The sequence below is a fragment of the Canis lupus genome, chromosome 2, assembly GCF_011100685.1.
Source record: "Canis lupus familiaris isolate Mischka breed German Shepherd chromosome 2, alternate assembly UU_Cfam_GSD_1.0, whole genome shotgun sequence".
Lineage (NCBI taxonomy): Eukaryota > Metazoa > Chordata > Mammalia > Carnivora > Canidae > Canis > Canis lupus.
The window spans coordinates 78,059,191-78,123,907 of NC_049223.1; the positions used below are offsets into that span (position 1 = coordinate 78,059,191).

The 64,717-nt window shown below is 47.6% G+C and overlaps 1 long non-coding RNA gene across 9 annotated transcripts; it reads left to right on the forward strand.

Moving 5' to 3' along the window:
• Nucleotides 1-13,347: 13,347 nt before the first annotated feature.
• LOC119863942 lies at nt 13,348-60,726 on the forward strand. Of its 9 annotated transcripts, XR_005356096.1 has the most exons (7): nt 13,348-13,471; nt 19,321-19,470; nt 21,287-21,408; nt 21,865-21,983; nt 45,481-45,900; nt 57,247-57,365; nt 59,549-60,726. It is a non-coding gene; the product is annotated as an uncharacterized LOC119863942 (long non-coding RNA). The 9 variants fall into 9 exon arrangements; XR_005356095.1 differs by lacking the exon at nt 21,287-21,408 and having other exon boundaries at nt 59,549-60,724; XR_005356101.1 differs by lacking the exons at nt 19,321-19,470; nt 21,287-21,408 and adding an exon at nt 29,250-29,439 and having other exon boundaries at nt 13,365-13,471.
• Nucleotides 60,727-64,717: the final 3,991 nt, after the last annotated feature.

Below are 64,717 nucleotides of genomic sequence, written 5' to 3' on the forward strand. Positions count from 1 at the left end.
CTGTGTCACACAGCCCCACACAGGTGTGTCTCTGTGTCTTGGTGTGTCTGTCTCCAAACACCCCTCTCCTTTCTCTTATACAATCACCCGCCACTGATTAGGGCCCATTCTCATCACCTGATTACACTGCAAAGACCTTATCCCAAAGAAGGTCACACACCAGGGGCTAGGACTTGGACAGATCTTTTCAGGGGACACAATTCAACCCAGAAAAGACATTCAGAAGGTAATAGAGAAAGATGTGGGATGGACATGACTCCAAGAGGGCAGTGCTCTGGATTTCTAGAAATTAGGAGAAGAGAAGAAAGCAAGTGGCAGTATAATAAGATAGTTAAATGTGCACTCGGGTACTGGACTGCCTGGGTTCAAGCCCTGACTCTCTTATTTCCTGGCTGTGTGCCTTTGGGGAAATCACTTAACCTCTCTGAGCCTCAGTGTGTCCCCTCTGTAAAATGGGGGTACTCGAAGTGTTATTATGATAATTAAATGAGTTAACATTTGCAAAGCCCCTAAGATGGTATGGCTCTTAGTAAGCATCACATGACTGTTAAAATAAGCATTAAGTGATCTGCAGACCACTGTTGCTGTTTCATAGGTGTGAAAACTCAGACCCAGAAAGGGGAGATGATATTTTCTAGGTCACCCAGTTGGGCCAGCTAGGGTGCAGGGTTGCCCACGGGGTAGATTAAATCTCTTTCCCATATCTTGAGCAGTTGGAGAAATCAGGGGGATGGTCCAGCGGGGTGACAAGAGAGGAAGAGGTGGTGTAGAAGGGAAGAGGGGACCCCAGTGAGGACCGAAACAGTAGGTTCCTCATGTCCCCAAACACACACCTCTTTTCCCACCCAGCCCTCTGTTTGCAGAATTGGAAGCAGTCAGGCAACTGTTTCTGCCCACACGGAGGAAAACAAGCCTCCGGAGTGTGTAATCAACACAGTCTGGGTGAGAAGGGAAAGCTAGTCCTCCAATGACAATCAGGGAAGGTCTGGCTGGGGTAACAAGCAGCGGGTTGGCTCTTTCCCCAGAACACCCTGGGCCTGGTGGCCAGGCTGGGCACACAGTGCGTGTTAGAGTGCCCCTGTCTCAGGCCTAATTCCTGAGGGGGCTGGATGCAGCTGTGAATGGCTGTGGGGTGCAAAGGGGACCAGGTCCCAGCTTTGGAGGCCATGGGCTCACAGATACCACAACCTCGGCAATAGACTCATGACCTCCCTTTTCTTTACCTCCCCTCGACAACAGACCCCCCCCGCTTTTCTTTACCTTCCCCTCCCAGCCCCGCATCTGCTGCAGGAAATAGTGAAATCATCTGTGGTCGTCATATCCATGCTCTGTGCCCTGTCACTTGGCAGCTGTTTCTCTAAAAAGGTGGACAGAGCCCCCACCCCTTCACCTTGGCTTCGGGGCCCCATGACAACCAATGGGATGCTGAAGGGCATGACGTCACTAAAGGCTTGCAAAGTCGCTCGCCTGATGGCGCTTGTTCTCTTGTGCCTCTGTCCTCGTTGCCATGAGAAGAACATGCCCAGATTGATGCACTGGTGCCACGAGGAGGATGAGGAGCACACCGAGCAGGACCAAGCCCCACCCCAGTCAAGCCCGGGCAAGATCGGGTCAATTCTTAGCTGATCTAGAATAAATGCTTGTTGTGGTCAGTCACTGGAATTGATATGGGTTGGTTAGTGGCTTTTTCTGGCCATAACTAAGGGATAAGCTACCTCTTGTAGATTTAGTCTTCCTGATTGCCTTGTGAGCACAGGTCCCCTCTCCACTCCCTGCCTCAATTCCAGCCTGCTAATGGTTTCCTAGCCTCATACTGCAGCCAGATCTCTGTAATATCTGATGATGCTGATGCTTACGTATTTCCCCTTTCTCAGCCTAGCCTGAAACTTTTCAGTGTCCCTCTATGGCTTTCAGTAAAAAGTCCCCTTCTTAGCTTAGCATTCAAGGCCCTTTATAATATTGCCCCTGCCCTCTCTCTGGCCCTGCTCCTGCCCCATCCCCCACCACGTAGAACTACTTGTGGTTCCTTGCATGTTGGGTTATTTCAAACTCTAGGGTTGAACCAACCATGTTAATCCCTTCATTGCGAAGACGCCTTCCCTGTGTCTGTTTAGCTGTCTTCCACTTGTCCCACAGGGCTGAAGCAACAGGTCCTTAAGGAAGCTCACCCTCCCAGCTAGACCACCTGACCAAGGAGCTGTAGTATCCTGTGCTTAGTGCACACCCCAGAGTACAGGAGGTGCTCAACTAATACCATGCTGGATGAACAAGTGAATGAGGGCATGAACTAACGAGCCTCTCTCAAGGGCAGTCTCGTGTTGACATACCTATATTCACAGCATCGAATGCTGACCCCGATGCATATGGGGCTGCATGAATATTTGTTGAATAAGTGAATGAATGAACATGACCGCATCACCTCAGCATTCCAAAGAGTCACAGCAAGCTCTCCTCCCCGTGCCCCTCCCCAGAGAAGGTGGCAGTGGTGGTGGTAGTGGGAGGGGCTTGGCATTGAGCATAGTTGGGATGAAGGTGGGAGGGCCTTCAGGGGCAGGGGCAGTGGAGGCCATCTGCTCTGAGGCCAGGCAAGAGAAGTTGCATTGTCTGTAGAGAGTTAAACGCCTTCAGATAGACTGTAACCAGTCTGCTGTGTTTTATCACCATGCAGTGCTGGGCTCAAACAATGGCAGTGATCAAATGGTCCTTCCCCCTGGGCAGACAACTCCTGCCTCTCTGCCTTGACGTCTTGTTACAGAGAGGACATCTTCCTTCTGTCGCTGATGCTCACCACCCCCACGAGAACCTACCCTCCACCCCCCGAGAACATCCTTGGAGTGATAGGCAGCTTAGTCTCTGGGGAGAGGGACACTGGCAACCTCAGAGAGCCCAGCCTGGGTTATGAAGGCTTCTGCCATTCAGGTTACCTGCCAGGAAGCTCCTGGCAGGGCCATGGGGCACATGGCTAGATGGTGGCAAAGGCAGGGTTTGCACCCAAGTCTGTGTGCATCCAGAGCTTATCATCTTTACCCCTTCCAAGTCCAATCTCCAGCTAGTCCTCAAACTTGGTCCCCTCCTGCCCGCTGCTGACACCCTCGGGCTCTGGCTGAAGACAGGACCAGTCAGCCCAGAAGCTGCCCTCATCACCTTTGGCAGCATAAGCCTCAGAAAAGAGATCAGCCCTGGCCTCAGGGGCCAGTCTTCACCCAGCCATCCAGTGCTTACCTGCATAATGATACCTGACACGATCTCCTGGGGATTGAACCCTTGAGTTGGAAGACTGGCTGTGAGTCTGGTCCTATCCCTTGCTATTTGTGGGGACCACTTCCCCTTTCTGATACTTGATTCTCTTATCTCCTAAGTGGGGCTGGGAATTCCTATCTCCCCCTGGTGAATGGCAACCCCATCCATCCTGCTGTGCAGCCAGCTACTGGATGTTCTCTCTGGTTCTGCTGCCACCACCATTCCAAATCCCCCTCAGCTCCCTCCAGGGTGACTGCCATAGCCTCAGGGCCTTGCTTCCCCCTCAGGCATCTCTAGTCCATGCTCCATGCAGCTGCCAGAGTGAACTTTGCAGAGCATCAAACCCAATCTCGTGCCACCCTGATTAAGTCACCAGACACTTCCCATTACTCTCAGGATAAAGACACAAGTCCTCTGCACCTCAGCCAACAAGGACCGCCTGCAGATCTAGTCCCTGCTGACTTCATCCACTTCATTTCCACTCTGCACCATCCAGAGGCACTGTATTCCCCGCAGACCCTCATGGTCTCTGGGCCTTCTGACTCAGAGCTGCTCCCTTTCTCTAGAATGTTCTTCTCTCCTCTCTTAACGAACATCTCTACTTCATCAGGTGTCAGCTTAAGGATCCTTGTAGGATGCTCAAGTTCAAATTCCCTAATCCAGGCTCTCCTTGTCCTGAATCCCCTATACTTTGTAGACGTTATGGCACTTGTCACAACTGCAACTGAACATCTCACCATGGGGTCACTTGATGCATGTCTTTCTCCCCTACTACAGTGATGGCTCCAGGAAGGCTAATACCTCATCTCCTCTGGCAACTGTATATGCCATATCCAACATCATGGTGTCTGGCACAGGGTAGGCACTCAGTAAATATTTTTTTGAAGAGCTGAAGAAGTGAAATGAAATGAAAAACCTTTTTGAAGAGCTGAAGAAGTGAAATGAAATGAAAAACCTTTATAAAAAATATACAGAACGTAAAGACTGCTAACTCTGGGAAACGAACTAGGGGTGGTAGAAGGGGAGGAGGGCGGGGGGGTGGGAGTGAATGGGTGACGGGCACTGGGGGTTATTCTGTATGTTAGTAAATTGAACACCAATAAAAAATAAATTAAAAAAATATAAATCCTAGGAATCTACTTGGAATTATTAGTATATCCACTATACAGATGAGGAAACTGGTGATCACAAGGGTGAAGAGACTTACCTGAGTCTCCTGGCTTAGTGGGATGGCCAGGGCTGGAACCCAGACATAGCTGCTGGCACACGGAGAGGCTCAGTCCCTGCTTGCTGAGCGGAAGTGTGTTCTTCCTCCACCTCTGAGGCATGTCCCCTGCACCCTACCGCCTCTCCAGAAGGTGGGCTGCCTGGAGTTTGCGGATGGCTGCTGGCGGAGGTCAATGCTGGCAGGAGACAGCTGCTCTACCATCAGGTACTTGTTTCTTATTCATGCTCTGTTACCGTACGTGGGGCCTTGGTACAAACAAACAGGCAGCGACAGCTCCTGGCTTCAAAGCCATCCTGGGGGCAGGAACACAGTTGCGCCTGACCAGGGGTCCAGGGCAGCTCAGTGCCACAGGGACAGGCAGGTGCTGGGACAGATGCAGGCGGCTCGGAACAGGTGGCTGCTCAACAGCAATCAGAAGGAGGCAAGGAGGGATGCTCAGGGACAAAGAAGAGCTGAATTTCTGAAACTATCAATCTTGTGCCACTCTCCTCCTCCTCCTCCTCCTCTTCTTCTTCTTCTTCTTCTTCTTCTTCTTCTTCTTCTTCTTCTTCTTTAAACATAGAAGCGTCACGAAGAAGGAGAAGAGGAGAACAAAGGAGCATAAATTCTTTCAAGTGTGGACTGGAGCAATTCCATATGTTTCTTGTCCTCTTGCTTTTTTTCTGGGAGAAGAGGAGAATGCATTTGGAGTCCCTGCAATCTGCAGGCCAGTCTGAGATACTTTGCACATTGAGGACCTACATGAACCTGGCACTGTGCCAGATGCTTTCAGGCGCCGCACACACACACGCACACACACACACAGAGACACCCTTTCACGTAATTCTTTGGGAAGCTTTTTCTGTTGTTGTTTGGTTTGTTTCAATTCAACAAATATTTGAGTGTCTCCTCTGCTAGCCTCAGGGCCACAGTGGTGAGCATGGACACTACCCCTGGTGCTGTGAATCCTACATTCTACAGTCATGAGAGCATTCAGGGTTTGATAAACGCCTCAAAGGGGACAATCTGAGTGACATGACAGAGAGTCACTAGGGTGAGGGGTGATACATCAGATCAGGAAGTCAGGGGACGCTTCTCTGAGAAGGTGGCATCTGAGCTGAGGCATGAAGGTAAGGAGGGATCCAGATGCTCAGAGAATGGGGTGGGGGAGGAGCGGAGGTGCAGCAGGTGCAGAGCATGGGAGGGGTGCTGTGGGCCCCAGGAAGAGAAGGGGACCAGGCTGGCTGGAGCAAAGAGTGGCCCATGCAGGGTTGGGGGGTGCAGTGGGGCGATGGGAGCAGTGCCTGTCCCCGTGGAGTGAGAATTTTCCTCTTGGAGCAATGGACAATCCCTGTAAGATTATAAACTGGGAGAAATAGGTTTTTGTTTACATTTGATGAGGTTGTCCTGGTCATTGTGTAGGGAATGGATTCAAGTAGGGTGAGCTAGGAGAAGGTCAATGGGGGAGCTATCTGGAAATGGAAGTAGCAAAGGGTGATGGTGGTGGCGATGGTGGTGAAGGAGAGCAATGGTGGCTTGGTTGGGGGGGTGCGGGAAAGAGAAGAACTGAGGATATTTCTTAGGTTTTTTAAAAAAAGATTTTATTTATTTATTCATGAGAGACACAGAGAGAGGCAGAGACACAGGCAGAGGGAGAAGCAGGCTCCATGCGGGGAGCCCCATGTGGGACTTGTCCCAGGATCCCAGGATCACAACCTGAGCCGAAGGCAGACGCTCAACCACTAAGCCACCCAGGCATCCCTCTAGGTGGCAATTAGCACCGAGGACCCTCTCAGAGCGTCAGTTGTCAGTTCCATGACAACAGCAGCCACGCCTGTCATCGTCACTGCCCTGTGACTCCAGCACCGACAACCCAGCGCCTAGTATGCATTTGTTAAGTCATTATTAAGGATGGAAAGATGAAGATGCAAAGAAATCCAAGGTCATGATCTCTTTCTTCAAGGAGCTTACGTTACTCAGGCAGGGCCTCCTGGAAGCAGAGGCAGCTTCAGATGCTTAGAACCTTAGCCGCACAGACGGTTTGGAATCTGGGACCATTCTGATGAGCCAGGGATGACATTTGCCTTGGCCTCTGAGTCTGCCTTCACGCGTGGTCCAAATGAATAGGCTAAGCACAACTTGTAAGGAAGACAGATAAAGAGCTCTAGAACGAGGAATTCCAAGCCCTTTGGAAGTTTCTGTTCTCTGCTCTGTTCCAGATACACATTCAGCAGTTGATACGTTTGCTTTTGCTTTTCTGTAGGCTGTTGGGTACGTCTTTGCTACTGTGCCCATCTCATTGCATTCCGGCCCTTTCCTTTGGAGACGTCCTTCCTGTCCTCCTTCCTTATCATCCCCCCCTACCATCCACAAAATGACAAAGCTTTGCAAGGGCAGGGGGCTTTCTCTGATTTGTCATCATAACTCCAGACAGAGGCTGCCTGGGTGCTGGGCCTGTGACAGTTAATGAGCAACCAGTATCCCTGATAGGTACCAGAAGCTCGATGGGTTTATTGAATAAATGAATCCTTAGCTATGTATTGAAGCAAATTCTCTGAGGGTGTCTCTTAGGTGAGTAAGTCTCTCAACCTCTCTGGGCCTCAGTTGCTCCTGAACACAGCCTAGAAATGAGCTGCTGTGCCTGGTTTCTTCATATGCTCGTTCTAGCATGTATGAATTCATACATGTTCATTCAGGTGGCGTGGTGCTCCTGGCTGAGCTGAGGCTAATGCAGGCTGCTGAGGTGGCCACCAGCTCGGCTTGGGGCAGGGAGACAGGGTGCAGGATGATTTGGGTGCCAGTGCCCAGGGCCAGACCGGGAAAGATTTGTAAAGTGTGGTCTGGAGCGCTTCCTGGTTGAGGAAGACATTGGAAGGAAGAGTATGTTATTCTTATACTACAGAATAATCGAGTTGTCTGTGCACAGTCCATCAGCAGGCATAGCTGATCTTCTCCAAAATATCTCTTAGATCCATCCCCTGCCCCTGGTAAACCCCAGACTGCAGCAGCCTCCTACTGCTCTGCTTCCCTCTTTCTTCACCCCACAGAGGCGTGACTTTTTTTTAAAAAAGATTTTATTTATTCATATCACACACACACACACACACACACACACACAGGCAGAGACACAGGCAGAGGGAGAAGCAGGCTCCATGCAGGGAGCCCGATGTGGGACTCGATCCCGCGTCTCCAGGATCACACCCTGGGCTGAAGGCGGCGCTAAACTGCTGAGCCACCCGGGGATCCCTTTCTTCTTCTTCTTTTAAAAAGATAAATTAAATCACATCCCTGCCCTGCTTAAAAAGATTTTGGGAATTACATCACACTCAAAATCCAAACTCTCACCTTGGTCTTGAATGACGCAGCCCAGCCTCCCTCTCCAACCTGTTTTCCAGCCACTTCCCCTCCCCTCAGGTCCTCAAGCCCAGCTCCCAGGGTCTCCCCGACACACTGCTCCCTCTGTGGGGAGCTCTCAGCCCCTCACTTTTGGCAGAATCATCTTAGACTCTTACCAGACATGTCACCTCCTCAGAGAGGTCCTCCCTGACTACTGATCCCAAGGCAAACCCTCCCAGTTTGTCTTAAACAGCATCCCGTTTATTTCCTTCGCAGCTCTTCCCACAACCTGAAATTCCTCCGTTCGTTTGTGTGTTTGTCATCTCCCCTCTCCAGGCCACAACCTCCTCAGAGAATGACTACCACGTCATGTCTGTTCCCCCAGGGTACCTCCAGAGCTTAGTACAGCACCTGGCACACAGCAGATGCTCAATAAAAAGTCACTACATGAACAAACCCTTCCTGTTCTGTGTGGACCCCAGCATGGCTCCAACACAGTGAGGACAGGTGGGGGGAAAGGGCTATTTGGGGATCTTGAGGTTTCAGCGTACGGAGTGCTGGACTGTAGCACCCTAGCATAGGCCTCAGCTTTCATCCCCCTCCCCCAAACTGCACCTGGGCCTTTTAAGGCCATGCAATGTGGCCTCACATGGATGCATTTGAAGGTGTGTGGTGGACAGCTTCTTCCTCTAGGACTTCTAGCAACACTTAAAGGGACTCTGTAGGATTCTGAGCTTCTACCCCAGGCAGTGGAGCCCTGAGCCTGTGGGATTATATATTCCCATTAGGACAGTTGCTCATGGTTGCTCATCTTCGTTGTGGCCCTTTGCTCTCAGCAGTAAGTGAAACTCCTTTTGGATTCCGTAAGTGCACCGCTGCCAGGCTTGCAATCCTCCATGCGAGAGTCAGGCTCAGCCACACTCCCAGAGTTGGCTCTGCTCGAGGCTGAGGGCCTCCTTAAAGTTCCATGACTTAGTTTTGGGGAAAATTCAGGAAGAGAATCATCTCTCACAACTGTTCTCTGCTCGCCCCACTTGGCAGACATTCCATGGCGGGTATAACATGAACAGAAAGCATAACCGTAACTGGTTTCTGGCGGAGAGTTTCTGGCCTGTGGCGAACTTTCATTTTCAAGGTGAAAAAGAGGTGGTTGGTGCCTAAGACCCAAGGGATGCCCATTTACCTACTTACCTCTTGGATGGCCAGACATACCCAAGGCGAACACATGTCCACACCAGTTCCTAAGCCCTGCTATGGGGTCAGAGGGAACAGCCCACATTGGCAGAGAGGCTCAGAGTCCAGCTAGGACATGATCCAAGCAAATGAAATCATGTCACTCTCCTTCTTACAAAGGAGCATTTCTGTTTGGGGTACGAAGGAGTTGGGGAGAGGCTGGGGCTTGTGGCTGACAGGTGAAGGTGGCCACAGGGGTCTTCTGTGGCATGGAGACTAGCAGCGACCGCTGTACCTTCTCAGTCATATTTCTGAGAACATATGAGCTCCTTTCCTGATAGACTTGAAGCAAATCATCTGAGCTCTCTGGACCTGGAAAGCCTCTTCTGAGAGTGGGGCCAATGATACCAGCCTCATGGGTGGTTGTGTAGATAGATGAGGTCAGGTAGGTCAAGGGCCTGGCACGGCCCAAGCTGCCCCTGCCCCTGACTTGGACTCTGCTCTTATAGCAGAACCAAAACTTTGACAGGTCACTCGCAACAGGCTGCCAATCCAATTTATTAAGTATCCATATAGGAATAGAGCACACATCTTAATGGTGCCCTCTTGACATCACTTGTCACGCTGCAGATAAAAACAGCTATGATTTCATGTGTACTTTCCATGTTCCAGGAACTTTTTACTTGTCAACAGATCTGCTCCTCACAACAGCCCTGCAAGGTAAGTTTTTATTACGATCCCCAGTTGATAAAGGAGGACAGTGGACTCAGAGGTGATGGGAATCCGAAGACACAGCCAAGATTTGAACCCAGTACATCTCCCTATCTCTTGGCATCATGCCCATCCCCCACCCTGCATGGGAGCTTTCCATAACCTCCTTAATTGTGGTTCTCTATCTCCACCAAGGAAACTCGTGCCCATGGGGACAGTCTTACTGTCAACATGCAGACAGGCCTATGGATAGGAGTGATTGGTCTGTGGCTCCCCTCGGCTCTCAGAGGCAATTGAGTGCAATGATGCATTCCCAGCAAGGTTCAAGCTGGTTTTTCTCCCTCAAAGACTTTGTTCCTGTAAGGCTGAACCTGGTCCCAGTCCCCAGAGAATGGAGAAGCTTGATTTGGCATCCCCGGGAGCAGTCCAGGTCCTCCCAGGAGCTAGGCCGTTGCCATGACATCCACCTCAGTTCCTTTGAGGCTGTGCCCAGCCGGCATGGTCCAGATAAGCATCAGATCATGCCAGGCTGGTGGCAACGTTGCCAAGGGGATGCCGGCCTTCAAGAGGCTCTGGTGCTGTGAATACTGATGAGGAGCGAAAGGGACACAGGGACAGAGATTCAGAAGGACATCTCCCTCCCAGGGGCTGCTCCTCCGCTCCTGAAAAATCCCGGCCTGTTGATGCCTTCAAAGTGCCTAGTGCTGTGCCTGGCCAATGGTGGACACTCATTCATTCACTTGAGCAGTTTATTGAGCCCACCTGCATGCCAAGCACTAGGGATGCAGGAAGATAGTGAAGGCACACAGAACTGACCCTTGTGGAGCTTATATTTTAGTGGAAGAGGGAGCTACTAATTAATGTGACAAATGCCACCAAGTGAGCTCCATGGAGCTTGCCTGACACCAGGAATTTGACCTAATCAGGGAGGTTGGAAGTCTACTTGAGTTGAGATCCAAATGCGTGGGTGTTCATTAGAGGAGAAGAAAAAGCAGAGGTGGAGGGAATAGCATATGCAAGGCCTGTGTGGTGCGGATGTACAAAAGATGAGGGCCAGACCTCGCAGGGCCTTGCAGAGTGTGCTGAGGGATCTGGCTTTAACCTCAAGGGTGGTAGGAAGCCATCAGAAAGCTTTAAGACAGGAGCTGATGTGATCAGATCTGTTTTGAAACCGTCAGGTAGGTTCCGGGTGAAGATTTGGAGGGAAGGCCATGAATGGCTATGGAGAGGTCACAGGTGGTGGGGAAAGTGCTCAATCGGTATCCTGAATTCATTTTCCAAATCTGTTTCTTGTCCCCCTTCCCCATGGCCACCACCTTGTTTCCTCTCTTTCACAGGTGTAATGGGCCCCTAACTGGACTCCGGGCCTCAGGAAACAGTGCAACTAAAGAAAAGTAAACCTCTTATTCTCCCTGTATCTGCTTCTTGCTCCAGGTCCCTCTGTCTCCACAATATCATTACTGCGTGTTTGTGTGTCATCAAACATTAACATATTTACTGCACATGTATATGTGTCAGGCTCTGTGCAAACTGCTTAGCTGGCATTATCTCCACAAAAATTTTACAAGAAGCCTGCAAGGGAGATGCCCTTGTGCCCCTTGCTATAAAGAGGAAACAGAGCCAAGCGCTCATCTACAACAGGAGAGGCTGGCCTGGGTTGGCCCCCAGGCCCACAGTCCCTTTCTCTATGAAATATGTCTTGCAGGTGTACAGGGAATGGTTTATCCTGGGTCTCAAGGCCCTCAGGGGCTCAATTACTATTGTGGTCTTCATAACTTTTTCCAGAACCTGAGCCCCACTGCTCCCCCAGCCCAAGGTCTTCACATGCTTCTGGAATTCTCTGGCAGAATGGAGATAATCTTCATTTCAGTTCTCTATACTTCATAGTTTCATTCATCCATCCATCCATCATCCATCCATCCATCCATCCATCCATCCAGGAAACATTCATTAGTGCCTACTGTGTGCCATGCCCTACTAAGCTTTGGAACTATACAGATCAAAAAGGCACGTCCCTCAAAGAACCCACAGGCCAGTGCTGTTCTCTGCCCACCAAAGCTATTGATGACAATGCAGAGACTTTAGAAAAATCTGATTTCTGGAATGTGGTAACTCGTCGAAGATTGACAGCCTGAAAACATGCCCAGAAAGCCCTTATTTTTCCTTCTCTGGTAAGGGCTGGGAAAATGCTGCTGATCTATGGGAAAAGAAATCAGCTCAGTGGTTGCTTGCCCCTCATGAGCATCGACAATTAGGTAACATCTTGCAGAGTCTGGGCAGTGTCGTCACAGTTGGATTTCCCCAGGCCCAGGCAGCTTGCTGGGATCTTTCTAGAGGCAGATTGTCACGTCTCCTCTGCCAACATCAGCTCAGGAGGCATCTCTCAATATCTCGCCCTTCCTGTTGACACTTCTGCCAGTGGGGTGGCGGTAGGACAGGCTCTACCTTCCTGAAGAAGCTATTGAAACAGCTGGCATGTATCCTGTGCCTTCTGGATACCAGGCTCTTCATAGGCCCTGTCTCTACTCCCCACAATGATCCTGAAATGTGTAGGAGACAATTCCCATTTTACAGCTGAAAACATAGAGGCTCGTGGAGGGAGGGCACCTTGCCCAAAATCAGACAGCCAGACAGTGGAGTGCTGGGTGGGACCCAGGTCCCCCTGATGCAAGCCTGTGTTGACTGTTACATACCAAATTGTTTCATAGCCAGGCAGCCCTGCCTGTAAGGGAAGCACTAGACAAAACTGTGATGTCTCCTAAATTTCTGATACCTTTGTTTGTGAGGATTAAGGAGGTCGGGGGGCCTCAGGGATACCACCAGATAGGGTGCTCAGCTAATAAGAAGGTAGTGTCTAAATGTTTGGAAACTGGAATCTATTTGCCTAGGTGAGGTTGTGGTTAGACTTCAGACTGGCCCTCAAAATCCCATTTGATCCCCCTAAATATTTGGAGGATTAGTAGTAGTGTTTCAACTACGCTCAACTGCCACGGTTACTGTAAGAAATACATCCCAAGATTTCACTCATGATACCAGCAATATATCTCTCCTCTTTGATGCCTCCTCCCCTCAAGTCACAGCCTCAGAGCACCCCTGAAGGGGCAAGCATGGGGGCTTAACTCCTTCATAAGGCAGACACCTCTTTGAACACCGGCAAACACTCTCATCTAAGACAAGGCCTGACACGCAGCAGGTTCTTAGTAGATTTTGCCCCAAAAAAGAAGAAAGAAAGAAAAGAGAAAAATGGGGGTGGGGGTAGGGGTAGGGGTGGGGAGGATGGCAGGCAGGAGGGAAAGTAAGAAGGCAGGAAGGAAAGATGATGTACAGACGGGAAGCAAGAGCTTTGCCCAGGTGTCTGAGGGGCTCTGAGCAGATGCTCCAGGTGAACCAGCCAGACGGGCCTGTGCTATACTTGGCCTCCACCTACACACTTTTGCTTCCGGCTGGCTGGCCTGTCTCAAAGATAAAGAGCTCTTTCCCAGACGGGGAAGGCAGTCCTGGCTGCCCTCCGCAGGGACACAGACACTGCTGCACACCAGCCACGGCCCCACTGAGCCCTGGCTGCCCATGCGGGGCTGTGGGGGCTGCCGTTGTGCCTCACAAGCGACTTCTTCCAATCCTGGGTGTCCATTTGCCCTTTCCTGATGGAAGCGACTTTGTCTGGCAGACAGGCATCGCTGGGTGTTGCCATGGTGATGACTATGATGTCACCAGGGAGTAAATCAAATTGCAGGTCTCACAGTTGAGCACTTCTGTGTCTGGAGGGTGTTAGGAACAGAAGAGCTGAGGCAGGGAAGCCATAAGGTAGGTCTGTAGTGTGACTGTCTCCCACCCCACACTGCACCCACCCCCGCTTTGTCTCCTGAGATGAGACTCGTGTGTTTATTCACTTATGCAAATAACTTTTGAGCACCTACTATGTGTCAGGCACCAAGATAGACACTGGGGGTGGATCTTGGGATAAGAAGACAATGTGGTCCTGTATGGTTGCACACCTCACAGTCTAGTGGGAGAGATGGGCACACAAGAAAGTACACAATAACACATCACTACCATTGTGGTTCATGCTGGGAAGGAAAATGCTGGGAGTGTGTTAGTTTGCTTGGGCTGCCATAACAAAGTTCCACAGATTGGGTGGCTCAAACAACAGAAATTTATTTTGTCACAGTTCTGGAGGCTAGAAGTCCAAGATTCAGATACAGGCAGGGTGGGTTTCTTCTGACGGCTCTCCTTGGCTGATATATGGCCATCTTCTCCCTGTGTCCTCCTGTGGTCTTCCCTCTGTGTGATTGTCCTAATTTGCTCTTCTTATAAGAATAGCAATCATTGGGAAGGGCCCACCCTAATAACCTCATTTTAACTCAGTTTCGTCTTTAAAGATCCTCTCGGCAAATACAGTCACATTGTGAAGTGCTGGGGTTTGGGACTTCAGTACCTGAATCTCAGCCCATCACAGGGAGTTAGAAAATGTCTAAGAGAAGATCAAAGGTCACAGGGTGGAAGAGGGAAAAGATGACCTCCCTGAAGAAATGGCACTTCCATTGGGAATTGGAGAACTGGAAGGGTTTCCAGAAGGGCAGGTGGGGGAAGACAGAGGGGAGCTTCTAGGTGCAGGAAACAAGTGGAAAGGCCAAGAGCATGGGGTGCCTGGCTCGCTCAGTTGGCTAAGTGTCTGACTTTTGGTTTTGGCTCAGATCATGACCTCATGGATTGTGAGATGGAGCCCTGGGTGAGGCTCTGGGCCTTGCGCTCAGTGGTGAGTCTGCTTGAAAGATTCTTTCCCTTTGCCCCCCTCCCCCCGTGTGCTCTTTCTCTCTTTCTCTCTCTCAAATAAATAAATCTCAAAAAATAAAATAAAAGAAAGGCCAAGAGCAGACAAGTGTCCTGATGAGTTCAAGGAGTTAAAAGACCAGTGTAGCTGGAGGAGAGTGAGTCTGGGTGAATGGTACAAAAGGTAGGAGGGTGCTAGATCACACTGCACACATTGCAGGCAACAGGAAGAATCTGGACTTCATCCTATGAGCAATGGGAAGCCATCAATGGATTTCAAACAGAAGAGCAACTTGATCAGAATGGTGTGTGTGTGTGTTTTTTTTTTTAAGAAGATATCTCTTCCAGAGGTTTTGGGAGGACGCCCATTACAGAGGCTATCATAGTAGCCCAGGTGTGGTAGTTTGTATCATTTGCCTTCAATTCCTCTTCCCTTCCTGGCCCTTAGGTGGTTTCCCTTTTGTGAGAGAAGTAATATTTTTCTGCCTCCTTATCTTTGGGCTTAACTGCATGTCTTTTTCAATAGAGTATAACACAAGCAGGGGCTTTTACTTGCAAGGTTTGGCTTACACTCTTATGCATCTGCTACCTGCCATGAGAATCTGCCCTGGGAAGCTGCTGTTCACTGGGAAATGAGGAGACCTATAGAGAAGACCAGAACCTGACCTGTAGCCTGAGCAAGTACTGTCCCAAATGACTCATAAGCCTGTCATCAAGAAAAATGGGTGTTGTGGCCAACCACTGAGATGGGGAGGTCGTTTGTTATACAGCATTATCATGGCAATAGCTGGCTAATATACTTAGCAAAAGATGAGGTTGGCTTGAATTAAGGTGATGACAATGCGACTGGAGAGAAGTAGGCAGATTCAAGATATATTTTGTTGTTGTCAACATACAAGTGGCATTGAAATCCTGGGATAGATCCACCCGGAATGAAGTGTGGAACGAGGAAATGGGACCAGGGATAACTCTTGAGATATCCCACCAACAAATGAGCAGTGCGGGGGCTGCCATAGCAGAACACCCAAGTCTGGGTAGTTTAAACCACAGAAATGTATTTTCTCACAATTCTGGAAACTGGAAGATCAAGGTACCCACAGGTTGGTTTCTGGTGAGACCTCTCTGCTTGCAAATGGCTGCCTGGCAGCAGTGTCCTCATATGGCTTTTCCTCTTATAAGGATAGTAGTCCTATTGATTTAGGGCCCCACCCTTATGATTTAGCCTTAATTATTTCCTTGAAGGCCCTATCTCCAAACATAGTCACAATGGGGGTTAGGCCTTCAACCTACATATTTTGAGGGGGGCACAATTCAATCCATAACAGGTGGCATCTCCTAAGTGCCAAGTACTGGATACAAAACAAAAGCTGCAAGACTTCTGAGGATTTAGATGGGGAAATCACATAGCACCATATCCAGCAAGGCGTAGGGATAGCTCAGATTTGAGGGGGCAGGAGAAATAGGTTCTTGATGGGAGGAATGGCAAAGCCATGTCTGCAGAAGGGTGCACAGGAGGAAGGGATCATCTGCCCAATTTTGAAAGCAAGCATCACAGAGGCTTTGAGGATAAATGAGTAGGAAACTTCAGAATTTCCCCTGGTCCTCTGGTCACCACCAAGGGACCTGAAAGTTATCTGGAGGTAGAGCCACCTGGAGACCAAGACACTCCCAGGAAAGTCTCCTTTCCCCATTCCTGCAGTCTAGCTAGGTTTTTGAGAATATCCATGCTGAAACCCCCCTCATTTGACAGCTCTGATAGGGACCTAGAATTGCCTGGAGTGTTAAGATGATAGACCCCTTAGCATCCTCTAAAGACCATGAGGCAGATGGCATTGGCCAAGAGGTGAACACAGAACTCAGGATTCTCCTGGAACTCAGATCTACAAGGAAGTCATATGAAAACAGTGATGGGGTCAACATGACTCACTCACAAGGCCCTGACCAGGCTTATACTTTAGCTCCTGCTGCTTGGATTCTTGCTCCCTTGTTTTTGTTTTGTTTTGTTTTGAGATCTGATTTGTTTTGTTTCAGTTTTTCCTTTGATCTGTAAGCTTTCCCAAATCTCCCCAATAAATTTCTTTTCTTTTTTTTTTTTTTTTTGCGTAAGTAAGCCTGTGTGGATTTCTGTTCCATGCAGTCAAAGATCCCTAACATCAGTCTTGAATGCAGAAATCTGACATGGTGGTATTTGCCATGGTGGCATAAAGAAGCTCTGGCTCAGAAAAGGGAGTTACATAAAGGGGAGTCCAACAACCCTGTGGGGAGGGGGATGTTGACCTTGTTTAGAGGCATTGCTTGTCATTCTCCCTTGCGATATCCTGATTATATGAGGATGAGACAGACTTCTCAGCTTGCCCTGAATTTCTTGTCTGTCCATTCTGGGTTGCCTCAGAGGACACTGCCATAGGGAGAAGGTTTCTGGACCCTGTATGGCAGCAGCAAATACTGGAAGGAATTAGAGCTTTGAGCAAAGGCACAGCCACTGGCGGCCCTCCTGATGGTCACTCTGGTAGAGCAGTGTACCCAAAACCACTGCTGGGGACCCAGGGGGGTATCGGTGAAGAGAGAATTGGGTGACTTTTTCAGGGCGATGGGAAGAAGGGGCATCAGTTACCAGGGACCCCAGATTCCACAATTTGCTGGCTGTGTGACCTTGGGTCAGTTTCCTCATTCATCAAATTGAGAGAAACAATAACCCTACCACATACAGGTTTGTTGGGGGAATTAATTATGTGCACACCAGTCAGAGTTTTCTGGATACACATCCAGAGTTTTATGGATACATCTATCACTGGTGGAGCATTATGTAATTTCAATTGCTACACAAATAAGCACACTTTAATAGTGTGTGTTTATTTCTATGAACATCAACATGAATAATGAGCATCCTATAACGGCAATTTTGTGCCTATTATTCTTCAGGACGACACCAAGTTAAAAGTTAATCACTTTCAAGAAAAGTATTAACTAAATAATAGGACAGGTGGTAAAAGCATGTGGCAATTAGCTTTGGGCATGGTGCTTACGGACACGAGTCTGCTGAGAGTGCTAGGACAATGGGAAGCAAGGCCTGGCTGGATCTGGGTCCACTGGGGTCAGAGAGTTGGAGATCCCCGTGGAATATTCTGTCTCCGGCAATGGTGAGGGGGTGTCTGAAGCACCCAGTGAACAGGGCCTTCTGGACTGGACTTCTGTCCACCTCCTGATGCCATAAGGATGGTGCCTGCTGTGCCTTAGGGAGACGAACTCTTGTCACTTGCCCCCGGGGACAAGCCATGCTGTGGCTTTGGGGGCAGAGGAGGGTAGCTCCCATCTGTTCTCCTTGTGTCTCTGAGCTGATTCCTTCTTTCAAATTGGGCATAGGTAGGAACCATGGGTTCAGTCAGGGATGAGTTCAAATCCTGGCTCTGCCATTCCTTGCCTCTGAGGCGTTGGTAAGTCTCCTGCTCTCAGCCTCAGCTTCCTTATCTGTAAAATGGGGGCTAGAGGAAACTTTGGAAAATTTGTACCCCATTTAATTCCCAAAAAGACTTGATGTGGCAGCTGGTAGGGAACAGAATGGCCTGGTGAGCTCCTGCAGCTGCTGAAGGGACGAGATGAGACACCCCAGGAGGGCACCCAGTACAGGGCTCTATAGATACGCGCTTCCTTCCATGGCTAATACAAGGCCTCAATTTGTCCATCTGTGGGAGGGAGGGACGGAGGGGCAGTGGGAAGGCTGGATGGCACCCTCTCCATGATTTCTCCCAGCTCAAAGCCACCCTCTTCTCTGTGCTAGGCTTTGTTCTGCTGTGAACAAAATTGGGAAACAGGATCAGTGTTGTATGTCTTCCTTTCACTGTTCCCCGCATCCGTCTCAGGGCAGGGGTCTAGAACTTTTCTAGACCTTAGACCCTCCACTCAGCCATGAACCTGTCTGTGTTCCTTAATCTGTGTGCCTCAGTTTCCTTACCTACAAAATGGGAATAAAAATTACGACTCTTATTCCTCATCAATAAGATGAGGGATGCAAGAGGTGCCAGAGGGTTCCCAGCACATAGTAGGTCCTGTCCCTTCCCTTCCCAGCAGAAACGCAGCGTGTTGTGTCCCAAAATTACATTCTACAACCTAATTTGGCCCTCAGTGACAATTCCAGGTCCTTCTCTCCCTCCCTCCATCTCTCACTGTTACTCTTGTTCGCTCTGGCCTCTTTCCCCTCCCTCCCCCTGCTCCCTGCTGTGGATCCTGCTGGAGGTGAATGAAGACAGGAAATCGCTGTGTCTGTGTGTCCAGGGCCCTTGGATGACAGTGGGACTGGGGTGAGGGGCAGCTGGCTCAGGAACAGCGTCCTGGGCGGAGGGCCTTGGCATGACGAGCGAACGCATCAGTACTGATGGGGTCCATATGGGCCTGTGAACTCAGCCATTGCCCTCCTGTCAGTGAACGCTGATGAGCAGTGTCTGAGCAGTGCGCTGCCCCAAGGTGAGTGAGCAGGAAAAGCAAGGGTGCGTCATAAAGATTTGCAACAATAGCTGTCACTTACTGAGTCCTTTAGCCTGGTTATTCTAACCACTTTGCATGCATTACTTTCTTGCATCTTGATCTTTGCTTTTTAAGAGCATATGCTAATATTAATAAAGATTGTAACCACCATTATCCTGCTCTAGGCACTGTGTTGAGCACAGTACACATGTTGTCTCAGTCATTGCCCCACAACCCTGTGTGAGGCTCGTACTGTTGTATCCCCATCTTACAGATGAGGGGACTAAGGTTCAGATAAGTTCCTGGTGCTAGAACAGAGCTTCTCACACTTTCGTGTACATGCAAAACAGCTGACAATGTTGTCCTATTCCAGATTGTTCAGGTCTGGAGTGGAGCCTGAGATTCCACCACTTTTCTAACAGGCCCCTGGGTGATGCAGATGCTTCTGGTCCTGACCACACTGGAGTAGGGAGATGTGAGATCACCCCACCAGAAAGTGACTGACCTGGGATCTGAACACACACCCTAATCAACTGTGGGGCTTAGACTTTGAAAAGCACCGTTGTGAGAAGGTATGAGAGGACAGAGAAAGGAGGGACTGTTTCTGACCAGAGGGTTGAAGGAAGGCTGCATGGAAGAGGTAGTTTGAGTAGGGCCTTCAAGGATGGGTGGGACTTTGAAGAGATGGAAGGGAAGGGGCATCTCGGGTCATGCACAAAATCACAGAGCAAGGAAAGAATGGGATGTGTTTGGGGGATACTGTTGTTGAAGCATAGGGTAGGTAGGGTAGGTTATGGATTGAATTGGGCCCCTTACCCTAATTATAGGTTGATGTCATAACCTAGCATCTCAAAATTGGACTTTCATTGGAAATGGGGTCATTCCTGATACAAGAAGAGATCATGCTGGAGTTGAGTGGCCCTCTAATGCCATATGATATGGTGTCCTTAGAAAAAGGGAAGATTTAGGAGCATGTGGGTGGCTCAGTGGTTGAATGTCTGCCTTTGGCTCAGGGCTTGATCCCGGAGTCCTGGGATCTAGTCCTGCATCAGGCTCCCCGCAGGGACGCTGCTTCTCCCTCTGTCTGTGTCTCTGCCTCTGCCTCTCTCTCTTTGTCTCTCATGAGTAAATAAATAAAATCTTTTGAAAAAGGGGTGGGGGGAGATGTAAACACAAAGCCATGCATTGGGAGAATGCCTTGTGAAAAGGAAAGTCACACCTCTACCAGCCAAGGAGCCACCAGACACTGGGAGGAGGGCCTGGAACTGATCTTTCCCTAAGGCCCTCTAGGGAGCATGGCCTTGGGGACACCTTGATCTTGGACTTCTCTCCCGGAGCAGTGAGACAATACATTTCCGTTGTTTAAACTGCTCTGCTTGTGGCACTTTGTTCTGGCAGCCCTAGTGAAGAAATACAGTGTATCTATTCTGAGTGTGTTGGCAGATAGCCTTGAGGAAGAAAAATGCTTTTTGCACCTAGGAATTGTACTTTTAAACCCAAAAAATCCCTCGTCCCAAGGGGAAATAGGTAGGAGGATGGATAACTGGTTCAAGAGGGGTCTCTTCCCCACTGCCTGGGACCTGGTTAAAAGCACATGCACATGTGTACACACAAAACTAAGTTAAGGCCTAACTCGAAGAGTTTCTAAGTACTGATTTCGGTCTTTTTTATCCCCTGAGAAGGTTATAGGGGAGAAAATGGGGCAGAAATGACCAGGCATTGAGTCTTATTGTGTGAGGCATTCTCTATGCTTTAATTCTATCCCCACTGAACTCTTGGAAGGAAGAGCACATTATCCTCATTTCACAGAGGATGAGACTGAGGGTCAAAGAGTTTGGGTCACTTACCCAAGGACCCAATGACTGGAGATAGCACCATAGACATTGGGACCCAATGGTCTAACTCCTCCCATCCTCCTGCCATTATGGAATATGTAACAACAGGGAAAAGTGACCTAGAGCTGGGCTGCAGTTTGAGGAAGGGAATGAATCCCCGATCAGGAGATTGGCAAAAAGATCTGCCTACAGAATTCTTACCATATGAGGTAACGGCCCCCTTATTGTTCAAGCTACCTCTAGTTGCACCGTCTGTTGTTTGCAATCAGAGGCATCCTAACAGAATCAGCTGTTAAAATGAGCCAGGTCTTTAGGTCCAAGATATATCATAAGTGCTGCACATCAAGAGGAGCTAATAAACAATACGCTTGTTTCCCTACCCACGTTCTGAACCAACGAGAAATGAGAATGAGAGAAAGGCAGATGGGTCCTCAAAACATTGCCTTTACCAAAGATAAAGCTGTTATTGGAGAACATGCCTCTGTGTGCGGGAGGGTGGGCTGCCTTATGTTACACCGGAACAGGCAGACTGGCCCTTCCTCCTGGGGTGTAGGCAGCTTTGGGCCATGGCAGGGACTGTGAGAACCAAGCAGAACCTGGCTCCCCACGGAGAGAGTGGGGAGGAAGATTCTGGTCTTCTGTTGCCAAGTTCCTTATCCCGGACCCACCAATGAGGTAGGTCACTCAGTGGGACAGGCCTATAAGGGGATTGGAGAGAGTGAGTGGCATCTAGAGTGTTGCTTCTGGAAGATTCATCAGGAGTGTGTGTGTGTGTGGGGGGATGTTCTTCTAGAAGGGTAAAATTAAAAGATTGGGGAGAGAGAAAAAAACAGAGAGATATGGGGGAGGGATAAGTAATTATATAATATGAACTTATTTTTGTTTAAAAAATGAGAAAGACCTACACGTGTACATTTGTGTGAGCACAGACAGGAATGCCCCGAGGGCTGAGGGTGGAGAAGGGAGGGAAAGATGGTAAGTGGGAGTAAAAGACAATGAGGTACAGGGTCCCCACCCACAGGGTGCTTCCATTCCTTTCGGCAAGCTCAGACAACATTCTAGATCTCATCTTGAAAGTGAGATAGGGTCATGGGTTCAGTGTGGAACTGGAATTGTGCAAACTGTTCACAGGAGGTTGAAGAAATCAGAGGAGTATTCACAGTGGAGATGAACACTGACCGGGAGGCTGAGAATATAGACCAGTGGTTCTCAAAGAGGGGCCCCTAGATCAGCAGCATCCCTGTTACCAGGTAACTTATTACTAATACAAATTCTTGGGCCCCATCCCAGATCTGCTGAGTCAGAAACTTGGGGAAAGTCTTAACTAGCCCGAGGTGACCCTAATGCTTGCTAAAATTTGAGAACCACTGGTGTAGATGATGCACCTTTGTAGTCAGATCACCTGGGTTTAATCCTGGCTCTGGTTCTTAGTACGTCTGTGACCCTGAGCAACTCAAGTAACTTCTGTGAATCTCAAGTTCCTCATGGTGGAAAATAGGAATATTGTCGTATTTTATGCAATGATTGTTACGAGGTATATGTGAGGCACCATTCTTGATACTGAGGTTCAGAGTTGAACAGTCCTGACCTCTGACTTCAAAGAGCTAGCAGTCTCTTGTTGTAATAAAAGCCAATATTTATTGAACACCTGTTAGGTGCCAGACATTATGCTGAGTGCTGTATGTGTATTATGGCATTTATTTCTGAGAATAGTCCTATGAGGAAGGAAGGGTCATTATCTTCATTTTCAGATGGGGCTAAGTGACCAGGAAAAATGCACATGACCACTGAGGGTGGGTAGCTGAGAGCCAAAGATAGGCTGTCTGGCTCCAAAGGCCAAGACAGAGCAAGGGGAATGGAAGTCCAGACCGAAGGCCCTCTTTCCCACAGAAGAGGGACCAGGGCCACAAGAGAGGCCCACATAAATGTGAGAAGAGCTTTATCAGTATCCCTCCTTGGCTACTCCTAAACCCAAGTTTGGGGGTAAATTTGCATTACTTTCCATTTCAAAGGATCTACATTTTCAAAATGTTAAAGTTTTCAGCTCAAGGTCCTTGCCAGAATTCTAGAACAACGATTTAGGACTAGTGGCATGAAAACATTGTCATGCCAAACCATTGCCACCATATTGAACTATTGGTCTCATGTTTACCTCTGGTCAATCTCTAATTGTTCTCTCTTCACTTCTCCTGCCTCTTCTTGGGTTCTTATCTGCTCTTCTTTGACCTGCTCTGTGTCCCCAGAGGCTGACCACTCCACACCCACCAGTCAGCTGCTCTTAGCCTCTAGCTTCCAAGCCAGAGGTACCAAGAGGGGACTAGAAAGGAAGAAGAAAGAGAAATGAGGTCTCTATCCTCCACACTCCGGTTGTGAGTGTGTCAGTGGCTGCTTTTCTCTGTACCACAGCCCCCCGCGGAGCTCCTTCGTCCATGACCTCTTCTCTTGTCCCTCAAGATCTGGAATAGTAAGAGCATTCTGCTATTGGGTATTCTGTCCCTTGGGTGCTTCACCATCCTTTATAGCTTTCCTTAATCCTGCCTACGCCTCATAAACAGTCTCCTTATTGCATTCTCTTCCTGGTAAACCTTTTGAGCATTCCATCTGTTTCCTGAGTGGGACTCTTGCTGATACAGAGAGTTGCACCAACAATGGCTAGTGTTTATGGGGTGCTTTCTCTTGTGTGGTCTTCTAAGAGCTTCACATGCTTTAGATCATTTAATCTTCTTGGTGTAGTGGGTGCTATCTGGCATTATTCTTGAATGAACGCTAGTTACCTTTGGCCAATGAACTTGAGGCACGGTTCCAGGCATGGTAAATCAAACAGAAGCTCCTACAGTGGTATGTGACTTTCATTACCATGCACAGAAGCTGATGTTACAAAGGCCTGGCGCCTCTGTCAGTGACAACCTCCTGTCAGAGTTTATTTTTCCTCCCCCAGCTCTTGGAGCTTTGGAACTGTTTCTTATGCTGCTGGGTCCCTCCAAGCACCCAGCACAGGCCAAGAGGCTGGCAGCAGATGCGCCACGAGCTCCTGGGGACTGATTGATTGGCTGATACCGTGTGGCTGAATGAGTGGATGCTTTCAGAGCAGCTGCTGCCAGGGGAAAATTCTAAGTGCAAAATATTATTATTAATTATCACGATTGCTCTTTCAGCTGTAGGCACAGTGTCTGCTTAGAAGGAAGAGATAAGGAATTCCTGCCAAAGCAAGAGGACTGATTAATGCTGATGGATTTTGTCCTCTGAGAGGAGGCTGCAGAGTGTTTTTATTTTCTTTTTAACGACTTCTAGACTGAAGTTAATAAAAAACAAAAAAACCAATCCTGGATTTGAGGCCTGATTAGGCCCAAGCCTGTGTGACCTTGAGTGAATTACTTAGCCTTTCTGTGCCTCAGAGCCTTCATTGATTAAATAAGTTAGGACTAAGTAATGTCTAGTCATCCAGCAGTTCTCCAAAGATGCTAGGCAGTGCAACACCAGGCCCCCGTTGATTGGCTGTGCTCATCCATCCTTTCTTCTGTCAATGGGGCACTCTCAAATGCCATGCCCCTGCCTCCTGGCCTCCCCAAGACCTGAGAGTTGAATGTGTCCTCCTTTCATTGTTGTGAGAGTCATGGGCACAGTGGGGAGAACGGACGGAGGTTAAAGGGCTCATACAGAGTCCCTTCCTCTTCCTCTTTCTCCTCCTTCTTCATGGTCACAATAAGAGCCAGAACAACTCCAGCTACCACTGTTGGAGGCTTTCCATGGTGCCCATCGCTGTTATCGGCACTGCATAGAAATGAATCCTTTTAATCCTCATGACACCTCGATGAGGGGTGTGCTATTAACGCCCTTTCTTTACTGATAAGGATATGGGGGCACAGAGACTTTCAATCAGGTCACACAGCTAGAAGTAGCATCTGACTTCAGAACTGGAAGGACCCTTAGGGCCTGCCTAGCCTGAGTTCAACCCTGCCTGCACATTGGAATCACCTGGGGAGTCTGAAAAATGCTGGTGCCTGGGTCCTACCCAGGAGTTCTGAGTTGGTTTGGGGCGCAGCTGGGTTCTGGGTTTTTTAAATCTCCCCCAGATGATTCTAACATGAAGTATAGTTTGAGAAGCACAGATTTCATCTAATAAACTATTTGCAGATGTGGGTGTTGAGGCTCAAGGAAGGGAAGTTGTCTTCCCTGAGTTTCTCTGCCCCACGATCCTCTAGGTAGGAGGACAGAAGTGATGCCAGAGGTAGGAGCTGATCCCGTTCTCTGAAGCCCCTCACAGCCACCATCTCCAAATCTCCACAGGGTATCACGGGGGTGGTCTCCACTACCCTCTCCCACCAGGCTGGCATCATCCAAGCTTTGAGGTAACCAGCAACCCCATGGAAGGGGTGGAGGTGGAGGAGATTAGAAATGGAGACCTTGCGGGAGTCAGCCCTGGGGACTTAATTACCCTTCACCTTGTCCTGAGCCTTTGTTTTCATCCTCACTCAGCACATGATTTCCTGATCAGAGTCCTCACAGGCTTGAACTGGTGGGGATCACCAGCATCCGCCCCATACTGAGCACGGATGCCCAGCACACTGATCCCAGGTGGCAACAGCCTCAGAGCTTGGACCAAAACAAAATCCTAAAAGCAGCTGCCTAACAGGTGCTTCCTATGACCCAGACACCATGAATATTATTTCATTTAAGCCTCACAAATATGAGTGGAAAGTATTATGAATCCTACATTTCACTTGTAAGAACAGAGGCCTAGAAGAGTTAAATGATTTTTCCAGGGTACATTAGCTAGTAAATGACAGAGGGATATTTGAACACAGGTCACCTGTCAATGTTAGCCTAAATTCCACCTCCTCCAGGAAACCTTCCCTGAAAACCAAGACAGGCTAGAACAGATCCTTGTATTATGCTCCATCTTCTCTATATGTTACTTATCTCCTGTTATCATTAAGTATTCATCAGTGCTGTTGTTCAAGGAGGCTTTGTCTCTCCCACTAGACTGTCAGCGGGGCTGTTCTTGGTCAACCCCCTCCCCATATCCCCAGTTCTCAGCATAGTGCCTACTGCCTGGCAGACCAGCTGCTCAGTAGGTGTTGAAAGAAAGAAAAGATGAATGATCAAAATAATCCCAAAGTCAATACTTATACTCACGCCACAGTCTGACACTTGCCCCCAAATTTATATCAACTAGTGGGGAATGGTCTCCAAAATTAGCCTCTTTTAAGAAAAGTGGCGCCCCAGAAGGAGAAAGCCTTGGGGTCCTTGCCATATTAAGGATACTGGGAACTTCTGAGAATTTTTAGCCCAATAAGAAAAGTCTTAAGGATTCCATCACAGTTGTGCATCCCTTATGCATGGTTATGGGTCCAGTGGAGGCCAAGTGGCCTGAACTGAGCCAGGTGGAGATCTGGCCATTCAAATGATCATCAGAATTCACTAACCATTGTTTATACATCCAGTTACAACATTTAGGCTCAATTGCATATGGCTGCATGTACCAGAAGCCCATTCAGTAGATTAATCATACTGGGGTTTGATTTTTATATCTGACAACTAGTCCAGAAAAGGAAAATCTCAAGAGCTCACAGATGTTTGAGGAAACTCCTTAAGGACTCAGGATTCTTCCAGAGGTCTGCTTAGCCATCCCCAGTGTGATTTTTCATCCTCATGGTCACAAGATGGCCACATCACCTTGACATGCGTAGTCTAAGGTTACTGGCAGGAAGATGAGGATGAGAGCGTGAGGGTAAGAGGGGCCAAACGCAAAGAGCCAGGTGGGTCTGACCCTTAAACGCAAAGAGCCAGGTGGGTCTGACCCTTAATCAGGAAAGCTTCTTCTAGAAGCCCACACTCTGGAACTCAGCTTGCATCTCATTGGTCCAAGCCAGGTCACATGGCACCTAAGCTTCAGAGGAGCCTGGGGAGGTGACTATTTTTAATTAAATGTATTGCCCAGTAGGGATTCTGTTAGAAAGGAAGATGGGAGGGACGGATATTGAATAGGCCACTAACAATATCTGTCACATAGGCTCTGTGCTGGGCATGCAGAGTATGAAGATGTACAACATATGGTCCCTTCCCACCATGGGGCATACTGCCTGGTAGGCGAGCCTGACACAAAAACAACCTTCTATGGTACAACGGATATATTGTTAGAAGAGTGGTGGAAGCACAGTAAAGTAGGGATGGAGTATGCACACTACCTGGGGGAGCTGGGTTGGTATCACAAAGATGACATTTTGACATTTGAGATAGATGACAGTGAGACAATAGTTTACCATGTAAATAGAGTGGGGGCTTAGGCTTTCAAAAGCTGGTCTCAAACTTCCTGTTAGTTCTAGCTCTTGGGACCATTCTATTCTGAATGCTTCAGACCCACACATGACTAGCTCTATATTTTTGCTCTTTGAGACAGGTCTTGAGGATGAGTAGGAGTTTGGTAGACAAACAGTAAAAGCCTGGACATTCAAAGTCTGGTTCCAAACTCTTTCAGCCTGAGCGGTTGGGATTATTGTACTCTGGAGGCTTTTAGAGCCCCCCAGGTAACTTGCCATTGCTGCATATTCTGTAGTTCATAATTTCTTTATGCCCTTCCCTCGGTGCACAGCCTTTTTTTTTTTTTCCTGCCTGCAATGCCCCTCCCCCTTCATTCTCTGTAATATGGCTCTCCTGTGGTGGTGAGTCATCCTTGGCCAGCTGTTTGGAGGGCGAGAAAGGACTTCATCAGAGTGAGATGTAGCAGGAAGTTGGATAGCAGTCACATGGCCTAGCTGCAGAACTTGGCTTTGCTGGTCTTAGAAACAAGAGAAAAGAGAAACTAACTTCATGAACCCCGATCACATGAGGAACACTAGATGCATCATCTGATCCCTGAAACAACCCCATGCAGTGGGTATTTTTATGTTCCTTTCACAGCCTGGGAGACCAGAACTCTGCAAGGCGAAGCAATTTGTCCACTGTTGCATAGTAATAAGTGACACACCTGCCTGTCACTGCACCCCTTCCACCAAGCCACGAGGTCATCTTGATGCCTTTCCTTGTCTTGGGTTCTGCATTGTTTCTGGAGGTCAGCCCTTCATTTAGAGGTTTTACTTCTGGGTATTCCAAGTAAAGAGTTTATACTTGAGTCTCTCTCCTACTCTTCACCTTCACTCTAAGCTAGAGCAGTGGTTCTCCAATGGAGGAGGGGGGATTTTCCTCCCCAGGTGGCATCTTAAAGGGCTGGAGACATTTTTGGTTGTCACCCTGGGCAAGTGGGCTACCATTGGCCCCCAGAGGGGAGAGACCAGGGATGATGCTCAACATTCTTCAGCACGCAGGACACCATTCCACAGCAAAAAAATTATCCCACCCAAAATGTCAGTAGTGCTGAGGATGAGAAACCTGAGTTAGAGTAAGTCTCTTCTTGTCTTTGTGAACATTGAGGAAGTAGGTTCTTTCTGGAAGTTTCCCTGAACAGTTCTTGCTATGCTTGCTCCTGCCACTCTTAACTCCGTGAAAAGCAGCCACATTATCCTATGCTGGAGGGTAATCTGTGCTGGTTGCAGCTTCCACACATGAGGTGAGGGGTGATGGGGTGGGAGGGTCTTTCTTCTTCACCCCCTCCTCAATTCTTGCTCATCTTAATTGATTCTCTGAAATTTTAATTCTCATGAAGAGCTTAACCTCCAGAGTCAAACCGCCTGGGGTTTGGATTGTGAGCATATGACTTATTCAGAACAATCATTTAACTCCTCGAAGACTCAAGGCCCAACTTCAAGGTGGAAATAACAAGAGCACAGAGCTAGTTAGGGTGGATTTGAGGATTTAATGCGATAGTTCATATAAATCACAGTGCCCAGGCAGATGGTAAATATTCAATATGTGTCTGGCATTATTGTTACTCTGAGCATCTTATTTCACCTATTAGCTCTTTTTTTGAGTCATTTGTTTCTTTGGAAAGCATCTGGTACAGTGAGAAGGATACAGACACTGGAGTGAGGCATCCCAGGGTTCTGGTCAGTTAGTTTTGCTAATTTGCTGGCTATGTGACCTTGGTCAGCTTCCTTCTCTGAGCCTCATTTCCTCCTCTGAAAGCTGAGATAATCCTCCGACATCATAATTCTTGTCAGGATTAAGCTGGTCAACAGTCTGACACTTAATGTGTGTTCAGTAAATGTTAACCACCCATTCTGTTTGGAATCTTCCCGAGTATTGATGAATGAGCATTTTTGAAGCATCTTACGCACACCAAACTTGCAGAAGATGAATCATGCCTGAGAAAGATTGGGGAAGATAATCTTCACATCGGGGAGACCAAAAAGCCTGCAGAGTAAAGATTTAGGGGCTCAAGTCTGTGGGGGGGGGGGCAGGGACCGAGACTGTGCTACCCTCTTCAGAACATGTTTTCAATAAAACAGAAGTAAAAGTCAATGCAAGGACTCATTTGGGGGATCTGTGACAAAATTCAGTATCAAGAACATTGTTTAGACATGTCATTCCAAGACTGCAGTAGCTGAGGGTGAACATGGATTTGCTCCATTTCTCTACAGGAGTTAGCAAACAGAAAAGAAATGCCTAGACAACAATGGGGAAAGAGGGTGTTGTGCTGGAACTTTCCATTTGGCCCTCCAGACCTACTCTCCACCTGCTCTCTGCCCCAGAAGGCCAGACCACAGGGATCGCATCCATGACTTCTGCCATTCTTTGAGCCTTGACTAGCAAGGGAAGGAAGAGAGTAAGGTAGGGGTACTTATTTCCCTGGCCCCCTCCCTGCAGCTTCTCTTCCAGCTGGCTGGTCTCCAAAGACCACAGCTTTTATTCAGGCAACTCTGCTTCCACAGAATGTTCTCTCTGTGTTCTTACTGACGGCTCCCTGCCCTGTCCTGGCAGCCCGGGGGTGTAGTAATGGCTCCCCAAGGTCACCAGCCCCACCATCCTGCACTCTCCCTCATGCTGCCCCATGCCCTGCCCACATCTCACAAATGGCGCTTTTATTAAACTCATCCCAAATTTGAGTGTGCTGTGCACTTGCTGCTACTACCTTAATTGAAGAGGAGGAACTCACAACAGACATAGTCCTGGCAGAAGAAATGGGGCAAACAACAAGCCAGGAGTGGTTTTCATCCAGAGAGCAACTCTTGTTGCTGCAGAAAGCAAGAGAATTTGGGGTTTTAATTTTAAAATGAGATTAAGCAAGCCTCATTAGGGTGGGCCATTTTCTAGGACATTCTGTCATATAGCACTCATATCTGCATTTGGGCTTTACCCCCTCCTTCGCTGGCCTGCCTGGCAACAAAGTTCAGCCTGGCTCCATCCTGTCTTAATCACCACCGGGCAGTGCAAGACATAGACATGCTTCCTGTCTGTATAGAGATGACTGGGCATTCCCACCAAACTGTCATAGCTTCCCCCATATCTGTCTTCTCTGTGGCACAGAGGATTACTGTACTACAGCCAGGCTCATGTTAAACTATTAATTTACATTTAAAATGTCTTCAATATGTCCACGGGGATCTCCATTCCATATGTTTGCAAGAGCTCTGGGGCCAGCAGTGGGTTTGATTTTGAGTGCTTTAAAATGAAGGCTAAACGTGATTTGCAATAGAGCAGTGCAAGCAATAGCATGGTGGCTAGGTGCCTCTTTAGTTAAGTCCTGACCTCCACTGCTTCCCACAAACAGCGTCAGAGGCTGATAGGTTGCAGTAGACCCTAGGAACCATCTCCTTTAACTGGCCCCACCCCCCTTGGCTTAAACTCTTCCCTTCCCTCCTCCCTTCCTCTCTCCCTTCTTCCCTTTCTTCCAAAAATGGGCTAAGGGCTAAGTTGATCACCTCTATTAGTTTCTTATGACTGCTATAACAAATGACCACAAGCTCGGTGGCTTAACACAACACAAATTTATTATCTAACAGTTCTGGAGGTCAGTACTCCAAAACAGACCTCACCAAGCTAAAATCAAGGTGGCGCTGTTTCTTCTAGAAGTTCTAGAGGGGAGAATCCCATTTCTTTGTCTTCTCCAGCTTCTAGAGGCCACCCATCCTAATGATTCCATTAGGCACTCTTGGCTAATCCAGAATAATCTGGCTCAATATCCTTCGTTTAATCACATCTGCAAAGTCTCTTTTGCCAGGGAAGATGCTGTATTTACAGGTGCTGGAGATTAGGTGGTAGATATCTTTGGAAGGTCATTATTCAGCCTGTCACACTACCCCTCAAACAGCTTAATTTCTGCAAATTATGCTTGCATAGCACCTACACTCTTTATTCACAGTACCCATCAATGCTGGAACTCACTGCTTAGTTGTGCAATTATTGATTTAATGTCTGTCTCCCCATAACTGGACAAAAAGCTCTCCAAATGAATTAATCAGAGATGTTTTGACTATTACTATCACTTTGTCAGAGCTTCTTAGCAGCCAAGGCAAGGGAGGAAGCATGTTGAGAAGAGAAAAAGAAGAGAAAAGAAAACAATGGCTTACATTGCACCATCACTCATCTCTGCACCAGCAATATTTGGAGTGCTTTTAACCTATTCAATTCACACATTATAAAGGAGGGGCTATCATCTATAAGTAAGTGGCGTAGTAAGGTTTTGAAATCCATGCTCTTAACCAGTGTCATATAAGGACTCTCAAGCAGTATTTCCTGTGCCTTAAGAGAAGTCTGAGTGGCAGGGATGAAGGAGGGAGAGGTCAGTTTTACAGACATCTCAGGCAAGACTTTCCAGAGGATGTAATAAATGGAAGGCAGATAGGGGTGTGCCAAGTTAGGAGGTGTTGGAGGGGGCAGGAGAGTTTTAGGGAGAGTAGGACAGGGCTACCAGGCAGAGGAGATGGTGTGAATCAAGTTCCAGGCAGAAAATCGGCTTAGTCTTTTCTAGAAATCGAAGGTAATACAGTCCTGCTAGGTAATACAGTCCTGCTAGGTGACAGGTAGGGCACAGGTCAAGAAGTGAGGTTGATGCTGGGACAAAAGTGCCATTCTGAGGATTCTGTGGATAATACCCGGGCTTCAGATATTATGAGAAGCATTAGAAGATTTTTGATACAGAAATTTTAACAAAATCAGTGTTTTCACCAGGAGGAAGGAGGGTTGTAGGATTAGGATGCTAAAGGCAAAGGGCAAATGGAGAGTGTGTGAATGGGAAGCCTAGTGCCAAAACCTAGAGCTTTGTGGCTCTAGTCCAGGGCATTCTCGGCTATGCCTCTGGACCCTCCCAAAGGCCTCACCACCATACACAAAGGGATGGGGTGGGGGAATAGCAAACCCTCTGTTGTTTTGAATGAATAAATTTGATGTCCAATCACTGTTTTAGAACCAGTCAGAAAGAGTGGAATGATCCAGAGAGAAATGCACTTAATTATTAACTCACAACACCTTCCTTCAAGAAGCTTGCCTTGCTCAACTCATTCAGAAACTATTTCTCCCTCCTGTGAACACTTCCCACTATTGTTTCTGCCACTCACATTCATTCAATCAACAAATACCTGCTGAGTACCTACCATGTGCCAAGCACTGCATTAGACACCATGATAGATAACAGAAATGAACAATCTTGACCTGTTCTTTACCCTTGTGGAGTTTATCCTGCTGGGAAAATAAATCAGCAAACAAATAAATGCATACATTGTAGCATGATTTTAAGTGTGTTGAACCCCATGAAGAAGTTGAGGGTGTTTGGAAAAGATGTGAGAGGGAACCTGATTATGGCAGATTGCACCATTGGTCCCAGTTCTTTGTGTCTCCTTATAGCTTCAACCTTGTCATGTGACTTTGGAAGTTTCTCTCACTACTCATCCTGTTGACTTTTGACTTGGCCATGTGACTTTCTTTGGCCAGTGAGATGAAGTAGAGATGACAGTGAGCCAATTCTAAGTGTAGACATGACAGGTCTTGTGTGTTCCAATTTACATTTTTGTGCCTCTCTATCACCTTGAAAATATGCCTCCTAGCAGGAGGTTGGGAGGTAGTGGAGCAGAGCCACCCCAAGGGAGACATTCTAGCTAAGCAGAGTCTAGACTAAAGGACCTTTGAGTCTTAAAGGTGAATGAGAGATGCTCACATACTTCAGGCCTACCCAGGAACCTATAGAAACTGAAACAGAGTCCACTGAACTTCCTGTTTATGATGCCTTGAAGCCCCACCAAACCAAGGTGGGATTCTCAAACCCCAATACTCATGTGGATGGGCAGCCTTTTGGAGGCAGCCTCATTAAAGGCTAAGTAAACTTATGTTTGGAAAGCTCAACTTCCTCCCACCATGCATCAGTGAGGCATATGAGGAAAATTACCAACAATGCTCAAGCACTGAGTTTTCAGAAAAACATTTCATGAACTAAATATCCTGATTACTAAGTACACAGCATCATACCATCCATTTTTCTAGCAAGTGGTAATTTAAAGACCATTCAAGGAGACACACCACATGCTCTAAGTGATATAGTAGGTGTGATGAACATGATCCTCATGCTGGGGGACTTCCAGGAAATATGTAATTGGGCAAAGGAAGGGAGAGATGTGACATGACATGGGTGGGTCACTCCCTATTAGAAAAATATACGTGTGCTGGTCACTAAAGAAGTGGATGTGCTATAAAAAGAAGTGAGTGAGAGAGCCCAGATGAGATCAGCAGAGCTGATCCCAGCCAATCCCAACCCAGGTCAGCTGATATCTAGCTAACCTGCACCCTTGCGAGTTCAGTAAGCGCTCATCGATGTAAGCTGCTAAGATTGTTGTGGCTATTTGTTATATGGCATTGTTGCTTACAGTTAACGATACATTGACAATCTAGGCAGTCTGTGGCCAGATTCCTTTAAAAAATGGCATCTCAGTGAAAGCTAAGGTAAGTGGATGAAGGAAGAGGAGAGGAGCATTCTAGGCTGAGGCATGAGCAAAGGTCCTAAGTGGGAAGGACACAAACATTTAAGAAACTAAAAGAAATCAGGATTTCCTGGAGGGTGCAAAAGTGACCAGATGTGGTGGGAGAGCACAGGCAAGGAAACATATCTGTACACTTCCCTGCTCTGGTATGGCACATGCAAAATTAACATGCTATGGTATTGTGCATTTTTTGTGATGTTCCCAGGTATAATTCTCTTGGGGAAAGGGTCCATGGTTTACTTATCTTCGTCTCCTCTTACTTGGCCAGAGCAATATCCCACACCACAGGAAATGCCCAATGAAGGAAGGAGTTCAGCTAAGAGGAGAGGTGCTGAAAGAACAGCTCCCTGGCATCTCCTAAACTTTGGACAATGGCTACAATTTTTCTTCCTTGGTAATTAGTTCATTTATAACGCTGTTGTTTGAAATGGGAGGCCTTTCTCCTTTACCTGTTACTCTCTATTTTCATACTGAGCTTTTTGTTTCCTTGTGGCATTTCTTACTATCCGATGCTATATTTACAGAATTATTGTTTTGGCATCTGTCTCTTCCACCAGAGGGCAAGGACTTTGTCTTGCTCATGACTGTATCTTCAGTGTCACGGACTGTGCCTGACACAGATGGAGAGGCACACGAAATTTTTTTGGAAAAAAAAAAAAAAGCATGCTCAGATGCTGAAATAGTTCATGCTGAAGAGCCTTCCAAAAAGCACAACCCAGAAGCTAGTGTATTAATTATCTGTTGGTTCAGTAAGAAAGTGGGACAAAGCTTTCGTACATAGAATAAGTATCTATGGACAAAGCAAAAGAGGTGATTAAATCACCTATTATCCTTGCTGGGACATGTGGGGCCTTAGGCTAAGGCCCTATAGTTAAGTGGTTAGAGTATTGTATCAATTATTTGTTGCTGTGTAATAAACCAAGACTATGTGGCTTAAAACAATCACCATTGCATTTGCTCACAATTATGTAGGATAGAAATGTGGGATAAGTTCAGCTGGGTGGTTCTGCTGGTCTCATCTGAATTAACTCATGTGGCTTCTATCATCTGGCAAGTAGTCTAGGACTGGAAGAGCCAAATGTTTGTGGTGTTGGATGTTACTGAGCCATTCTCCCCTCAGGACTTCTTGTCCTCAAGGATGATGGCAGCTTCAGGGCAGCAGGTAGGGTGATCAGCCATGCTGCTTTGCTTGGGATTATCTTGGTTTTAGCAATGAAAATCCCAGATCACAGGAAACTCCTGAGAGAATCGGGATAATTGGTCATCCTAGCATTGAGGAAGAAAGAGAGTGGGAGTTACACAGTTTCTGAGGTCCAGGCTCAGAACTTCCACAGTGAGATGAGACTTCTGTTACCTTTTGTTAAGCATGTCCCAAGGCCAGCCCAGATTCACAGGGTAGAGAAATAGACTCCATCCCTCAAACACATTTTGCAAAGGGAAATGCATGCAGGGATGCATGCATTTTTGCAATTTACTGCAAGTTTTGTGAAAAGTAAGACCACAGACTCAGAACTCAAACTAAGGCTTTTTATGCTTATTGAAAAATCTGTACAAAGGAAGGAAGTATTACCAGTCACCGTTAGCCAAATGTTGAGTGACAGTTGACTTCAGTGTCTTAATACATGAAAACTTTAGGCTTCCTTGTATATGCAAGCACCACCTAAGACCCCTTTCTTTGGAACAATTCCTGCGGTCAGCAGATTAGGAGGGGTGGTGACATATTCAGGCAAAGGAGAGAAGACTTCTTGGTCATTATGAGAGAGGAGGGCCAGTCTCATCATCACAGAAATGTGAATGCCAAAAATGCAATTGCTAACCTGTTTGTCCAGTAAAAAAATTGGGGATAATAACAATTCATATTTATATAATGCCTACTGTGTGCCAGACATGGTTCCAGTGCAGGCGATTTACACATTTAAAATTCACATTTATAGGTGAGGAATCTGAGGCCTAACATCACCTAGGTAGCAGGTGGTAAAGTTGGCATTTGAACCCGGGCAGTCTGGCTCTGCATCTGCATCGCAAGGAGCTAAGGAGGTTGCTCTGAGGATTAGAGAGAGGACACGGCCGGAGAGTTTGGTTCCGGAACAGAAGTGCAAGGCTCGAGTTCCCACCCGGACGGGAAGGGAGGCGCCTCCTGCGCAGGCGCAGTCCGCACCGGCCTGGAGTAGCGGGCGAGCCCGGGGGGTGGGAGGTCCCGGGGTCCGGGGGTCCTTCTTCCCGGCGTGCGGACGCGGCGGGCTGGGGCGGAACGGGACGCGGAGGGTGGGGGTGAGGCGGGGGCGGAGTGGGGAGCGGAGCGCGAGGGGGAAACCCCGGAGCAGCGCTGGAAGATGTGGAACCGGAAGTGCCGTGGGTGTCGCGCGTAGCGGACCCCTCGGAGAGAGAATCGGCGCTGCGCATGCGCGCCCATTCTGCAGCCCGGCAGACTGAGCCCGGCCCTCCCGGGAGCGCTGCGGGGACGCCTTAGCTTCCTTTTTTTGGTGTCTGAGCCTGGATTCCTCATCTGTGGGCTCCTGCTCCTGTCTGGCCTCGTGCATTCGGGGACACCCCCCCCCCCCCCGCCCCAGGCACTGTGCTAAGTGCAGCTTGCTCCTGAGATCGTCCTGGGGAGACCAGATGAGATCATGCAAGAGAAAGCGCTCCTGTCCTAGATGTGAGCTCGTGGGAACTCGCATTTTCGTTTTTATTAAGAAAGACGGAGTTCAAGCGCTGCCGTCTCCTGGCCTCAGGATCCCCCCCCCCCCCCCCCCCCCCCCCCCCGCTCCGCAGTGCATCCTGACCCCTCCTGCCCCGGGAGGGGAGCGACCTGGCCATTTGCACTGCTCTAAGTCGTTCCCTGGCAGGTTGGGAGTGGATTTCGATCTCCTAATTTGGTTTGGGAGGTTGAAAATTGTTGATGCCGACATGGAACACTTGGCTCCTGCTTTCCTTCCTTCGCCCCTTGGTTGATAAAAGCAAAAGAACAAGAAGCAGTGATTGGGAAAAAAACACCCTTGGCCATTCTCGTTCCTTCCTCCTTTCGTTCCCAAGCCTGGGAGCTCCATCTGTGGACATATGACATTTATTTTCTAGTAGTTTAGGACGTGTTTGTGCAACAGCTGAGTTGGACAAGACCTTGTGCTGAGCTATCAAGGTCCACGACCTTGTGCCATCAAGGTCCGGGGACCTTGTGCCGAGCCATCAAGCTCCATGGCCTTGTGCCGAGCCATCAAGCTCAACCTTGTGCCGGGCCATCAAGCTCCGCAACCTTGTGCTGGGCCATCAAGGTCTGCGACCTTGTGCTGGGCCATCAAGGTCCTTGACCTTGTGTCATCAAGGTCCGTGGCCTTCTGCCGAGCCATCAAGGTCCACGGCCTTGTGCCATCAAGCTCCGCATCCTAGTACCGAGCCATCAAGGTCTATGACCATGATATATGTGGTCCCTGCTCTCAAGGAGCTTACAGTATTGAGGGGAAAAGACTGTGATGGGGGATCTCCTACAAGTCGGGTTAAATTAGGCATTAGCGGAGATTTCACAGACAACCTCCATTATTTTATAAAAAACCATGGGTAGTTTTATTGTACTCGTGATTAGCATTGTGTCTTCAGTGAATGCCGTTTAGAGCCAAAGTTACATGCTTTCCCAGACCCTTACTGGTCATTAAAAAAAAAAAAAAAAGTAATTTAAGTACTTTACCTGCTCCCGGGCCACCCTCCACCATGACAGACATTCCCCTGCATCTGGGAACACGGTCTCAAAGGAGCTATATGAGACAGAAGAGAATTTCTGAGCCTTAAATGTGTTTTTCTTGTTAGTGGGCTTTGGGTTTTGCCGCCCTGTCCCATAAGAGTTGACCCTCAGGCTCTGTTACACTGTTATTTCAAGGCACAGTGCAACTACCGCACTTTTCTCCCCATCTGTATCATACTGATCTTCTTTTTCTTTAAACGGTAGCATTCACAGTCCGCTGCTCTGACCTTGACATTTAATCATAGACCACTTTGCATTGTTAGTTAACTTTCTTGTACATTATGTGTTGTTGAGCAGGGATTCAGGGACACCGTACAGTAGATGAAAAAGCACAGCTTTGGGAGAGCAGAAGATCTGAGTTTGAATTCTGGTCCTGCTGCTTAGTGGCTACGTTTCTAAGACTTCATGCACCTCCGTTTGTTCAGCCGTCACATGTAAAGGTGTCTTCTGCAGGTGTGCTCCTCCTAGGCATGTAGTGAGGCTTAAATCAGATAATGAAATAAGATGGGAAATGCCTAATTTTCCTTCCCTTCTCACCTTTATGTTTACTGTTCCTGACCCTATCCAGCTTTTGTGTCTGTAGGCTCTATTTAATACTAGCGGAATGAATCAGGGCCTGTCACTTACTGTTAAATCATGAGTGTGGATTGAGGTTTTCACCCAGAATCATAAAATTTTAGGATACACGTCTTCTGATTCTCAGCCCGATGCCACTCTTTGGTGTAATCTACACTGAGCATTTCTTTAATACATGTTGAGTTCAAAGCACTGTCTCATCAAAGAGATAGACGAGGCTGGGTTCCTGCACCCAAGAGGTGTCAATCTGCCTGGGAAGCTCAGGGTCTCCATCCTCTCTGTGTTGCCTCTATCCCAACAACTAATCCTATAAAAGTTGAGGTGCTCTGTGGTATGGCCCCAGGTCATCACTTAGCTTTACTGTCTCCTTGGATGAGCCCACCCACCTCCCTGGCTTTGAATACCCAGTATATGCCAGAGACTCCCAAACGTATATCCGAAGTCTAGACTGTTCTTTTAAACTTTGAACACGCAACTATTTAACAAATGCATTTATTTCACGACTGCTTCTAATTAAACTTATCTGAAACAAGCCACTATTTCCTCCAAACCTGTTCTACATCCAGTGTCCTCCATCTTCCTTGCAGTCTCCTGTACCTCGCATCCCTCTGCCCACATCCAACAAATCATGAAGTCATGCAGTTTCTGCCTTCAAAATGTAACTGGACCCATATAATTCTCTCCAGCTCCACTGATAACACCATACTTTCTTATGGAACCCTGACCTTTCTAGGGGGTGAGCTATTTATCTTAAATGTAATTATATAGTACTCTTTCCATAAATATTTGACCATTGATTTGCCCACTAGTCTGCGAGCTCCTTGAGACTAGACATCATGTCTCCTGAGCACCCAGGACTGTGCCTACCATACATGGACATCCATTAAATAATGGTTGAAGGAAAAAAAAATAATGGTTGAAGGAATGAGCAGTAAGATGAATGTGATGAGAATTCAGAGGCAGAAGAATCACTGAGGCCTCCGGCAGCTGAGACTTGAGTTATTTCTTAGAGGAAAACAAGAATCTTCAAAGGTGACTATGGGCTCTGAATATTCAGGGGACAAAGAGCATGACAGTTTGACAGGAGAGTTTCATATAAGGAAGCAATTGGAAATACAGGTTGGGGATTAAGTCAAGGTTATCTTGTGGGTGTCCTTGGGTGACAGGCTAAGAAATTTAAACTTTGTTCTATAGACAGGAAGAAACCACTGGTATTTTTTGAGCCCGAGTGCTAACCGTTTGCAAATCAGTAGCAAATCAATGGGACACTCAGTTTCCAGTGAGAGAAACCCATTCCAAATAGACTTACACATAAAAAAGTGAAAGAAAGAAAGAAAGAATAATTTAAAAAGATAAAAATAAAATAAAAATAAAAATAAAACAAACAAAATAAAAAACAAATAGGCTTACACAAAAGGGAATTTATTGGCTTATACAACTGGAAAGTCCAAGGATAGATTTTACTTTAGGCATAGCCTGATCCAAAAGCTCAACTGGTGTAACTGGTTTCTTCCTGTATCTCTGTGCTCAGCATCCTTCTAGTAGGCTCTTTCCTCCAGTAGGCTCTCCATCATGGTGACAGAATGGTTGCAGCAGCTCCAGGATCACATCTTTCCAGACTGAAGTCCAGGAGAAGGGAATCATCATCTTTCCTGGTGGCTCTAATACCTGGAATTGAATCTAGTCAGCTGGGACAGCCTGGTTTGGTTCAGATGCCCCTTCTCAGGACCAGTCAGTATTTGTTACCAGAGGGATGCAGTGTGCCAGGTAGCTTAGGCCTATGCAGTTTGAAGTTCAAATTCACAGCCCTGCTTCCCCAGTTCAGGGTAGAATCCTCCCAGACCAAACCACAGTGAAGGAGACCAGGGAGGAGCAAATTTCCAAATAAAAAGAGAATTGTTGCCGGAAGCAGGGTACTTGGAGTCTGGGCCCCAAACCAGTGAATGCTCAGAACAGGAGGGAGGGTCAGTCCAGTGATGTAAGAACGGACTGCAGCAGGGAGCAGTGCCCTGCTGGGGTTGTTCATTCTGATTGCTGCAGTGGCCTGAGAGCCTGCGACTCTGCCATTCAGTTCTTTGCAACCATCAAAGAGCTTCTTACAGTCCTCTGCTTGCCAGAGGCCTCCGCAGATCTTCTGGGTTGTCTCCACAGAGATCCATCAGAAGGGCCGGAAGGAGCTGGGATGGATACAGGTTGCCTAGGAGCATACCTGTCTCCTTGTCCACATCTTGGTCACATGCTGCCATTTAAGCAGAAGATTCATTTCATTTTAGAAACTGTTGCAGCGGTATATTTGGAGGAAGAGGTTGTGAATTTGGCAGGATCTTCTACCTGTTTAGGCTCATGGGGATTTCATTCTTTCTTGATTTATTGTTATAAAAATTAGTAGTGCCTAGGTGGTACAGTTGGTTAAGCATCCAACTCTTGCTTTCAGCTCAGGTCATGATCTCAGGGTGGTGGGTATCAAACCCCACGTGGGGCTCCCCGTTCAGCAGGGTGTCTGCTTCAGATTCTGTCCCTCTGACCCTCCCGCCCCCACCTGCTTGTAGGCACACATGTGCATGCGCTCACTCTCCAAAATAAATAAATGAATCTTTTTTTTTAAGTGGGTTAAAAAACAAAAGACCAGCAGATTCTTTTTTAGTTTTCTCATCATTTTTATTTATTGCACAAATAACATCACAACCACAATAAAGGAAGAATAAAAGATGGGGAAGCGAGCAGGCTACTGTAAATGTCTCTTTAAAAAAGACACACGGCCCTTGGCAGACGTGTCAATGTCTTCAGTTTATCTCTTAGCCTCTAAATGCATACTTGTCAAAAAAAAAAACAACCCACCTCATTTTGTAATAACACCAAGAGGCACATTAGTACAAAGTGCAGGGTACCTCTGGTGAAGTTTTTAATAAGTAAGTACTGGCTAGACAAGAAAAGCTGTAGTCCATACTCATCCAATTTAAGGAGGAGGAGCCTGAGGAGAGCGGAAAGGAATCTGTATAATGTGTTTTTACTTTCTGCCTCCAGGCATTTCTTCTACTGCATAGTCTCCCATGAGAAAGTGATGCAAATCTTTCTAAACGGTTTTCTATCTACTGATGTAATCTCTTGAGAGCTGGTGCGATCCCCGAGCTCTCAACTTTCTGCAAACTCCATAGAACCAAGGAAATATTAAATACATATTTGTTAAAAAAAATAAATACATATTTGTGAATGAGGATGATGAACTGTTTTGTGATGACCTTGGCCGAGAGGGGGATGGGCCCATGCAGGACACTCTCATGGAAAGATTGCCATCTGACAGATTAATCTACTTTGATACAGGTTCCTCCCTCCCCCCACCCTCCGCCTCCGGCGCTTTTAAGTCTTTTTAACAATTCATGGCCCACCTATTAATTTAACGTGATTGAGACAAACATTTTCAGACTGTAATTGAAAGAGCATAGCTTTTTCAAATGTGTGGGGAAGACTAGTATTTGCAAAGCCTCTGGACATCGGGAACATCTGACAGGTATGCAGGTGGTAAATTGAATAAATAGGATCTATGATGTGCTGGAAAGTGGTTTCTGTAAATAGGAAATTAATGTTGCCCGCAATGAGTCAGATCTGAAATAACGGTGTTTAAAACTGTTGACTCCCACTCAGGTATTTTAAGGACTGAGTCAGCCATCCTTAACCCTTTTCAAAATGCAAGGTACTAGAATATGACAGGCTGCGACCCTGAAGCATTATCGGTCCCCTCTGGGTTCATTTGCATAATATGCACACACGCCAGTATAATCAACATTTATCAGCTCATGCCCTTCAACATTAATGGAGCCGTTTCCTGAATGCTTCTGAGGAGATGTCTTTTCCCTGTCTCTCTGCCACGCAGCCTCCAGTCAGCCGATTCGCCTTCCTTTCCTGTTCCCGTGAAGATGCTCCTGGCTAAGCAGAGAGAAACTCTAGCCTGCTGCTCCATCTTCCTGGCCCCCCACACTCATTGCAGCATCCTGTGGCCACTTTGGTTGAGTGCCCCCTCCGATGAACTATGTTCTTTCTTTTCAGGCCTTCGTTTTCCTGAGAATTGAAAAATCCTCACAAGTGTATGGAAGTGTTATTTATTTATTTATTGTTTTATTTATTTTTTTTAAAGATTTATTTATTTATTTGACAGAGAGAGAGAGAGAGAACACAAGTAGGCCGGGGAAGAGGGAGAGGGAGAAGCAAGCTCCTCGCCTAGCAAGGAGCCTGATGTATCCCAGGACCCTGGGATCATGACCTGAGCAGAAGGCAGATACTTAGCCAACTGAGCCACCCAAGCACCCCAGCATATGGAAGTTTTAAGACACTCTTCTTTACAGTGACTTTTTTAAATGCAAGCATTTCCTCCTCATAATAATGATGTCATTAATTATATAGCATAAGCCCCTACACGTGGGAACCCGTATCAAACAGGCTTTTTGTTTGAAGCAGCGCCCTTTTCTGCTTCTGCAGGTGCTTTGTTAAGCGCAGACAACAGTGAATTGCACACCTCCCCTCTCCCTCTTAATCACACTGTGTCTACACCTGTCCTTGCTCTTTGGGGAGCAGGGCTCTGACTGCAGCGCTCCTCCAGCACCCCCCCCCCCCGACCCCAGCCCTGTGTAGTCAATATTCCCCTAGTTGGTCCCTGCTCTGTGGTGGATGTGGGTAATGCCTCCCCACCGTGCTCTCTTCGTCAGCCCTGAGCATTTCAAGTGAAAGCGTGCTTGGCGGGAGCAGATGTGTGCTGTGCACCCACCCTGGCTCATCCTCATTAGCTGTCTTTCTTCAAGGCCAAGCACCAGGGAAGTGCAAGCTCCAGCCCTGCTGCTGATGCTGAAAGCCGGATGTTCCGATGATGTTCGGATGCGCGCAGATTTCTCCCTGAGCAGCTGTTTCGTTCTGTTTTCCTCCTCTGCATCTCTTGAACCCATTTTCAGAAAATAACATTCCTTTGATGCCTGAGCCAGGGATGCTCTAAATGTTGGGGTACAGCTGTTTGTCAAATGTCCGTCGTGCAAAAGGCACCTGCTCTCTACTGCATCTTTTAATCCCCCTACCAACTCGTGGAGTCCGAAAGACCTGGGATTGAATGCTGGCACTGCCACTCACAGCTGTGTGACCTCAAGTACCCCAAGTGACCTCTCTGAGCTTTATTTCCCTACCTGTATAATGAACGTAATAATCCCCCCTCCATAGGATTGCTGTGGGATTTCAGCAGGATGGTTACTGTAAAGCCCTTCACGCCGTGCCCTGGCATATAATAAACGCTTAGGAAGGGATAGCTATTATCACAGAGAGTTTGAACTTGGCTGGGTTACTTGACTTATCCAAGGTTATGCACCTAGCAAGTGACAGAACTGAGCTATGGATTCAAATCTTTATCAGGTTTCCTTTTCTCTCTCTCCTCCTTCATTAGGAAGGCTGCTGTGTCTGTGCCAGAGCACCACGAAAAAGCAACTGGAGCTCCTGGGTACTTTGGCAGTGAGCTATGCAATTAAACTCCAAGGCTGATAATAATAAAAAAATTATAATATGATAGCTAGTATCTATTGAGTACCCACCATGTCGGGGCGGGGGAGAAGTGTGCTAGCCAATTGGCAGCCTCCTCTAATCTCTTAAACAGTGTTCTCCAAAATTCAGTCATTTGCGTCCTATCTTCACGATTTTTACCACTTTCTGTATGCCACCTATATAGCACTGTCTTACTTAGCTGTCATTAAAATCAATTCCCATTATTACTTAAATAAGCGCACTTGAAAAATAAAAAGCTGTTGCCATCACTGGAAATTGAAAGCCAGCATCTTTTACCATAAACAGAAGGTGACCAGGAATATAAATACAATAAAAACAAAGCAGTATTGTCAGGGTCCAGCCAGATGATGCTCTGGCCCTGAGGCCTGTTCTCTGTTCAAAAGGGAGATTAGCAAGTGTTAGAGAAGCAGTCAGTAAAGACATGCTGGAACCAGACAGGTAGTTCTTCTGGCCTCAACTGGAACGCCTGGAAGAGAAGGTCCTCATGTGTGATGCCATGTTCTTCGACGCCCTGTCAGGATGCCACCTGCTATTTTTTTTTCACCAGTCTCTGTGTCTCCTGCTGAGGGAAACATTGCCACGTGAGGGGCTTGCGGGGAGCTGTTGGTGCCCCATACTATGGATGATGGTGGCTCAGAGAGGTCGTCACATCCTTTACCCAAGATCATGCATCTAATAAATGATAAAAGATAGAGTTAGAACCAAGGTCTTTCTCAATAGAACATGAGAGAAATGTGTCAGACTTCAACAACCTCGAGGATGGGGTCTACCCCGGGGGTGTCAGAGAGCTTGCTTGAGTTTTCTGTTACAAGTTCATGGTCATGGAGCTCATTTGGTTGTCAAGATCCTTAGCAGCCGAGGAGGCCCTGACACCCTTGGGGAGATGGGTGGCCTGGGTGCCTGCAATTGGCCAGGAAGGGGATCCATGTGGATGGCAGTCACCGCCGCTGGATGTTGAGCTGTGGCTGTGCACCTGCTGCCTCCCTGCTAGAAGGAAGACTGGCTGGGTATGTGATGCGACAGGCAGAGGGGAGAAGGTGGCGGGACCTGTCCTGGGTCAGGTGCTGTCCTAGGCATGCCAAGGTCAGTGATTGGAGACACTGGAGCAGTGGAAAGAGGAGAAGCCCTAGTTCAAATCCCAATTATTCCATTAAATCACTTACTGTGGTAAATGTGGGGAAATGCTCACCTTTTGTCCCTCACTTTCCAATCTGAGAAACAGGGATGATGCTTATCCTCCCTCACAGGGTTCTCTTGAAGATGAAATGAGCTAAAGCTTGAGTATCTAGCAACTCACTACCTGCTCATCAAATAATAGTTTTCTCTTGACCCTCCTCCCCTCCAGACTGGCCCTAGATGCTTCTCTAAATCCTCCTGCCCTTCCCAGCCCCACCGTCCTGAAAACGGATATAATTTTGAGGACCTGGGTCAACCCCTTGCGTCTTGGCTATGTGATGGGAACATAATGTCCCTCACAGATTGAGAGTGCCTTTACCGTTTGTAGTGGTTGGTCATCTCCAACCAATCGTGTATTATAGCCTGGTGAGGGGTTTTTGTTTTTCTTCCTTAGGAAAGGTTTGGGCTTTCTGCCTGTTACCATTCCCATGAGAGAAAACATCATGGCATCTGGCCTTTGCTGAGGCTACTATGCTCTGCTGTGTGGCCTTTTCTTCCTCTTTCTGGCCAGACTCATCAGACCAGCTTTCTTGGGCTTGGGATATTGGAGCGGAGTGATTCTAGGAATTGCCTGCCATCCTCCTTCTGGGTTTTGCCTGACAATGCAGGAAGGGACCTGGCAGACAGGAAGTAGTTGTTTTCCATGACACAAACCTCCAAAGGATAAGGCTGTGTGGCCAAGACCAGGTATTGCCCTGAGGGCCTCCAGTGAGGTTGTGCTATATGAATTCCAGTTCCACCTTGCTCATTCCTTCTCAATGGAGTAGTGGGTTTCTACAAAACTGAGGAAGAAACCTTTATTTAGTAGCATGGACTTAGGTACACTATCTCATGCACTTCTTTACATTCCCATGAAATGGGCTTTATCATCTTTTTTCACAGAGGAAGATATGGAGATGCACAGAAGTTCAGCAAGTTATGGAGATCACACATCCAACGGTGACAGGGCTGGGAGGCCACCCCCTGTCATGCACCATGCTCGGAAACCATCTCTTCCTTTTAGATTCTGCAGGAGCCAGCTTGGGACTGAAATCAGGCCCTGTAGAGCCACCCCAGCTCTCAGCTCCGTGAGATGGGCACCTGACTCTCCTCTGCCTCCTCCGACCATCTTCAGTGTTCACCAGGGGTGGTCCAGAGCCCCCTTTCCAGTAAACCTTCTTGTACAAATCTCTATCTCTGGATCTGCTTCCTGGGAAATCAAGCTGTTAGCGGAAATATATCCAGTGTAGATGTCCATACTCTGATGCCCCAGCACCGGGGGCATAAGCCTGCATCTGGCTAATGGGAGACAGAGACTTGCTGGTGAGCCATGGGGCCTGGATTAGAATCTTACTGTCCACGTCTCACAGTGGTGGGCTCTTGCGGATTGATCAGCCTTCCCACAACCCCGGCTTCAGTATCTATAACAGGAGCATAACAGTAGCCTCCATCTCATTGGCTGTGGCAGGCGAGGTGGCTGATGCATTAGAATAGAGCTTGGCACATGGCAACGGGCAGTGAATGTTGCATCACTAGTTGCAGGTGCCGTTGAAAGCACCTTCATTTTCCCAGATTCCTCGGTCTCCTTGAAATCACACTCTTCTGGTTCACCTGCTTCTCTCAGAATTTGCCCTCAGTTTGCTCTGTGCCTCCTCTTCCTCCTCCTGCCTCTCAATTCGGGTATTCTCCAGGGCCTGGCCTTTTGCCTGCTCCCTCATTTCTCCCTTTCCCGTGTTCTCTCTCTCTCTCTCTCTCTCTCTCTCTCCACTCTCTCCCACTGTGCTGGAAAGTGGCCTGTAAGCCCTCCAGTGCTGTGAATAGCCCTCCAAGTGAGCTGCCTGTTTTTGGTTTTTGCTTTTTTAATGCTTCAGTTTTTGGGGAGGATGGGCAGTCCTGTCATTTGCACCAATAACTAGAGCATCTCCCGTTTTGGCTCCAAAAGTCAGTCTGTCAAACTTGTGAATTGCGTTAGCGATTTTGTTTTCGACTTATGCCCTTGAGTAAGGGCACCCGCCCGTCTTGTAATATGTGCTATTGTCAAGGCTGATAACGCACAGAAGGCAAGAGGAGGGAGAGAGAAAGGTACCCACCATTTGACGTTCTATGACAAGAGACAGGATAAAGAGCTTCTGTGAAAGTCCTAGAATAATGAGGACAATGAGCCATTATTCTCAGGGCTTCATTTTTAGACTGTTGTGGTGAGCTCCTGAAGTCTCAATTGTTTACATATGAATTATGAGACTTCCAGGAAAGCCTAAAGCCCATGAAAATTATACCCGAGAAATTGTACCAATGGCCTTGTGTTTCAGGTTCAATTGATCTCAGTTAAATCAATGAAAACGTATTTTCTGACTTCAGAGGTTAAAGAATGTGTTTCTAGGAGAAGAGGAAGAGAGCGACTGAGCAGAAAGAGGCGAGGAGTGGAGGAGATAGGAGCTCACATCTGCATGCTCAGCATTTGACAACTGTCTTTTCAGCCAGAAAACCTTCTTTTTTTTTAAGGATTTTATTTATTTATTCATGAGAGACACAGAGAAAGGCAGAGACAGAGGCAGAGGGAGAAGCAGGCTCCCTGTGGGGATCCTGATGCAGGGCCTGATCCCAGGACCCCGAGATCACGAACTGAGCCAAAGGCAGTTGCTCAACTGCTGAGCCACCCACGTGCACCAGCCAGAAAACCTTTGTAAGGAGAGAGTCCTTCACTCCCACTCTACAAGTAAGGAAACAGAGACTCAGAACAGAGAAAGACCCTCCCTGAGGCCATGTGCAAGGTGGTCTGCACACCCACCTGCCACTGGCAGGGCTGATTGGTGTAGGAGTAGGACGCTGTGATGGCATCATAACTTCAAGATGATCTTCAGTCAACTTCATCTCTGTCATCACCCTTGTGACATGTAGGGGCAAGCCAAACAAGACATTTCTATGTAGTAGTGACTTTGATTTGTTGAAAACACAAATCAGTGAAAGTTTTGTGATGAATGGATACCTATCCCCCCCTCCCCCACACTCCCCTGGATTCACACAAGGCCTTCTGAGGGCTTTTGTACATTTTTGTACATTCTTATTTGTACATTCAGTTTTGTACATTCTCATGCTCTCTAGGGTTCCATCCGGTGTAGCCAAATGGATTGAACTTGCTTTCAATCTACACTCGTAGCTTAGAAAATTCTGGATGTGGAGTGAGGTTATAATATCTGGGTACAGGGATTAAGGCCCGGGGCTAGCCAATCAGTGAGATCCTCCCATTACATGTGCACACTACAACTGCAGGAGGTGACCAGTGCCGGACTCCTGTGACCATCTCAGGTGACCTCAAAGAGAAACCCAAAACAGGAAGAACCAGGAAAACACTTAAGTGGATGCATGCCGGCAACGTTTCTGAATGACCGAAGCATGATGTATCAAGACCGCTAAGGGCATTTTTCGTGTCTATGTCGAAATCAGTAGGCCTTGATTTTTATAGCCAAATTATACCTTGTGATGCGCAATTGCAGGACTGTTTGCAAACATGTATGCCCCATCCCCCTTTTGCACATAATCCCCTGCAAACTGACAGGTTTTGGAGCAGTTCCTTCAGAGCGATCTGAAATATTGTCTCCCCAGTAAGACAACGAATAAAGCATTTACTAACCTAGTTTCAGGTTGGCTTTTTTTTTTTTTTTCAGCTGACACGTGTGTGGAAAATTCTTGCTTCTATGAGGAGCCTTACCAAATAATTTATTTGATGCCAGTTTTATGACTGCTGCAAACCCAGGAAGAGAAAGAGAAATTATTTTGAAGGAGAGAGTTTAGGAAATAAATAAAGACGTTTTCTTTCCTCTGTGCTTGATTTTTTTTTTTAAATCTTAGCGGTTGGAATTTGGTGCTTGTGGTTTTGAAGGCTAAAATTCCCAAAACTTTATGTAGGACTTCTGTGGGGGCACCGAGCTGGCTGCCATCCCCCAGTCTGTTCCACTGAGTGTGACCAGAGCACTTCATATTGGTGGCTGAACGGAACATATTACCTAGTGAACACCTGCCCCCAGCTCACAGCAAACAGCTCAAAGTGAAGTACTTCCAGAGTAGAGTGTGTGCAAGGGTCTTTGCTTGTCTTATTGTGGTGTTGCAAAGGCATGGCCCTGGGTTTCCATGAATCTTAGGTTTGAGAGGTCTTTCCAAGATCCTTCCTGGTTGCCTGAAGTCCAAGGGTTTCATAAGGTCAGAGAAAGTCATCCAAGAGAATTTTCATGAGCAGACTAAGCCACAAGCATCAATTTTGTTTTCTGCCTTTATTCCTGCCTGCGAAGTATTTTCCAATTATGTTTCCGTGTTATTCTTAACCAAGCGGTTCTCTGTGCTTTATTGCCTTGGACTTCCTAAGCACGGGATTGAATCATTTGTTCCCTCTATCTGGAAGTCCACTCTCGGGAACGGAGTCTATGCTCTGGCCTTGGGTTAAGGGAGCCATTTACATTTCTTGCAAGTGTCCTGTCCAAACTGCCTCCACCTTGGCTTTCCAGTTCGCACCCCTCTCAGGTTCTGATTTAAAAGCACTTAATTAGGATGCTAATTAGAACCTAATCGGGCTGCTAATGAAGTAGTTGACAGCCCAGATCAATTAAAAAGGGGAAAAAACATCCCTGGCCTTTTGTTTGCAGCCTCTACAGGAGATGACATTCTCTTTTTAATTGCTTTGAGGCAGGCTGCGTGTGAACCAATCAGCCCCTGTGGTTGCTGCTGGTCTCCTGGTCACGTTGTCTCTCCTGGCCAGAGGCAGCTCTGCAGAGAAGGTGTGCAGTCGGACTTTGCAAAGCAAGCTTTCTCCCTTTTTGTGTGCTTGAAGCTCTGTAAATCTCACACTTCCAAGAGGACTGCTCTGCCTACCTGTCCCTGCTTCTGGCCACCGACTTAGTCCATACACACGCAGCTACCTAGAAAAGTGGCAGTGAGCACTAAAACCAAATAAATGTTTAAATAATAATCCTGCTCCTCCTCCTCCTTTTCCCCCCTGCTAACCTGGAGGCTAGAGAATTTTGGTGATGACTTTCGTAGAAATAACAATAGTGGGTGAGAGCTGACCTAGCAAGCATTACTCAGTAAAACACAAGATTGCTTTCTAGACTGCAGTCATCTTGGGAACATGTGAGATTTGCAGTGAGGCCAGGCCTGCAAACTGAGAGACAGTCCTGATGAGGGGAAGCAGGCCAGGGGATAAAGACTGAGGAGAGGGGTGGCCAGGGAAGCAGACATCAGAGGGTAGCGCATGCTTGCCCAAAGAAGAGAGCTATGTAAGTGGTTTAACAAAATATATACTTCGTAATGCGTGTTGAGCATCTATTGTGTGCCAGGCGCTCTGCTTAGCTCAGGTTACGAAGCAGTGAGCAAAACAAGACAGACAATAAACAAATGATTGTAGATAAATTAAATGTGCTCAGTGCTGCCAAAGACCAATCCTGAGCACTCCAGGCATGTCCTGTACAGACGCTGCAGATCGCCCTGAGGAATAAAGCTGCAGCTGAGAAGTGAAGGTCAAGTATGAGATGGCTGGGCAGTGGGGCCAGAACAGTCCCCCTTGCAGGAATAGCATCTGTGAAGAGGGGAGCCCGGCTTTTGTTCTAGGAGCTAAGAAAGGTCTTCAGTGCTAGAGCAGAAAGAAGGGAAGGAATTCGTGAGTTGAGGCTAGGGCTTTGCTTAGTCATTCATAGCCTTTTAAGCCACAGGAAGGATTTGGACTGTAAGGGGCTATGAGGAAGGCATTAACAGCTTTTAAGCAGGGGATTCTTCGGATCAGTATGCGTGCTTGAAATATCCCAGCATCTGTGTGGGGGACTGATCAGAAGGAGTCCAGATGGGGAGTGAGGGGATCAGTGGTTTAAGTGGACGTCAATGGTGGCCTGAGCTGGGACGCCAGCAGTGGGGACGAGTCGAGGTGGGTAGGCTTGAGAGGCCTTTTGAAGAAGGAAGAGGCAAGAGTTGCTGGTTAATTGCATGTTGGATGCAAGGAAGAGGAAGTGGCCAAGACTCCTTCCTAAAAGTATGGTTTGAGCAGTGGCTTTACTGTGGGACCATTTACTGAGATTAGGAATGACAAGGAGAGAGTAGACCTGGGGGTAAGGGTAGGACAATCATAAATCCAGTCTTGACAATGTTTAGTGTGAGGCATCAAAAGGCGATGTCAAGGAGGGCAATAAGATCGGAGGGTCTGGAGCCCGGATGAGCTGGAGACGAATGAGAGGTTGGCCAACTGTAGGCCATAATCTGGGGAGTTCCACAAGATTCTCTTGCAGGGGGAGGGAAACCCCTCCTTTGAGAGGAAGCTCAAATCCAGAGGAATTCCAACATTAAATGGTCTCTGAGCAGAGGAGGAATATGGAATCAGCCAAAGCAACTATAAAGGAGCTGCCAGAGACAAGAGGAGGAACAGGGGATGATCTTCTTGGGGATGGTTTTTGTATTCAAGGCTTTCTGTGAGGAGATCATTGTGAACTGACAATCACTCAGTAGTTTTCAAAATCATTTAAGCAACAGAAGTCCCCTGAGAGCAAACCTTCAGGAGATGTCACCTGGAGAGGTGGGGGCTGGCCTTGAGGTCCTGCTCGCTCTACCTTCCTCTTGTCACCCCACCTCCCACCTCTGAATCCCAGGCTCTGAAGAAGGGCATTGGAACAGCCCTGCCCTAGAGGATACTCGCTGGTGCATCAAAGTAAGACCTACTTCTTCCCCCGATCCTCTTCAAGGGCGTGCACCACTCTACCCCATAAACCAACCAAAGACCTGATTCCTTTGCATGGAGGGAGCTCAAGGGATCTGACCTCTGCATTGCTCCAGATTAAAAGTATCAGGGGGCCCCTTATGAGACACCACACCTTCTTCCCCCATTAATAAATGCCTCATAATCCTTAGAAGCTCAGCTTAGACATCACTGGCTTCGTGAACCTTCTTCGGGCCCCCAATTCAGAACGGATTATGCCTCCTCTGTGGGGCTGCTTACTGCACTCCTCACATGGACGACTTGGTTATTTATTTACACACCCTTTTCCTCCATCAGACTTTGAGTTTCTCAGGGCAGGGACCAAGTCTTTACACCTCAAAGCCAGGATAATGCCTGGCACAGTGTAGGTGTTGAATCAATGTTTGCCCAATTGGATTAAATTACATTGAATTAAACTTGGAAGGGCCCTCAGATCGGCTACGGTCCTTCCTTCTCTGAGATAAAGGTGAGAATAAGCTCCAGCTCTTTGCTGGCAGAAGTGATTCTGGAATCCCGAGTCCTGATTTCCAGTCCAATTTTCTTAGGATCCTTTCTTCAGTGCTCAAGAGTTAATAGCGCTGAATAAATATGGCAATGTTGGAGAGAGAACCCCCTGGTCTGCGAGCTGTAGGTGGCTCTCGCTGGTTTAAATGGCATTATCTCCGTAGCATCCACCAGGCCCACGGTGTAAAGTGGCTTTCTTTGGAGTCATTTTTCATAAGTAGAAGTGTGACTGTCTCTCCTACTTGTCCTCACCACCTGTCATGGCTCTGGCTCCTTCACAGATTCCCCGTCACTTTTAATTCTTACCTTCAAGAAAGAGCCCGCTTCTCACATTTTCTAGTGGAGATGCTTTATTTGTTTTCTTTTAATCTCCTTTTTACAGGATTTGGCCCAAGGATGGTTCCAATATAAAGGCTCTGGAGCTTTCTCTGTGTGGACAGGGCTAGGGAATTCCTTGCGGGGGAAGCAAAATTGGCCTCCCTTCCTGGAGCCTGAGTAACAGTTCTTTTTTCGGAAGACTAGGTGAGAAAGGGTTCTCAAGAGCCATCCTTGAGGAGAGAAGCTGTAAACATTTCTCGTTCACCATCAGTGGCGGCAGGGTTCTGACCCTCAATTTAGAAGAAACGGGCGCAAGGCGCCAAGAAGCTGGATGCTCACTTCTCTCCCACTCACAAAGGACCTGGGTCAGTTGTTGGTTTCCCTTCAGATCCCCCCTTCTTTAACCATTCTGCCCCCCTGGGGTTCAGCCAAGAATTACTGCCAGCCTACCAATCCTGCTGAGGAAGCGGGGGAGGCAGAGGGAAGGAAGAGCCAGGGCTCAGGACTCAATCTCACCTTCTTCTTTTTTTTTTTTTTTTAAGATTTTATTTATTTATTCATGAGAGACACAGAGAGAGAGAGAGAGAGAGGCAGAGACACAGGCAGAGGGAGAAGCAGGCTCCATGCAGGGAACCCAATGTGGGATTCAATCCCGGTTCTCCAGGATCACACCCCTGGCTGAAGGCCGCGCTCAATCCCTGAGCCACCCAGGCATCCTTCCATCCCACCTTCAAGCTGCAGCTCTACCACCTACCTGTGGGATCCGTCCCTTAACCTTGGGGACACTCCGTGTCCTCCTCTGCAGACTGAGATTGAGAGCACCTCCCTGGCAGGCTAGCTGTGGCGATTGGCAAAAATGTACATAAAACCACCCGCAGTGTGTTTGGCCCATATGGTCACCTGAGAAACGTTCATTATTAATAAGCCAGATTATTTTTTTTCAGGGGAAATCATTCATTTTCCTTGCTTTCATCCTAGTGGCACACCCCAAACCGCTATGATCGATCCTATAATATCCACTGTGTGCATGGACGTGAGCGCCTGGTGCCATAATGGCTTGCTGTTTTGAATTGCAATTGTTTGAATGCAATTGTTGTTGTTAATGTTGAATGTTGTTATTGATGGGACAGTCTCTTTTCAAGATAGATTCTTGCATGATAAGTAGTTACTTGTAGCTGAACAGGTCCAGAGAAAGAAACCTAGATTGCTTTACGAATTTGGCCTGTTTCGGGTTTGGAAAATGTGGATTAATCTGTCAAAAGAAAAAGAAAAAGTATTTAACCAATGGGGACACTTGGACTAATTGAGTGTGGATTCTGTAGCTACTCGGGGTATCCTTGGCAACTGTTTAGGGGAGCGCTGAGCTTCCTAGAGCTCTGCTTTCAGATGGAGGACACACAAAGGTTATCCTTTCAAAGCTCTCTGTGTCTGTCAGCTAGTGTCTGCAGGCAATATGTGTTTTTGAGAGAGCCTGATGGATTACAAGGAAGATGTGGGTGGCCAGATTCTTTGCTTTGCATAGAAATATTACACTTTTTAAACTAATGTCTGATCTTGATAGTTCTCTGGTTAAGAGGTACCCTATAACAGTATCTTAACCTTGGCTTAAGAGCAAACAGAAAGGTTACTCTTTCTTTGCATCTTTATGCTGGAAGCTCATGCTTTTCTATTCACAGGCCTTCCCTGAAAGAGCTCTGCTACTTGAATGGGCCATTGATGACGTCAAATACAATGATGGGACTCTATTTTTTCTTTTACTTTTTTTTTTTCCAGTATTGAGTATTTGCTGGAAACTATTTTGGTACATCCTAGTTGCACATGAGAGTATACAAAAAAAAAAAATTAGGAACACCAAAGAAGTTCAAGACTTTCATTTCAGCCACCTGAAATGTCTAGCAATGAAGTCCTGGTTAAGGGGTTTTAGAACACACCAGACGATGCAGTTTCACACAGCCGCTATAAGTTGTACTCATGGGAAGTTTTTAATGGGACACGTGGGGAAATGCTTGTGATGTAATGTGAAAAAGGGCATAAAATCATATGTTAGTTCTGATCTTGGCTTCACCAAAATAAGACATGAAGATGAATGAAGTCTGAAGGGATGTGTGCCAAGCTGATAATCATCCCCAAGTTGTGCTTGTGTGTGGGACTGTGATTTTATCTTATTTTTTTTATATCTTCTCATCTGTTTTTTTTTTAACTTTTCCCAGTACACATTAAATACTTCAAGTAAGAAGCTATTTTGTTAAATAACAAAGGTAAGGACAAAATTCTCATAGGTTCTCATAGGTTCCTGGAGGTGATAGCGGTAGCGTTTTTAAACTAGAAATTGGTAACGAGGGATAACCGTTGGATATTAATGTTTAGCACTTACATAACATTTCATGGGAGGCTTTTCGGGTGTTTTATAGCGCCTGAGCTCTCATTTTCATACCATCCCCGTGTGGTAGGCAGCAGGAGTTGTAACGATTTTGTGCACTTAAAAAAAAAAAAAAAGAGCAGGTGCTAAATGAAGACGGCATTTTGCTTGCTTCTACAGATGTTTTTTAGCTGTGAGATTAGACCCTGTGTGAGGACATTTGCCACTGCGCCTCATTCACAGATGCATAGGTGATCAGGATTGGCAGGAACCCTAGAAATAGCATATAGCCCACTGCCTTGAAAAGAGGAGACAGAGATGAACCCGTGAGCTTACCTAGTGTTTGAAAAGCTAATTCCCACGCTTTCTTGCTCAGCATGGAGAATGTTCCAGAGGCGCTTTTGCTTTTACATATAATCTATTCTTGCTGAAGCCCTTTAAAGGAAAAAGGAGGTAGGGGGGTGCCCGGGTGGTTCAGTAGGTTAAGTGGCTGACTTGATTTCAGCTCAGGTCATGGTCTCGGGGTCGTTAGAGGGAGCCCCGCTTTGGGCTCTGCACTGGGTGTGGAGCCCACTTGAGATTCTCTCTCTCCCTCTCCCTCTGCCCCTCCCCCTGCTTGTTCTCTAAATAAAAGAGAGGGGGCGCAGAAAGGAGGGATACTGAATCATTAAGGTTGGGATTGGAAGTGGGGTAGAAAAAAGGCTTTTGGCAGCCAGAGAAAGTGGCCCCAACTCCTGCTGGCTGAATTTCTACCACGTCCGAGTGTCTGGTGCTTCTCTGGTCTCCTTGTGGCAGTGAGACCACCTGAGCTCTCTCTGTGCCCGCCGCCCACTCCCAGTCTCCCAGATTTCCATGTCACTAGTGTTTCTGACACACCCGCCTGTCTATGATGTTAACTTTCAACTCTAGGAGTCAGGGTATAGAAGAATTTGAAGCTTCTCTCCCTCCCGGTTTCCTGATAGGGTTTTTAAGGGTGATCTGGTTCAAATACAGGGGAGGCAAATGCACACATTCCCCCAGTTACCGTCTCTGCTGTTTTGATCAGTGCTTACCTGAGGATGGACTTTCTCCCATAGCACCCATGAGTTCACAGGGATTCCAGAAAGGGCAAATATTAGTGCAGTAATGCTACTTTTTGGAGTTCAATAGATACCTGGTTTTGAATGGAGGTTCTCCCTGTGGCTAGTAGACCCTCAATTCTTTGGAGTGCAAACAGAAGGTGACGAATGAGAGCGGCAGCAGCTATATTATTAGTCAGGAGTAATAAGGAAATCTGGAAATATCAGTGCTTAATAAGGCAAGCACTGATTTTTCTTTTTTTTTGCAAAATCTGCTGGGTAACATCTGGGCACTTCTCTATCTGATGACTCTGGGAGGTAGGCACCCTCCATCTAGTGTCGCTACATCTCAATATGTGACATCCAGGATCATAAGGTCAGAGAGGAGAGAGCTAAAAGGTCATGGACTAGCTCTTAAGTGTTGTGGCCAGAAATGACACATGGCACTTCCATTCATATTTTATTAACTCGGACAGGCCACACACGGCTTTGCTGGACCGCCAGGGGATTGGTCGTTCAGCACACACGGGCTTCTGAGTGAGGGCTAGATGTCTCTGGTGCCTGATGGATCTCAGCTGAGCCTCTCCTGTGGACCAAGCACTGTTGTAAATGCTTTACATGTTCATCCCAGTCGATCCTCAATCTTAGGAAGTAATCGCTAATGCCTCCATCATACAGATGAGAAACTGAGCCACAGAGAGGTTAGGCGGCTTGCGAGCGTGTCCCAGTTATTAAGTGATGAAGCCAGAATTTTAAAGTCACATAGTCTGGCTCCAGGGCCTTGAGTTTTGAACCTCAGCACTGATTATCCCCCTCACATTATTTCTTCTGGGGGGATTTCTGTAAGATTATAGGCAATGTCAGTAAAACACACGGATGGCAGCGACTTCTGTCATTATAGTTGTGGGCTACCTCAAATCCTTTCTCAGTCAAAACAGGGCATAAATAGATGGCTATGTGATAGAGCTTTATTAAAAAGGTATCTCTTTCATCCTGGCATCTGACGTTGCATGGAATGCCTTCATAGAACCTTGCAGAGAAGTATCAAGCAATTACCATTGCATGGGAGTATTTTAGCCAGCCGTGCCCATTCTTACCCATTCTTTGCATGAGAGCAAAGTTTAAATTTTAATTACTGGCCTGCCATGTCTCGTTACTGGAATCTGCAAGGCTGCTCGGAGCAAAATTTAAGGACACAACAGTAGTTTATTTCGTATTTGTTTTAATTAAACACTAGTGCTGGTCTTGACTCATCCTGTAGGTAGTTACAGCAAAAATACCATGTTGTAAAGGGATGTCTGAGCCCTTTCGTGGAACCAGAAGTATATTTGGTGTTGAAGTGACTCCCTGTGCATTCCTGCCATGAGTTAATTGATAGCGCTCCTGCCCCTTTATTAGGAAGCCTCAGCAGCTGGAGACAGCCTGGTGTGGAGGTGAGAAGGCAACACTACCCCCAGGAAAGGGACTGTTCGGAATTCTCTAGCTGTGCATAGACCAGGAAAGGACATCACTGAGGTTATAGAAGGACTAGGGCAGTGAATGGTGTGCATAAACCGGAGTGGCTACGGCTGTTGGTACCTTTCCCCCGTGCCAGGTGGGAGACGGAACACAGACTCTTGGTACTTGAGAAAGATTCCCAATTCATCCCTAATTCTGGGCATTGGGAGATGGCTCCTTTTTATTTCTCATCTTCTTTCTAGTGCCTGGTTTCTGCTTTAGATTGCAGCCCACCGTCTCTGACAAAGGGGGGGTGCCCTCCTAGGAATCGCTGGCTCCCTGAGTTTAATCCCTGTGCTGGGCAATGGGCCAGGAGAGAAAGGTAAGGAGACACCGCCCCAGCGCCAGCCACACACACAGATGGGTAAACAATAAGCTAAGTGAGAGTGAACTTCAAATGTGCTCCATAGAGACACGGGGGAGGAGGGGGGAGTGCAGAGGAGGGGCCAATTAACTCAGCATTGGGCTAAGATTGCTGAATCATGTCTGTGGGTGCCTCATTGTCCTTTGAGACTAATCAGAATCCATAGATATTACTATTTCTAAGAACTAAATAGGTTGCGTTAGGTAATGTAATCCCCCAGTATCATTTTAGCTTCCACTGAATATCATTCTGCAGGATCTTTGGATCAGGTATGGACAATTTAGGCACTGGGAGCTACATTCGCCAGATATTTTTTTTTAAAGATTTTATTTATTCACGAGACACAGAGAAAGCGCGAGCGAGGGAGAGAGAAAGGCAGAGGGAGAAGCAGGCCCCACGAAGGGAGCCCCACATGGGACTCGATCCCGGGTCTCCGGGATCACGACCTGAGCTGAAGGCGGCACTAAACCGCTGAGCCACCCAGGCTGCCCTACATTCGCCAGATATTGGAGAAATATTGGCAGGTGTCTAAAAAGAAGTACTCTGAAGAGTAGCATGAATTCTATGATTACAACGATACCAAAATAGCTACGTGTGTGGCCAGCCTCCAGGTGGGAATACGCACGGTGGTCATTTTATAGTGGTAAGATTACGAATTAATTTTTTATGAAATAGCTTTCCAATATAATATGGCCTTCAACTTAAAGAGAGAAGAACAAATAATTATTCTGTTATATCCCAAACATCACATTTTTAAAAAACCAATGGGAAAAGCATCCATGGTGTGCATCAGAAAGGGAAGCTTTGAAAATAACTCAAGAAAAGTCACTCTTTTTTTAAAAAAAGATTTTATTTATTTATTCATGAGAGGCAGAGAGAGATAGAGGCAGAGACACAGGTAGAGGGAGAAGCAGGCTCTACGCAGGGAGCCTGATGTGGGACTCGATCCCCGGTCTCCAGGATCAGGCCCTCCGCCAAAGGCAGGAGCTAAACCGCTGAGCCACCCAGGGATTCCCCCCCCCCCCCCGCTTTTTTAAAGATTTTATTTATTTATTCATGAGAGACACAGAGAAGAATAGTCACTCTTCATGGAAATTCTGACCTTTGAGCAGAGAACCTCAGAAAGGGGTTTTATAAAACTGAAACACATTTTTAGGGAAATACAGGATGCTTTTTAGGAGTCAATCGATCCTGGTCATCAAGGATTTGCTATTGATATAAAGCAAAACTAAGAATGCTCTAACTTAAAGAAAGAAAAATGACACAATGCCATAATGACATAAATGCCATAAATAAAACTATGTCTCTGTTTGTTCCTTCAGTTATAATATTTGCCCACATGCATGCACAAATTTAACATAACTGTAGACATATTCCCCCCATAAGAGACTGTAAGTATTTTTATGCAATATTGTATTGTTTTAGGTTTTTCTAAAAAGGATTTACTGGCTACATTTTAAACCGTGGTTATCCTGGAACATTTGTTGAAATAAGCTATTTGGTCTTCTCTTTTTAAAAAAATCAAAATTAGGGACGCCTTAGTGGCTCAGCAGTTGAGCGTCTGCCTTCAGCTGGGGTCTTGATCCCTGGGTCCTGGGATGGAGTCCCGCATCGGGCCCCCCCGCAGGGAGCCTGCTTCTCCCTCTGCCTGTGTCTCTGCCTCTCTCTATGTGTCTCATGAAGAAATAAGTAAAATCTTTTTTTTTAAATCAAGATTATAGTTGAAAGGAAAGAATGTCAGTCTTATCTTTGACTTAAAACAGACATGAGGGCAGGTGCTGGTCACAGGTGACCTGGACTCCCTCGGCTCAGGGACGAACTCCATGGCAGGGACTGTGTGGCTGAGGGCGTGCACCCTAAGCTTCTTGCGAATGCTCTAGAGCCTTTGAGCTGTGGGGCTGACATTCTAGGAAGCAGAGCCTCACGGGGAGGTCCAGCACAGAGCCTGCCCCAGAACCTGCCCTCATCCTGGTGAAAATGGGGTACACACGTGGCAACTCAAGGAGATGCGGTGGGGATCAGAGTCCAGGACTGGCCTCGCCTGCCCAACCCTACCCAGCACTTTATCCCTTTAAAACCAGATTGCTTTTTGAAATCTAAGCTCCTGACCAATTCCTGTTCTGCCCTGATTCAACCTGCAGAGTCCGATTGCACCATCTCTGCCTGGTCCTGGAAGAGCGGTAGCCCCACCCCGGCCTTCCCCTTCCCGGCCGGCCAAGTGGAACTGCTGAGCAAATGTCTTACCACCCCCAGGGCCTGGGCCGGGTCCTCCTGCCTCTGTTGGGGGCACAGTGCCATCTAGTGGAAAAAAAGAAGAAAAGCCCCCTCGGTTGCCTTTTTCTTTTTTTTTTTTTGAAATTAGTGGAGCATCATTGAAATAGACCAAAGAAATCAGCTGCCCTCATTTGATATCAAAGAAGCATCGAGAACCAGAGAAGGATATGGACTTCCCGAATGTCACACAGGCAGCCAGAGGCAGCTTCGACGTTACAGATTGTCCGGGTGGACCCTTGGCTCCAGGCTCTTGGAGCTGCATGTACCACGGTAAAGAAACCTGAGGATGAAAGAGCTTCTGGTGTCTGTCGAGTGGCATTGGAGACCTCTGCTGGGGTGGAGGCGAACGTGGGCAGAGATCTCCGTTATTTACTGTCCTATAGAATGCCTGGGCCGCACTCTCTCGGCGACGGGTGCCAGGCCAGAGCAAAGTGAGTCATCCATTTGGCTGCACCCCCTCTTCCCTAAATCTACCCTGAAACTCTGCACAGGATAAGGCCGCGTCTATGATGTAGTGCTACGGAGCAGGAGCAGGAGATCTTGCAGGTTACCTATGTCCTGAGGGAAAAAGAGAAAGAAGTGTGGGCTTCCAGCCCCAGCCCTTCCCCTGCTCTTGCCCTGTCCGCTCTTTTGAGAGCCCAGGAAAAGGTTGGGCCTCTGGTCTCAAGCCTACTTCCCTCTCCTCCCTTCTAGAAATTCCCTGCAAGTCTAAGTTTCCAGGTGCCCAGGTGCACAGGCTACCCAGACCCCAGGAGAGGGATGGGGTGCAGGAGGGGACACCGCACCCCTGTTTCCTGTGCACTAGGAACTGCCTGACCTTGACTAAAGCAGATTGCCGCGAGGAACTGCATACCATGTGGGCTTCTCAGCCAGTCTCCAGCTAAAAGACATGTACACCGAGTAGGCTATTACCCACGATTGTGGAAAATGCACGCTGCATTATTCAGTGTCAGTGTGAGGGATGGAGGGAAAGGTGAACGCCAATGCCTAACTTCATTCCCCCAAAATAAAATCCTAAATGTTGACTCGAAACATATGGCTGTGCTTTGGGATAAATCTTAGTCTAGTTTCTCATGGAGATCCTAAAACAGCAAAAGGATTTCTTGACTGCACTCTCTTCCTTCTGAGTCTGGGCCTTCCCTTGACTCCTGGACCAGCAGCATTCCAGCAAGGAGCTCAAGCCCATCCCGCCCCGACCCGAAGATTGCTGGCAGAGTCCTAAGGAGTGAATGTGAGTATGAAGAGTGTGCTGTTAACCTTTAAGGGTGCTCCTTTCATTTCATTTCTTCAAAGCTGATTAGAGCAGAGGAACTTCTAATGCTGCTTGCTTTTCTAACCCAGGGAGTCTGACTCAGGGACTTTTGTGGACTGGAATGCCCCAAACTGGCCAGGATCTGACATTCCTTCGGTGCCCAGAGCATTGGCTGAGTTCCAGGCAGTATCCCCTGGCCTGATTTACCCCAGGCTGAGTGTTCTGAGGTCTCTGGATGACGGAACAGCCTCCGGACGCCGAGTGCAGGAGGTCTGCTGCCTGGCCGCCCCCAAACAGAGCCCCCCACCCCCAGGGAGGTCCTGCTTCCACCTGCTTCTATCACCTCTCCACCATCAGTGTCTCCTGCCCTCCAAAATTCATTCTCCTCCAAAGCGCTTGGTTAAAACTGGGCTTTGTTGCCGCATCCAGGAATCTGTTGAGATGTAGAAGCATAGACAGCCCTGCTTTTCAGCCCAACACATCCCGGGGGAAGAGGCTATACAGAGGGTCTTCATGATGCAGATTGTATTTTCCCACAGGAATGGTTATAATTGGGGTGCATTGCTCACCAGAGTCCTGGCAGCGAACACATCACAGTGACATCGGGCAGCATGTCATAAAAGCCGACACGTCCCCAAACCTCTGTAATCATCTACCAGATGAAATCTAAGCCCTGACTAGCCTCTCTCTCTTGATTCCAGCAGGGCCTCGGCTCATTACTCAGTGTTCCTGAGCTGTCCCTCCCCAGCCGCACATGCTGGAGCCCCTTTCTTTCCTCTCCTGGCCTTGATCTTCAGGCCCCTAGTTGTGCCCCACGGGCCGGCTCATCTTTCTTCACTGAATCCCTTTAACTCAAAGGCCTTTGAACAATTCACAATTTCCTATGCCCTCCTCTCCCTCCGGCCCGGCAGGACGCGCACACACTGTGGCGGGCGGCCCTCCAGATGGTCACAACAGTGTCCCTCCTGGAGTTGTTGAATCTGGACGGTGATCAGCATGTAAACCAGGTTCCCACATAATGGCTTATAGGTCAGAGCCCTGAAACAGCCTGATACAGCCCAGATCTACGGTGTCTTAAGGTGAATAGGGCATTCGTTTATTCCAAAGATATGACTGATTTCTTTCTATATGCCAGGCATTTCCCAGGGCACTCGGAGCATAGCTGTGACTAAAACAGATAAAAACCCACACAGAGCTCTAGAGGGGAAGGCATAAGTGGCATTTGTCCAATGAGTAGAAAGACCATTGGCTCGGGAGTCAGGAAGGCTGAGGAGCTAGTCCAGATGCTTCTGCTAATCAGCCGAGTCCCTTCGTCCTCTCTGATCTAGTCTCCTCATCTGGAGAATGGAAAGACCAGTCTCCATCCCCGGTAAGGACTTGCACCTGAGATTCTAAGAGCTCTTTGATTTGTGACCCTCCTTATACTGTAGAGTTTTTGGCTTCCCAGTCGAGAGAGTAGAGCTCCCCTGCCTCTCCTTGAGGCATTCATGCCAACTTCCCTCTCTGCCCCTTGCAGTTCCTTTCTGCTTTGATTGTTCTTTGGTCTTAAGAAAGCAGAGAACCTCTCCATCGAGTTAACCTGCCTGCCTTCCCTCTTACTCCCCCTGTGGTCTCCCTTCTCCATTACCATGTGGTCATAAACATTTTTCAAGAACGGTCAAACGACCCCATCTTCAAAGATGGTTTTTGTGAGTGCCTCTTTGGGGTCCCCATGATGCCTTTGGGGGTGTCTGTTCCCCAGAGCATGCTCAAGGAAGCCAGTGAACAGATCACAGGGAGGGATTCAGTACAGTTGGTGCAACAGAACCACTGGAAACCAATTAACAGCCTGGAAACCAGAGAAAGGATGGTGGCCAAAGAACAGGCACCCCGTGGTAAACAATTACCAGTGTGGGCAGGGACAGCAATGTAGGTCAGCTCTCAGCCAGGAAATAGTTGTACAAGTGCAAAATGTGAATCCCTTCTGGAAGCAGAATCTAGGTAAAGGTTTTCTTTCTATATTTGGGCAGATGACCACCTGGTTGCCTTGCGATTCCCCTAGGTTTCTGAGACAGCTGGTCTTGGCTTCCACCTCTCCTCCAAAACAAAATGGCTCACGGGCCTTCTAAACCTTGACCCTCTGTTGATGATCGAGAGAGAGGGTTAGATTTTGCTTTATAAACTAGGTCTGGGCAGGGTACCCATACTGCACCCCTATATTCTGAGAGCACTGGATGTTTTCTGGCATAGGGTGCGGTGGATCCTTTTTTGTTTGTTTTGGAGAGCCTGCCTTTCGGCCTCTACAGTGCTGTAAAGATTTGCCAGTTTTAGGTGAATATCCGGGGAACCCTGAAATTAACATCAACACCCCAGCTTTAAGGACTATTCCGGCAGGGATTTGGTCAAGCAGAAACAGGGGACTCTGGGGTTCAGATCCAGTTGGGAATAAAACCCAGTCCCGTAAGCTGTCTGGTGCTCACTTGCAGAGGCTCGGGTGGATAGGGTCCCTGTGACATTTAGCCTCCTAACTTGACGTGGGCACAGCTTTTACAGTGTACGACATGCTTCTGTATGTGCTCTCTCTTTGGTTCCTCAGACCCATTCTGGAAAGTGGGCAGAGCAAGTGTTGACAACATCCCCACTTTGTAGAGGAGGCTGAGATTCACAAAGGCTCCAGGCGTGTGTCTGCTGAGCTGGTACATGACAGTCAGGACTGGGGGAGGGGGGTCTCCCGGTACTGAGGCCAGGGGTCCTCCTACCAAACCGCAGGGTGTTGGGGTGTCTCCTGAAAGCCCAAGGTCAGGTGGGCAGTAGTACTTATGACTGCACATTTCTGCTATCTCTCTCTCTCTTTTTTTTAAGATTTTATTTATTTATTCATGAGAGACAGAGAGAGAGAGAGAGAGAGGCAGAGACAGAGGCATAGGGAGAAGCAGGCCCCACGCAGGGAGCCCGACGCAGGACTTGATCCCGGGTCTTCAGGATCACACCCTGGGCCGCAGGCGGTGCTAAACCACTGTACCAGTGGGGCTGTCCTCTGCTATCCCTGTTAACCTCCTTCTAGGCAATACTTCAGGTTTACCAGTAAGTCATGGAGGCTGATCTTCATACCCTACTTGGGAGAGGCGAGTGGCCTACTGATAGCGCTTTCCCTCAGAGGCCAGAGCCCCAGAACTCTGATGGGTGTTTTTCTCAGCAGTCCCTGACTCTGCTTCAAGACCAGAGAGGAAACAGTACCTCCTAAATATCCATGGCTTCCCAGGGAAGCCACAGTTGCCATATATCAAGGGCCCCAGAGGCTCTCCTCTGTGGTCCCCACTCTGGTGTAGCTTTGCCCTGAGACTGTTTTCCTCACGTGTCATCTTTGATCTAGAGATCAAGTGCAAACGTTGACCAAACCCCAAGATCCTCTCTTTCTCAGGCCCTACATGGGGCAGCTCTCTGGCATACAGCCCTAGAGATGGTTGGACTTTCTGCAACTTTGTTCATAGAGGAGCAAAGAAATGTTCTCCTTCCCCAACTTGGCAACACAACCCTCCACCCCTGAAGACACCTGCTAGCAGCGAGTCATGCAACATTTCTTAAAATGGTACACGATAAAGTTTGCAAAAGCAGTTGTTTCGAATCCTTCTGTTCCTAGTTAACTTTGCCAGCCGAGTCGTCTTCCCAAGTTAATAACAGTAGAATCCCACAGGGACTCATCTCCAACCAGTCATACTAGCTGTAGCTCACACCTGCCGCCTGCCCCCCCAACCCCCACCCCCAAGATCGTTCCGTGCGGTAAATGCTTGGCATGAACCAGTTT